Source organism: Lithobates pipiens, unplaced genomic scaffold, assembly GCF_037356315.1.
Source record: "Lithobates pipiens isolate NorthernLeopardFrog02 unplaced genomic scaffold, aLitPip1_a1.2 Scaffold_25, whole genome shotgun sequence".
In the NCBI taxonomy this organism is placed as follows: Eukaryota; Metazoa; Chordata; class Amphibia; order Anura; family Ranidae; genus Lithobates; species Lithobates pipiens.
The window spans coordinates 217,309,153-217,381,241 of NW_027507787.1; positions in this window are offsets into that span (position 1 = coordinate 217,309,153).

Here is a 72,089-nt window from a genome sequence, read left to right on the forward strand (position 1 = left end):
GAAATACAGTATTTAACCTCTTGCTTACTGGGCACTTAATCCCCCCTCCTGCCCAGACCAATTTATAGCATTCAGCACTGTCACACTTTGAATGACAATTGCGCGGTCATGCTACACTGTACTCAAATTAAATTATTATTATTAAATAATTTTTCTCCTTCCTTGATGCACTGATGGGCTGCACTGATAGGCACAGATAAGGCAACACTGATAGGCAAAGATAAGGCAATACTAATAGGCACTGATAAGATGGCACTGATGGGAACTGATGAGAGGCACTGCTAGGTGGCACTGATGGGCACTACTAGGTGGTATTGATAGGCAGCACTGGTGATGAGGCACTTTGCTGACTTTTATAGGCAGCATTGTGGGCACTGATAGGTGACACTGTGAGTACGGGTAGGTGTCACTGGTGAGCACTGGTAGGGGGCACAGAAGCATCTGCAGAGGCTCTCCACAATCGGAACTGATGTCCCACTCACCAATGCTGGTGATCAGCTTTTTTCCTCTTCGCGTTACCAGAGTGAGGAGAAAAAATAGCCAATTGCTGCCTCTGTTTACATCATATGACCAGCTGTCATTGGCTGACAGCTGATCACGGGGTAAGGGGTCGGGATCGACCCTTACCTCTATCTGTGATCAGCCGAGTCTCATAGACTCGCTGTTCACAGAGCGCGCCCTGCAGGGGGCGCACAAGCCACTCGAGCACGGGAGGACAACCATGGATGCCATCCGGGCAAATTAGGTCCATGCTGCAACCGTCTTTTTCGGTTATAGCGTGGATGGGAGGTGGTTAAATATCCATCTGACTGTATAGCTGTTGAATTTTAAAAGCAGAGGCGAGCTTGCTGATTTCACAGGTTTGCTAATATGACGGAACACAGCTGCTTTGAAAAATCAACATCAGAACAGTCTTATGGATTTAAAAATACTGAATTTCACTATATAAGCTGAGTTTACGGTTAAAAATAAGTGTGTAATGCAAGACTCTGGTGGGTGTAACAAGATGTCCGCTTGCCGCCTTCTCTGGACAAGTGCGGGGTGTAGCAAGAGGGCATCGACGTAACATCACTTCCGTTACAAAATATGACAGGTTCGCCTAATCTGACAAAACACCATTAATGGCCAAATGGGATGTGCGTTGCATGCTCCTCCATACCCAGATATACTATATTTCTTCACTTGCAACAGGCAAATGGAATTGGTGAGGAGTGAAGGGAAGGTGGCTTTCTGCCACTGGCAGAGCCATAATTAAAGCTAAATGCCCCCCCCCCCCCCCCCTGTTTCCCCTGTAGTACTTCCTCCATGTTAAAATGATGGCCAGAATTATTCAATCCACTTTATGTGAACCAAGGGCTGTCATGGACCTGGGGACATCATCACAGTAGCCTGGGTTCAAATATACTGCAGCACCAAACCTAGCTCACATGTCATGTTCTTGTGCTGCACTAAGGACTACCTACCACCACTGTTAGATAAGTAGAAGGACTCATAGATGACCTCACTAAACCAGCAAGAAGAATCTTGAAAAAAAAGAAACTTAGGGGTTGATTTACTAAAGGCAGAAAGACTGTGCGCTTTGCAAAGTGCATTTGCTCCAGAGCTTAGTAAATGAGGTAAGGCATCACTTAGCAAAGAATACCTAATCATGTGCAAGGAAAATTGAAAAAAAATGCATTTTTGCTTGCACATGATTGGATAATGGAAGTCAGCATAGCTTCTGCTCATTTACTAAACACTGGAGCAACTGAACTTGCAGAGTGCAAATGCACTTTGCAAAGTGCACAGTCTATTTGCCTTTAGTAAATCAACCCCTTAGGTGGATTAAAACTGTGCTCATGCTACACACCCTTTACTCATCTCCCACAGCTCAGGTGCGATTAATGGGTCACTACTCCAAGTCCTTTGACATTCACAGAGGAACCAGGCAGGGTTGTCCTCTTTCACCCTTGATTTTCGCAATTGCGATCGAGACACTGGCCATAGCCATAAGAGCAAATACGAACATCAAAGGGGTTACATGCGGCCAAGAGGAACATAAGTGTGCCCTCTTTGCCGATGACATGTTATTATTCCTGACATCACCACTGATCTCCACCCCCAATGTGTTCCGACTTCTCCAGGAATTCGAAACCATTTCCGGGCTCCAGGTTAATGTGTCCAAATCAGTAGCCCTCAACGTATCGGTCCATATGACACTAATCGACCAACTCAAACAACATTTTCCCTTCATGTGGGCAGGAGACGCAATCCCCTATCTAGGCATCAAACTGACTAAATGCATTGGCAACCTATACGCTGCCAACTACCCCCCCAGCTCCTTAGAGGCGGACCTAAATAAAGGAAAGGCCTATGCTGGCTAGGTAGACTGAATGCAATCAAAATTAATCTTTTGCCCCGTCTTTTATATTTGTTCCGCTCCCTCCCTATATCAATTCAAAAATCTATCCTGTCTAAATTTCAATCCAGGGTGGTCGGATTTGTCTGGGGAGACCGAGGTCATCGATTCGCAAGGAACATACTATTCCGACTTAAAGCTCAGGGCGGCTTAGGCCTACTGAACTTATGGCTTTATTACCAGGCAGCACAGCTGGCCCAGTTTTCCGCCATATACGCAAGGAGTCACAGACCCGACTGGGTTTCCCTTAGGAGGCAGGCAGTCTCACATTATACACTCAACTTTTTAGCACGGAGACCTTCTAAACAAAGACCTGTCATACTAGCTCCTACGCTATCTCACTCCCTAGCGCTTTGTGATCAGCTTCATAAAAATGTGAACTTGATACCCCCCTTAAAGCCCCTCACGCATCTATTTCATAACCCAGACTTTCCTCCAGGGATGAATATATATGCATTTCACTGGTGGCTGAACAAAGGTCTCTTCAGAATAGGTAATTTCTTTACGCCTAATGGCCCCATTTCTTTAGGTCATTGTCTGACTACACTAGAAATTCCAGCTTCCAAAAAATTTAGATTTTCACAGATCAGGCACTTTCTCTGCACGCTCTGGACTGACAAACTGAACATTCTTAAAGCCACGATGTACGAGCAATGGTGCTCTTATATAGGACCTCAAAAGAGTGGGATCTCCATTATTTACGCTTCCCTGGCAGATAGGACAGATGCCCCGACATATGCTCGATCCTGGGAATCGGATATGGACATCCATCGGGACCCTGATATGTGGTTCCAAGCCTTCAGCAGATCATCTAAAGGTATCTAAAATATTGCTTTGATAGAAGCTAACATTAAGGTTTTCACTAGGTGGTACTATGTCCCTGCCAGGCTCTCCAAGATATATCCAGATGTCTCCCCCCTCTGCTATAGAGGCTGCGGACATATATGCACGATGCTTCATATATGGTGGACGCGTGCCCCCCCATACGAAGCTACTGGAACAAATGTCTTCACCTTCTACGAAAGGTCGCTGGGATTGATGTGCCTCAAGGCCCCACATACGTCCTACTAAACCGCAGAGTATGCAACATGCCTAAGACCACTCGACATCTCATTTTCTTCATGTGTCTGGGCGCCAAGATCACATTACAAAAGCCTGGAAACTCCCACAGTATCAATCCTGGCCGCCAAATGGAAAATCTTGTGGATCATGTCACAGGAACAAACAGTGGCGAAATTGCGGGACATGGTACAGGGCTTTGAGGGGATCTGGGAACCATGGGCCACACATATCAAGATCCCACTTTACTCGGTTCACCTTTCAATGTGAAGGATTTCCAGCGAGACCACACTTCTTTATCCTACTTCTTATCCCACTCCCTTCTCTTCTCTCCCTCCCCACCTGTTTCTTTCTTTCTGTCCTGCCACTCCTCCCTCTCTCTTACTATCTAGCATTAGAAACTGGAATGACAGAGTGTAAACCATTCCGCAGGCTCCCCACGGATTGACCTCAGATGTATGTCAGATGACCCAGCATGGGGAACAGTCATTCACTTTTGGTCAACCACTTATGGAAAGTGACTCATTTGCTCCATCTCGGGGGATGCGAGGCCTGGGATGCTTCCTGGCTGGTGTGACTTCGGGGAGGAGCCAATGGGCGATAGGTGGGTGGCCCTGCCGGGCATGGCCCTGGAGCTCTCTCAATCCACAGTGTGCACCCATAGAGGTGGGGTGATGATCTCAGGGACTTGCCTAGGGGTGCATCCCTGCTGGAATTTAGTAGAACACTTGGGTAACACTTCAGTCTAAGCAACAGACGAGGGGGGATAGAATGCCTTGTCTTCTCCCAGTCTGACTACTCATCGACGCCAGAAGGAGCCCACTTTAAGTTACTCTACACGTACTTGCATTACAAGGCACGTTTTTGAGAGCCATTGTTTTCTGAGATATATTGTTCTCTCTATTTCTGGTTCTGTTATCTCTCTGATAATTGTTCCCTCCTTACCAGTTACAATTCCTCAGTTACATAATAGGTGGGTACTGTATCAGGACTATAGTACTATATCTGTAGACATGTTAGTGCCTTAATGTTGTAATACCCCTGTTAGAGATAACTCTGTTATTTCAATGTATTTTTCTCTTCTGGCTACCTTAGGCTAGCGAGGAGTATTTTTTTATGTTTGGAATGTCATTGTTTCTATTGTATCGCAAAAAGCTGCAATAAAAATATTGAACAGAAAACTATGCTCATGCAGAGCAAACCAATAGGTTAACTTTAACCACTTAAGCCCCGGAAAAAATTTGGCTGGCCAAAGACCAGAGCGTTTTTTCGATTTGCCACTGCGTTGCTTTAACTGACAATTTGCGTGGGTGTGCGACGTGGCTCCCAAACAAAATTGCTGTGCTTTTTTCCCCACAAATAGAGCTTTCTTTTGGTGGTATTTGATCACCTCTGTGGTTTTTATTTTTTGCGCTATAAACATAATATCCATCGGACCAAGTTTTCCAACTTGCTGGAAATATTTTCCGACAAACCAGTCTGATCGGACATACTCCGATCATGTGTAGCCTACTCCGACGGACAAAGTGCCACGCATGCTCACATTCAAATTCCGACACGGAAGCGCTCGTTCAGGTAAAACTACTGCTCGTAAGCGATATAGCACATTCGTCACGCTGCAATGTTAAAAATTCTTTCATGAAGCGCATTCTCTTGTTCTTTACAATGCTGTAAGAAGGAACTTCTTTTGATGCTCATAGTCACACACACTTCTCCTGAACGTATTTCATGACTCTTTTTTAACCATTTCAGCAATACAATTTTAGTTTGCGTCACATCTACACAATTTTAGATTTTTTTTATTCTTTTTTGGATGTTTTTTTTTTTGGATTTCCAAAAAATCTCCTTTAAAGACAGTTTGCTAATTTCTCCTTTTTTTGGGGTGTTTTTTGTGTGTAAACTCCCCACAACAACATTATTCTATTTTTGATATTTTCTTTTTCTTTTTTAATCTACAGGAGGTTTTTTAGTGTTAACACCCCTTGTTATTTATTTCACTTTGTTTTTTGGAAATGTACCTGCCTGCTCACAAATAAACTGGCCTTTTGGAAGTAAAACACATACGCAAGTATTTCTTAAAAAAAAAAAAAATACCTTTATTTCGGTGTCAGTAACAGATAAAGAGGGAGGCAGCAATGTTGAAACTGGGGAGATTTTGGCCCCCAGGGCACACATCAAATATTTAAACGCAAAAATTGGTGGCCTGAGGAATACATGTCTGATGGAGAGAAGTCTGGGCCTGAAGTCCATGAAACCCGGAACAGTAGCAGATGACATCTATGTTCCCAGGCTGTGGTACTACAACAGGCTGCATCTTCTGTCAGACCAGACTGAACCCAGATCATCACTCTCTGGTCTTCCTTCCACGCTTCCTTCCAGGCTGTGGCTGTGGTGCTGGAGGTGTGGCAGAAGGAGGAGGAGCAGGGGCATGGGCTAAACCACACAAGTGTGTTTCTTGTGTCATTTGGCCCAACCTCCTCACACAAGAGCTGTTGCCCCTGCTCCATTTTATCATGCTTGCATGCAACCATGGCAGCAAAGGACTCTTGGTAGGTGGGTTTTGCTTGGAGTGCCGCAGAAGCCTCACCAATCAGCCTCAGGGCCGACTCCTCAACATTCCCCCCCTTTCTCGCCCTTTTGCGTGGAAGGCGGAGGGGAGGGACCTGGCATTCAGTGAGGCTCCTTTGGCTGCCCACCGCCTGGCTGCCGCTTACCCCCGCCTCCTCCTGGCTGCCACTTTCCACAGCCACCTCCTGGCTGCTGCATTCCACACCCTCCTCCTGGCTGAGTTCTTCCTGTGTATGAAAAAGGGACATAGTTTGAGTTTTTGGTTCATCAAACACACACAATTTTAACATCAACACTGTTGCAAATTGTTAACCAATAGAAAAGACTATCATTCTGAGCCCAGCATTTTTCTTTCTTGTCCTCAGGGTTTTGGCCACTACTGTCTATTGATATGTGAAACACTTTCCAAACTCAGCAATTAGTGAGCAAAAATCAAGTTAACAACATTCATTTTTACTCCACAAATATGTACAACAATACTATACCTGGCTCAAGCTGGGCTCCTCCAGTTCTTCCTGAGTGGAAGACCCAGGTTGGGCGTTGGAAGACTCATCGGGTGTGGAATGGAGCATAGAAAGATGCGTGGAAGGATAGAGTAGAGAGGGATTCTCTGACCTCAGCCTGGTCTGACAGAAAATGCATCATGTCATAATACCACAGGGTGGGGACATAAACATCATCTGCTGCAGCTCCAGATTGTATGGACTTCAGCACCTTGTTCCTCTCCCTCATATATGTACTCCTGAGGCTACCAATTTTCTTTTTTAAATAGTTAACGTCTGCCCTGGGGACCACCGGCTTCACAAACTCAACCAGTTGCAACATTGATGCCTGCCTCTTTTGTTTGTTACTATATAGTGGGTGTGTTGCTTGCCACAGGAAGGGCATGTCTCTGTATTTATTGATGAACAGAGGGAGGAAGCTATGGTCATTGAAGCTGTCCATAATGTCTGCAAGACACAACACAAGACAAACCCTAATGTCAGTCTAAACTCCACTAATGAAGGCCTCAATCTAGAAGCAGTGTAGCCTAGTGATGTACCAAGTTCAAAATTTTACCTTCGTTTGCACGATCGTCGCGTCAGCTTCTCCCTCTATTCACCAATCGTACGGACGACACAGGCGTGTTGCGTTTTATATACAGTGCGCACATGGCGGAGAGAACGCAGGTGCGCACTAATAATAGTTCCACTAACGAGGAGGAGGGTGAGGAAAGCCCGGAGCCTGAAACGTCCCGATCCAGGAAGAGAAGATTTAAGGCCTCAAATATGTGTATATATATATATATATATATATATATATATATATATATATATGTAAATATTTTGGACAGATGTTGGAGATGGTGGACATATTGAACAGGACCGACTATGATGGGAAGTATGGACCTTGCCCAAACTCAAATATCAGAAAGGCCAAGATCATGAATAAAGTTGTGAAGAGTCTTCATAAGAATTTTGGGGTACACTGATCCAAGGATCAACTAAGAAAATGCTGGTCAGACCTGAAACTGAGGGAGCACGAGCAGTACATAAGGATCAAGTGTGTTCTTGACAAAAGTAAGTAGTTGTCGTGTGTTCATATGATTATTATTGCTTGCATCTTGCTCCATGTGCTTTGATTTCATGTTGTGCAGTTTAAAATGGCCACTTTCAAGTTCATGGTTTCATTCGTTTGTAGGAAACATCGTTCTGCAGGTAAGTATTCCAGCTGAACACAGTGTCCCCAATAATGTTATGACCTTGAAGCTCGGCCAAAATAAACAATTGTACAACACTTCCAAACAATGTTTCATATTGTTAATTCTGCCCTCTGTGTGCTAATTCTTTCTTTTTTTCCATTCTCATAGGGGAGAGAAGACTCTGCAATTATGAGGACACCAGGGACCACACCCCTCCCAAAGAAGGGCAACTTCCAAAAGCAGAAACAGAGGAGCAGGAGGAGGAGGAGGAAGGAGAGATCGTGGAGGTTGGGCAAATTGTCACCACAACAGGTGAGTGTCAGTGAACACAGCTTCCGGTAAGCTCATCAATGTATGAAACCATATTTTTATTACATGGTGTGTTTTTTTGCTTTGTTTTGTAGGTGATGTGGAAGACGATTCCCGTTTTACCAGTGAAAGTGCCCAGATCCTGATTGGGGAGATAATGGGGTGCAATCGGGATTTGGAAAATATACAGCAAAACATCAATGATGTTAAAAATAAAATGAAGAACATCATTGATGTTTTGGGGAGAGTGTGAAACACACAAAACTAGATAGGGTTTTATTTTTGATATTTTCCACAAAAATGTTTGTATTTCTCGAAATTACAAATTTGGAAGATGCACAGAGTGTGGAAACATGCGCTATCTCCCATCATGGGGGATCAATGTACGTGTTTTGTGTAAATTGTCTGAGATGAAGGGGTTGCAGCCCCAAAGCATGTACATTGATCCCCCATGATAGGAGATAGCACATGTTGACACACTGTGTGCATCTTCCAAATTTGGATTTTTCAGGGGTGACACCCCATGTGATGAAGGCAATATCAGCCCAGTTTGTACATACTCATGTCTGATATTGTCTTCACTTTTCAAAGTTGAACTTTGTAAGTTCCTGTGTTCTGTATTTTATGGTTCGATACATGCCTGTTTACACAAAAACACCAAGTAAACAAAATTTTGATTAAACTCTGTTTTTGATACACACAATTTCTTAGTTTGTTGTAAAAACCTTTTCGAAACGCACATGTGAATGTGCTTGTATTAAAAAGTTTAATTATCAACAATGTGTGGCTTCCTTTTTCATTGCACCAAAAATGTATTTGGAGTAAAATTTTAGTTTGTGCTGAGAAGGAGTGTGATTTAATAAAGGCAACTCCACTTTGCACTCCAAGTACAGTTTCAGGTGTACTTTGGCAGTGCACTTGTAGTGCATAGTGGATGTGCCTTTAGTAAAAAACACCCACAGTGAGGTATAAATTTGGACAATTATGCCATTTTCCTGCCATGGTGCAGAAAATGAGCATGATTTTGGTCAGTAATGCACTACATACATTAGTTACAAAAAGAAGGTGTGTGTGTAGCAGACCCACAACATAATAACATTATCTGAAGAAGAGACTGTCCCCTCATCTCGCTCTGAACTTGGGTTTGCACTGTTGTTGAAAAAGGCACAACTTGAAAAAACATAAATATACCTAAGAGACACCTAAAACCAAGCCAAGCAGTAAATGAAGGAGTTTCAGAGAAAAATGTATTCTTAAAATGCCGCTCAGACATTGTCTGGCATATCAATGGCCCCCCTACCCACAAAGTAGTCCATGTATTGGGTTCTAACCTCACGGGCGCTTTGGGGGGGCAAGCCAGGATGAGCAGGTTCAAGGCCTGTGAGGTTATCTTCATTTTCCAGCAAGTCTGCTTCTTGTTGGCCAACTGAGACCGCATAGTTCACAGAAACTTTTTTCATAAAATTGAGCAGAACACAGCATGCCAGCACTATGTGATTCAGTTTGTATTCCGCCATGTGAATAGGCGTAAGAAAAAGGCAGAACCGGCTGGCCAGTATACCAAAAGTGTTCTCCACCACTCTTCGGGCTCTGGACAGGCGGAAATTAAAAATCCTCTGGTCTGGGGTGAGGGTCCTCATGGGGAAAGGCCGCATCAGATGGTTCGCCAGGGCAAACGCCTCATCTGCGACAAAGATGAACAGGAGTCCTTCCTGATTCTCCTCTGGGGGTGGCAAGCCCAGACTGCCACTCTGGAGACGCCAGTAGAACTCCGTCCATGTGAAGACTCCACCATCCGACATCCGTCCATTTTGCCCCACGTCCACATACAAAAAGTCATATGTCGCAGACACCACCTCCAACATCACGATACTATGAAACCCCTTATAATTATAATAGTACGACCCCGAGTTGGGTGGTGGGACGATCTATTGCTCCTCCACAATTGGGAAAGTCCCAACGACTGGCAAAGTGGGAGGCCACAGTCTGCCATTCCTGTGGCGTTGAAGGACACTGTGGAGTGAAACAAGAACAAAAATTAGTAATTTGACAAATCAACATTGCAAGCAGATTAGACACCAACATTTTTGGTCAAAATTAGTATAACATTTTGGGAACTGAGTATTTAAAGCCTAAAGTCTAAGGTCCCCTTATGAGAGTCATCACATATTGCAATGATGGTAATTAGGGAATGAGGAAAGAAATGCAAGACATTAGCAAGCATGAAATACATAGAATGTGTGATGTTAAAGGATAAAACTTAGCATAATATAGTCCTTCTGCAGGACCTGTATGATGGCAGAACAGGTCTCTGGAATAATGATCCCCAGAGCCTGGGGGGAGATGCCTGTAGAGAACTTGAGGTCCTGAAGGCTTCTCCCAGTCACCAAGTAGCACAACGTGGCGAAGAGCCTCTGCTCCAGAGTGATGGCTTGCCGCATGCAGGTATCCTGCCTGGTGATATAAGGGGTCAGCAAAGCCAGCAGACAGTGAAAAACGGGGTCTGTCATCCGGAGATAATTCCTGAAATCATCAGGATTATTCTCCTGGATCTCATGGAGCAAAGGCATGTGCGAGAACTGGTCACGCTGGCGCAACCAATTCTTGGTCCACAAACGCCTCCCCTCCCTGTTCATGGATCGGGCTTGTGTCAAAGTAAGAACCCCAACAGGGTTGAAGGTAGGGACTGATGTGAGTGTGCAATGTACAGGGGCAATTGTAGACACTCACTCAGGTTGAACTGGATGGACTGGTGTCTTTATTCAACCTTACTAAATATGAAACTATGAAACACGAAGCCCCTGCACAGCACAAACTCTACGGCGAGTACGTAGACGAAACATGGTTTCAAAATGGTCGCCTCGTCAGAACGGACATCAGAAAGCACCGATAAACAGCAAGGCCTGAAAGAACGACCTGAATAGCAGAAGCAAGCAGACAATAAAAAATGCCTTTCAAAGCGACTGACTGACTGCACGCACTGATTATCAGATACGCAAAGATAAGCACAAACCGAAGATCAGTAGTGATCTGAATCACTAATCTGAAAAGCGCGAATCGTCTCTCACCAAACTTCTACTAACACAAGATCAGCAGAAGGAGCCCAAAGGGTGCCGGACGTGGTGCTGAACTTCCCTTTTCTAGTCCCGCCGTACACGGCTTACGTCACCGCGGTCTTGGCAAACGCAAATTCTGACAACTTGGTCCGACCGTGTGTATGCAACAGTTTCGGACAAAATCCGTCGGACAAAATCCAACGGATTTGGTTGGCAGAATGTCCGACCGTGTGTACAAGGGCTAAGAGTATCTGGACTTTTCTCCTAACCCTCTGATCCTGTACTAAGAGACTGTTCATTAACTTCGTTTTTGCAAATAAAAATCCCTTTAAGCGGATCTGTCGTCAGTCTCTAAAGTTTCTGGGCATCTACCACGGGAACCTCTACACACGTAAATCGAGGTGAAGAAGGTAACGGTAAGCCCAATCAAACCAGCAGCTCCTTCGGGGGTTAGTGCTACAGTAATAAAACTATAAAGCTACTGCACGGCTAAATGTGTTTCCTCCTGTAAAGTTTCAGACACTGCTTGAAAGTTCCATATCATTAAATATCTCCTTTATTGCCAGTTTTAATGTCTGTCCATCTTCTGTGTATTAGAGAAGCTAAGCTAAAGGGGGGTTGAAATCAATAACTCCTTCATGTGCGTCAGTCAATCTGGCCAATTCCTAGTAATTAATAAACTTTTAAGTAATCAAAGAGATGTCCCTTAGTCATTATCTTCAATCTTTGTCTTCTCCTTTGCTCTGTTTCTAGATATCACAGAGAAAATGAATAGCTTGGAATCTGGTAACTTTCAAATTAGCTTTCTCTAATTTTGTTTTAAGTGATGAGGACAGACTTCAAAACAGAGCAATGACAGACAGGTATGAAGGGAGAGGATGATGAAAATGACATGACTCCGAATAATTAGGTCTCGGTGATGTTAGGTGTCATCAGAGCAAAATTTCAGGCAGAATCGGAAATCTGGGCTGAATATTTTCGGCTTGTAATATATGTTGATTAAACTTGACATACTTACTAAAGTGCCAAATTTACATAATTAACAGCTACATGGTGTTACTGCCATCTGCTTGATACATTCCTCTGTTTATTGAGCTTTCACCTTTAGTTGATGGTACAAAAGCTGTTTTAAGTTCCTAAAATTCTTTTTGTGGCAAACGGCTTGGGAATTGTTTGATGTCACAGTGTAAAATGGGCAAAGCTTTCATTTATTATGCATGTGCAGATAATTTCAGTTATGTTAATGGTATTATTTCTCTTATCTTGTTTTAATCTTTGGCAAAGAACTTTTTAGAATTTCTAAGTTTTTTTTCTAAGTTTTTTTTTTATCCTTATAATTAAAGCTTACTGCAGTCATTAAAAAAGTTTCCTTTAATTTTACCTGTAGTCTTATCAAATCTTCTCTTGAACCTCTTGATGATTAAAGCATATCTCTACCCAATGTTTTAAGTTTTTGGATAGGGCAGGAAATGGTTAAAACAGCTATAATCTTCCTTCTTTCTTTCTTTGTTTCTTTCTTTCTTTCTTTCTCTCTTTCTCTCCTTTCTTTCACTCTTTGTCTCTCTTTCTTTCTCCCTTTCTTTCTCTCTTTGTCTCTTTCTTTCTGTGTTTCTCTCTTTCTTTTTCTTTCTGTCTTTCTCTTTCTTTCCTTCTTTCTTTCTTTCTTTCCTTCTTTCTTTCTCTCTTTGTCTTTCTTTCTTTCTTTCTTTCTTTCTTTCTTTCTTTCTTTCTCTTTGTCTCTTTCTCTCCTTCCTTCTTTCTTTCTCTCTGTCTCTTTCTTCCTCTCTTTCTTTGTTTCTCTCTCTTTCTCTCCTTCTTTCTTTCTCTCTTTGTCTCCTTCTTTCTTTCTTTCTTTCTTTCTTTCTTTCTTTCTTTCTTTCTTTCTCTCCTTCTTTATTTGTCTCTTTCTTTCTCTCTTTCTCTCCTTCTTTCTTTCTTTCTTTCTCTCTTTCTTTCTTTCTCTCCTTCTCTCTTTCTTTCTCTCCTTCTTTCTTTCTTTCTTTCTTTCTCTCCTTCTTTCTTTTTCTCTTTGTCTCTTTCTTTATTTCTCTCTTTGTCTCTTTCTCTCTCTTTCTTTCTCTCTCTTTCTTTCTTTCTGTCTTTCTCTCCTTCTTTCTCTCTTTCCTTTTTTCTTTCTCTCCTTCTTTCTCTCTTTGTCTCTTTCTCTCCTTCTTTCTTTCTCTCTTTGTCTCTTTCTTTCTTTCTTTCTTTCTCTCTCTTTCTTTCTTTATTTCTCTCTCTTTCTCTCCTTCTTTCTTTCTCTCTTTATCTCCTTCTTTCTTTCTCTCTTTATCTCCTTCTTTCTTTCTCTCTTTGTCTCTTTCTTTCTTTCTTTCTCTCCTTCTTTCTCTCTTTTGAGCCTGGGGCATGCACGCGATGTCTGCCGGGACCCAGCGATGATTCGGGATGCAGGCAGAACGTCGATCTGCCTACCTAAACAAGGCAGATCATCTTCCTGTGAGAAGCAAAGGCCGGGATCCTGTTTCTGCTAAGTAGGAACGTGGATCTTTGCCTTCCTGCAGTACAAGCACCTGTGGCGCATTGCTTTGCAGGGGGAAACTTTTTTTTATAGACTTTACCATCAGTTTAACAGGAAAATATTTGAGGATCTATGTGGAAATCTGATGTTGTATACCTAGTAAATATACGTTTGGCGATGGAGGGGATAAAAGATGTAGAGGATCTAACAGTTGTACTCTATACAATCATTATACAATCAATATAATTATACCAGCCTGAGTATTTTAGAGTGTGATATTTGTTATGGAAGTTAAAATAAACCTATTTAATTTTTTTATACAAGAACTGGTGTTAATTTGTATCTATAAAGTCCCACATTTCCTCATGGTGGTTGTAGTCAGGAGAGAGCATGTCAGCCTTTATGGTATGATGCAGAACCTTGCAGACCTGTAGAGGTTGGGTCCTGGGCCTCTCCTAAATAGTGGATGAGAAGGCACCAGTCGTTAGTGTTGGGGGTTCCCCGTGTTATGGTATTCTGTGTATCTTTTGAAAGATATTTTCATGTTGGCACTAACAGCTAATTTCCCTGACTTCTGGTCTAAATTCTAAACTATGCCAACTGCCATTCTTCTATATGACAGTGGCTAACAGATTCACATTTAAAAGATCAATAACTAAATTATTGGGTGGTTTATGTGAAAGTTTTTGTGGATCAGTATGTAGGAGTTCCAGGAACTTACCAGAAACATTTTAAATAACGTGGAAATTGTGTGCAGCGATATTTTTTTACAGCTGGCTTCCTGTCATTGAAGAACTGTCAACTGTCACTTTCACTTTTCACTTTCCTTTGGCTTAAAACGGTTGATGGCACAGAACAATAGATACTGGTATATCTGTCAAATATCTAATTTTCTGTACAGGTACTGGGACGTTTGTGTTGTTATTGGTTGGTATTATCAGGTTTATATGACAAGAGTTTAAATAATGTTTATTGCAATTAGCAGGTCTTTATATGAAGAGTTTACAGTGCCTTGAAAATTTTCCACATTTTTTCATGTTACAACCAAAAACGTAAATGTATTTTATTGGGATTTTATGTGATAGACCAACACAAAGTGGCACATAATTGTGAAGTGGAAGGAAAATAATAAATGATTTTCCAAATTTTTTACAAATAAATATGTGAAAAGTGTGGTGTGCATTTGTATGGCGCCCCCCTGAGTCAACACTTTGTAGAACCCCCTTTTCACTGCAATTACAGCTGCAAGTCTTTTTGGGGATGTCTCTACCAGCTTTGCACATCTATTGAGTGAAAGTTTTGCCCATTCTTCTTTGCAAAATATCTCAAGCTCTGTCAGATTGGATGGAGAACATCTGTGAACAGAATTTTTTAAGTCTTGCCACAGATTCTCAATTGGATTAAGGTGTGGACTTTGACTGGGCCATTCTAACACATGGATATGCTTTGCTCTAAACCATTCCATTGTAGCTCTAGCTGTATGTTTAGGGTCGTTGTCCCGTCGAATGGTGAACCTCTGCCCCAGTCTCCAGTCATTTTCAGACTCTAAAGATGCTCTCACACTGGAGCGGGTGGGCATCAGTGGTAAAGTGCTGCTACCCTGTTTCCCCGAAAATAAGACCTAGCGTGATTGTCGGTGATGGCTGCAATATATGCCCTACCCCACAAATAAGCTCTACCCTGTTTCCCCAAAAATAAGCACTACCCTGAAAATAAAACCTGCAATGACTTTAACTAGGGCTTATTTGGTGGGTAGGGCTTATATTGCAGCCATCACTGACAATCACGCTAGGTCTTATTTTCAGGGAAACAGGGTATTCTTAGCGGCGCTTTAACGTCCTTTTTGCAGAGGTTTTTCGGCCTCTAGCGGGGCACTTTTAGGTGCTGCTATTGGCTGAAAAAGGGTTAAAATGACCCACAAATCATTACAAAGTGCTGCTGCGGCTGTGATTCGGTGGCACTGCCCATGCATTTCACTGGATAGGGGTGGTTTAGGAGCGGTGAATACACTGCTCCTTCACCGCTCCAAAGACGTTGCTTGCAGGAGTTTTTTTTTAACGTCCTGCCAGCGCATCGCCTCAGTATGAAAGCACTCGGGCTCTCACACTGAGACTGCAGGGGAGCCGTTGCTTGCAGGCGCTTTACAGGCGCTATTTTTAGCCCAAAAGCACCTGAAAAACGCCACAGTGTGAAAGGGGTCTTACAGGTTTTCTTCTAAGATTGCCCTGTATTTGGCGCCATCCATCTTCCCATCAACTTTGACCAGCTTCTCTGTCCCTGCTAAAGAAAACCACCCCCCCCCCAACATGTTGCTGGGGATGGTGTGTTCAGGGTGATGTGCAGTGTTAATTTTCCCACATAACGTTTTGCTTTTAGGTCAAAAAGTAAAATTTTGGTCTCATCTGACCAGGGCGCCTACTCTTCCTTAAATTTCAGATTTGTGGAGTGCACGACTAATGCCGCGTACACATGACCGGACTTTCCGTCAGAATAAACTGACAGTCTTTCCGGCCGAGTCCCGAGGAGTTCTGCTGAAACGGCCTACACACGGTCACACCAGAGTCCGTTCATTTAGAACGCAATGACATACAACGGGACTAGAAAAGGAAGTTCAATAGCCAGTAGCCAATAGCTGCCCTTGTGTTGTATTTGGTCCGTCGGAATAGCACACAGACGAACGTTTTTTATTTATTTTTTAGTGTTCATGACTCTGCCTCACCTGCCACCCCTGACTGCATGTCCCTGCTGTAAAAGAGTGCCTCCACTCTGGATAAAAGAGCACAGGGGCACCTTTGGACAGCAGCACTGTTAGTCGGGAGGGGTGTTAGATGTACTAGAAGGTTTAGATTCACTAAAAAATTGAAGCCAAACTCTAGTTTATGCTGCAGTTATATAAGCAGTTACAGTGGAGCCTTGAATTGCGAGCATAATCTGTTCCAGGAGCATGCTTGTAACCCAAAGCACTCACATATCAAAGCGAGTTTCCCCATAGGAGTCAATAGAAATGAAGATAATTCGTTCCGCATTGACTTCTCTTGCTTGCAATACCGTATGTGGCCAGAGGTGGGGGGGGGGGCACCTGAGAGACTCGGGAATACTTGAAAACCACTCAGCTGCACTCGAAAACCCTCGGAAAGGAACAGAGTATTTCCAATGCCGCGTACACACGATCGAATTGTATGACGTACTTAGTCCGTCATACAATCCGACGGACAATCCGGCGTACTTTCTCCCGAACGGACTTGCCAACACACGGATACACAAAAAGTCAGACGAAAGCTTGCGCGATGACGTACAGCACGTACGACGGGACTAGAAATAGGAAGTCCAAGACACAGCAAAGCACCCTTTGGGCTCCTTCTGCTGACTTTGCGTTAGTGGAAGTTTGGTTAGAGATGATTCGCGCTTTTCAGACTTCAGCTTAATTCGTCCGTTTTCTGCGGCTCAGTCTGCCTGTGAGGTTTGTATCTGTCTTTCGGTACGCGTGGATCAGTTGGTACCTGTTTCGAATTGGAATATTAATCGTAGGATGAGGATGAATAAAGACATTTGGGATAACTCTGTGTGAATATAAGCAGCAAAGCAACTTCACTTTTCTCGCATTATGAAGAAGAAAAGAATGTGCTATATTAAAAAATCACAAAATTAGCAGCATGACGAATATGCTAGCTTCAATACGAACACTAGTTTTACAAGACCGAGCGCTTCCGCCCTGTAAATCCTTTCTGGGAATGCGCCATTCTTAGTCCGTCGGACTAGCATACTGACGAACGTATTGTCCGCTGAAACCAAAGTACGACGGGAAGATTGGTGTGCAAACCGACTTTCTTAGTACTCCGGACTTCACGCTGAAAAAGTCCGCTGTAGCCCACACACGATCGAATTGTCCGGTGAAATGTGTTTCAACGGACTAAGTACGTCATACAATTCGATCGTGTGTACGCGGCACAAGTGTTTCCGAGTATTTCCAAACAGCTCCTTGCAACACTCGCAAACGGGGTCAGGATTTTAAAAAAATAATTGCTCGTATTGCGAAGCACTCGTTAACCGCGTTACTCGCGATCCAAGGTTCCACTGTACACCTTTTCTTTTAAGGATAAATGTTTTCCATAAATAAATAACAGCTAATCTTTGTAAGCAACTCTATCAGTGGTAAATTGTTTGTCTCAACACTCCAGCTCTGTTGACAAACAACAAACTTACAGGCCAGATCACCAGGTAAAAATAAAAGGAAAGAAAGCCTCAAAAAAGAAAACGAATACAGCCACCACATCTAAGATATGGTAAGCTGCAATATAATAAATGTTTGCTTTTTTTTATTTTTTTTTATTCAAGCATTTTATTGGAATAAAAGCGATAAATTACATTCTAATGGTAAGACATATGCAATAAAGGAGCATGGCACACATAAACAAAGGCTTGGAATGTAGCCCAGGTAAATCAAGCAAAAGGTTAAACAAAAATGTAACAAGAGCGCGACCCAAGGGATCAATTAGAACAATGTTGTTGCATAGTATACACGTTACGTAGTTGTAGATCTGCTTTTGGCTTTAATAGTGCTTTAAAGTGGAGTTCCACGCTGAAATCAGACTCCTCTAAACCTATAAAAAAACATTTGGAGAGATTTTTTTTTCATACTTACCAGAATCGCCCCGTTGCTATGTAGTTCTCCTAATCTGCCACTTCCGGGTCCGCGGAGCTCCTCGTCACTTCCTTCCTCGCCTGTGCTCCTGGGAGAGAATGTGTCATAATTTCCCAGGAGTCTGTGGGCGGTACTGTGATCAAAAAATTGCGTTATTTTTCTGTCAGGAAATGACACTATTTAAGGCGGATCACAGCTCTGAGATGTGTTTATCTATGTTGCCATAACAACGGGGTGGGACCTTCATCCATCGCCGCCCATTGTCATGACCACTTTAGAAACAATCGGCGCTACGTGAATGTGAATTGCACATGCGCGAGATCGAGAGGTGCATGCTGGTTACCCAGCGTGCACCTCTCCAAGGCTTATCCCGGCAGAGACATCGATTGGGCTTCACATGCCCACAATCATGATGGCAATGACCACAACAGGAGGGAGAAGTGTAAGGCCGCGTACACACGGGCGGATTGTCTGTCCAACTTAGTCCGCTGAACCGTGTTTCAGCGGACAATCCGCTCGTGTGTGGGCTTCAGCTGACTTTTTCAGCAGACAGTCTGGCAGACTAAGTCTTTCGGAATTTCCGTAATACAGTCCGTCCAAACTTGGTTTTGTCCGTCCAAACTTGGTTTCAGTGGACAGTTCCGCTCGTGTGTAGGCAAGTTGGACGGACTAAGTATGGAGCATGCTCAGAAAGGATTTACACGGCCGAAGGTTGCATTGCAGTGTATTGGACGTCGTTTTTCTAGTCCCGTCGTACGTGCTGTATACGTCATCGCGCACGCTTTCAGCGGACTGTCTGTTCATCGTGTGTGGTCAAGTCCGTTCATTCAAAATTTGGACGGACTGTCTGTCGGATTGTCTGACGAACTTAGTTGGCCAGAGAATCCGCCCGTGTGTACGCGGCCTTAGTAGTACATTTATGTTTTAGAAAGATCCACAATTAACCATGTATAATCGTTTTATATTTTAAAAATGAATAATGCTCGGATCAATTTAAAATAATAATAATTTGTCCGGAACTCTTCTTTAAGTACACTGGTGGAAGGTTTGTTTAACCACTAGATGTCCGGGCCATAGCTGAATGACGGCTACAGCACGGAGCTGAACTTCATATGACGGCCTCCCCTTTGCATGCTCCCTGCGCGCCCCCTGCAGGGTGCATGCGTTGCGCGCTATGATCACGAGTCATCGAGACTCGGTTGATCACAGATCTGAGTCCCGGCCCCTTACCACATGATCAGCTGTCAGCCAATACACAGCTTACCACATGTGTAAACAAAAGCTTGGTAACCGGCCTTTGTGCAAGGGACATCGGTCCCGAAGAGGAAGGAGGCCCATCTGACTCATCTGTGCCAATGCCACCTGCCATTGCCACCTGCCAGTGCCCACCAATGCCACCTATCAATGCCCATGAGTGCCACCTATCAATGCCCACAAATGCCACCCATCAATGCCCACCAATGGTGCCAATCAGTGCCTCACCAGTGCTGCCTATCAGTGTAACATACCAGTGCCGATTAGTGCCCATTATTGCCACCCATCAGTACCCATCACTGCCACCCATCAGTGCCCATCACTGCCACCTATCAGTGCCACCTACTAGTGCCACTTCTCAGTGCCCACCAGTGCCCCCTATCAATGCCCTTCAGTGCCAACCATCAGTGCCACCTCTCAGTGTCATCTCTCAGTGCACACCAGTGCCACCTATCAATGCCCACCAGTGCCACCTTATCGGTGCTCATCAGTGCAGCCCATCGGTGCCCATCAGTGCAGCTCATCGGTGCAGCCTCATTAGCGTACATCAATGAAGGAGAAAAATTACCTGTTTGCAAAATTTTATAACAAAATATAAAAAAATATATATATATATATTTTAAATCCTGTCTTTTTAAAAAATTTTAACAAAAAATAAAAACCGCAGAGGTGACGAAATACCACCAAAAGAAAGCTCTATTTGTGGGAAAAAAAATGATAAAAATTTAATTTTTGGTACAGTGTTGTATGACCGCGCAATTGTCATTCAAAGTGCGACAGCACTGAAAGCTGAAAATTGGTCTGGACAGGAGGGGGGGGGGGGGGTTTAAGTGCCCAGTAATCAAGTGGATCAGACAATTTAGGGATATCCTATACTAAGAGAACTTTCAACTGTCACAACACCCATTACTGCACACAGAGATTTTCCTCTATGGGATGAGGTCAATCCTTCCCTTTTCGGTTAGGAAGTAATTGACAACTCAACTGCCATTTGTGTCCATCATTCAAATTGTAAGACATGAAGTGATGGGTAATGATTCATACAAGAACAGGCAAATGTCTTTCTCATGGAGACATCTGCTCATTTGTAGCAGGCATTCCGTGTTCTACATTCTTAAAGGGTAACTCCACTTTCATGTAAAAATAGCAAAAAAAAAATAGCAGCAGTAAAGTTTACACAAAAAAATAAATAAAGAAGAAAACCCCAAAGATAAAGAAGGCTTAATGTGCTAGAATGCATTGCATTGGAGATGCTCATAAATGTAGGACTGCAGGTAATACAGGGTGCCGTGATGGGGCCCTGCAGCTTATGCATGCATTTGCAAATGTGTGCAAACTAATCCCCTGTTTATAATGCATACTATTAGATGGGGTAATTTGGTTGGTAAACAGACTGGTTGGTGAGTTGAGCTGGGAATTTTCTCTGGTTTTGTCTTTCATGCGTTTGTTTGTTACGGGCTGACGAGAGAGCAGAGAGATGACATCATCTCTCACCGCCTGCCCTGCATCACCACAGTTCTGCCCTCACTGCGCAGCCACGGGCAGCAGAGAGATGACATCATCTCTCACCTCCCACCCTCACACTGGGACCCAACCAATGCGCATGTGCTGAAAAGCCAGGGAGAGAAGTCTCTTTCTCTGCTGTCACTGTTGCCTGCCACCAAATTTCCTTTACAATTAAAAAGTGGCAAACTGCATCTGGTATTTTTTTGTTGGCAGGCAACAGTGGGAAGCTTCAGCTGGTGGCAGGATAGTGATAATCTGCATCTGGTGGCCGGCGACGTGGCCAGTGACAATCCGCATCTAGTGGCTGGTGATGTGGCAAGTGACATGGCAAGTCACAATCCACATCTGGTGGCTGGTGACGTGGTAAGTGACATAGCAAGTGACAATCCGCATCTGGTGGCAGGTGACATGGCAAGTGACAACCCACATTTGGTGGCAGGTGATGTGGCAAGTGACATGGCAAGTGACAATCTGCATCGGGTGGCAGGTGACGTGGCAAGTGACATGGCAAGTGACAATCCGCATCTTATTAAAGGGGGCTCCCGGATTCCGATAAGCCCCCCACCCGCAGCAGACCCCAACAACCAATGGCCAGGGTTGTCGAGAAGAGGCCCTTGTCCTCATCAATATGGGGACAAGGTGCTCTGCGGCACCCCCTGCCCCAAAGCACCCACCCCCCATGTCGGGGGGGCACTAGCTCGTCCCCACCCCCTTTCCTGACCGGCCGGGCTGCATGCTCGGATAAGGGTCTGGTATAAATTTTGAGGGGACCTCCATGCCGTTTTTTTGGCGTAGGGGGTTCCCCTAAAATCCATACCAGACCTAAGGGTCTGGTGTACAGTACCCCGTAGCCGAGAACCAGCGCAATAGGAACGCACGGGAAACATTCTCGTGGGCAGGTGCTGTAGTTGCCGTTGCATCGTAGTTGGTCCGTCGGACCAGCATACAGACGAGCAGACTTCTCGACAGGAACTGGGTCCGGTGGACTTTCGGCAGAAAGATTTAAAACATGTTTTATCTCTAGGTCCATCGGACTTTGGGGAAGAAAAAGTCAGCTGGAGCCCACATACAATCGAATTGTCCGACTGACTCTGGTCTGCTGGACCAAGTCCGCCGGAAGGTCAGATTGTGTGTACGCTGCATAAGAAATCATGGCATGCCCATGTGAGACAACAATTCAACTTCAGGGAGACTTCTTCCCTATTTACAGAGTCCTCTCCTTCCATCCACCCAAAAATTAAACTTCTGCTTTTCCGGTTCCCCCCCATGTCACATTTGGCACCTTTTCGGGGGGAGTGGGTAGCAAATACCTGTCTAAATACGGGTATTTGGCTCCCACTTACGGGCATAGATACCCGAGCCACCCCCCCACCCCACCCCCGCTGTATTCTGGGAGACACACGGGCAGTGGCAACCCTAGGTTTATCCCAGAGCCAGACCATGTTTTACCTGAACTACACTTCTAGTAGCACACACTAGAGGGTGCTACAAAAGGTATTTATAATGTTTTTTTCTAACCACCAGCCGACCAGCAGCCGCATTTGTACTGTGGCAACATGGCTTGGTTGCGCGAATTGCCGTTATATTAGGTTAGTAACATAAACGGCCACTAGGGGGGTGACTGCGCGCCGCCTGAGCCGAAGCAAGTGCCCAGCGGGCTCCCGTGATCGTTTGCGGCACATGAAGATTCGGGAGCTGGGTGTGTATATACACACTTTCTGGTTCTCTGAGGGGTGAACTGACAGATCGTCTGTCCATAAAGAGTATGAACAGCGATCTGTTAGATTCCCTGCACAGTCCCATCCCCCCCTTCAGTTAGAACACATACTAGGACACACATTAACCCCTTCACTGCCCCTAGTGTTAACCCCTTCACTGCCAGTGACATTTTTACCGTAATCAATGCATTTGTATAACTCTGATTGCTGTATTAATGCCAATGGTCCCAAAAATGTGTCAAAATTGTCTGCTTGTCCTCCATAATGTCGCAGTCACGATAAAAATTGATGATCGCCGCCAATACTAGTAAAAAAAAATAAAAATTCTTGATAAAAATGCCATAAAACCATCCCCTATTTTGTAGATGCTATAACTTTTGTGAAAACCAATCAATAGACGCTTATTGCGATTTTTTTGTTACCAAAATATATGTAGAATAATACGTATCGGCCTAAACTGAGGGAAAAAATGTTTTTTTTATATATTTTTGGGGGATATTTATTATAGCAAAATTAAAAAGCAATGTCTTTTTTCTTTTTTTTTCAAAATTGACGCTTATTTTTTGTTTATAGCACAAAAAATATAAACCACAGAGGTGATCAAATACCACTAAAATAAAGCTCTATTTATGACATGGCAAGTGACAATCCGCATCTTATTAAAGGGGGCTCCCGGATTCCGATAAGCCCCCCACCCGCAGCAGACCCCAACAACCAATGGCCAGGGTTGTCGAGAAGAGGCCCTTGTCCTCATCAATATGGGGACAAGGTGCTCTGCGGCACCCCCTGCCCCAAAGCACCCACCCCTCATGTCGGGGGGGCACTAGCTCGTCCCCACCCCCTTTCCTGACCGGCCGGGCTGCATGCTCGGATAAGGGTCTGGTATAAATTTTGAGGGGACCTCCATGCCGTTTTTTTGGCGTAGGGGGTTCCCCTAAAATCCATACCAGACCTAAGGGTCTGGTGTACAGTACCCCGTAGCCGAGAACCAGCGCAATAGGAACGCACGGGAAACATTCTCGTGGGCAGGTGCTGTAGTTGCCGTTGCATCGTAGTTGGTCCGTCGGACCAGCATACAGACGAGCAGACTTCTCGACAGGAACTGGGTCCGGTGGACTTTCGGCGGAAAGATTTAAAACATGTTTTATCTCTAGGTCCATCGGACTTTGGGGAAGAAAAAGTCAGCTGGAGCCCACATACAATCGAATTGTCCGACTGACTCTGGTCTGCTGGACCAAGTCCGCCGGAAGGTCAGATTGTGTGTACGCTGCATAAGAAATCATGGCATGCCCATGTGAGACAACAATTCAACTTCAGGGAGACTTCTTCCCTATTTACAGAGTCCTCTCCTTCCATCCACCCAAAAATTAAACTTCTGCTTTTCCGGTTCCCCCCCATGTCACATTTGGCACCTTTTCGGGGGGAGTGGGTAGCAAATACCTGTCTAAATACGGGTATTTGGCTCCCACTTACGGGCATAGATACCCGAGCCACCCCCCCACCCCACCCCCGCTGTATTCTGGGAGACACACGGGCAGTGGCAACCCTAGGTTTATCCCAGAGCCAGACCATGTTTTACCTGAACTACACTTCTAGTAGCACACACTAGAGGGTGCTACAAAAGGTATTTATAATGTTTTTTTCTAACCACCAGCCGACCAGCAGCCGCATTTGTACTGTGGCAACATGGCTTGGTTGCGCGAATTGCCGTTATATTAGGTTGGTAACATAAACGGCCACTAGGGGGGTGACTGCGCGCCGCCTGAGCCGAAGCAAGTGCCCAGCGGGCTCCCGTGATCGTTTGCGGCACATGAAGATTCGGGAGCTGGGTGTGTATATACACACTTTCTGGTTCTCTGAGGGGTGAACTGACAGATCGTCTGTCCATAAAGAGTATGAACAGCGATCTGTTAGATTCCCTGCACAGTCCCATCCCCCCCTTCAGTTAGAACACATACTAGGACACACATTAACCCCTTCACTGCCCCTAGTGTTAACCCCTTCACTGCCAGTGACATTTTTACCGTAATCAATGCATTTGTATAACTCTGATTGCTGTATTAATGCCAATGGTCCCAAAAATGTGTCAAAATTGTCTGCTTGTCCTCCATAATGTCGCAGTCACGATAAAAATTGATGATCGCCGCCAATACTAGTAAAAAAAAATAAAAATTCTTGATAAAAATGCCATAAAACCATCCCCTATTTTGTAGATGCTATAACTTTTGTGAAAACCAATCAATAGACGCTTATTGCGATTTTTTTGTTACCAAAATGTATGTAGAATAATACGTATCGGCCTAAACTGAGGGAAAAAATGTTTTTTTTATATATTTTTGGGGGATATTTATTATAGCAAAATTAAAAAGCAATGTCTTTTTTCTTTTTTTTTCAAAATTGACGCTTATTTTTTGTTTATAGCACAAAAAATATAAACCACAGAGGTGATCAAATACCACTAAAATAAAGCTCTATTTATGACATGGCAAGTGACAATCCGCATCTTATTAAAGGGGGCTCCCGGATTCTGATAAGCCCCCCACCCGCAGCAGACCCCAACAACCAATGGCCAGGGTTGTCGAGAAGAGGCCCTTGTCCTCATCAATATGGGGACAAGGTGCTCTGCGGCACCCCCTGCCCCAAAGCACCCACCCCCCATGTCGGGGGGGCACTAGCTCGTCCCCACCCCCTTTCCTGACCGGCCGGGCTGCATGCTCGGATAAGGGTCTGGTATAAATTTTGAGGGGACCTCCATGCCGTTTTTTTGGCGTAGGGGGTTCCCCTAAAATCCATACCAGACCTAAGGGTCTGGTGTACAGTACCCCGTAGCCGAGAACCAGCGCAATAGGAACGCACGGGAAACATTCTCGTGGGCAGGTGCTGTAGTTGCCGTTGCATCGTAGTTGGTCCGTCGGACCAGCATACAGACGAGCAGACTTCTCGACAGGAACTGGGTCCGGTGGACTTTCGGCGGAAAGATTTAAAACATGTTTTATCTCTAGGTCCATCGGACTTTGGGGAAGAAAAAGTCAGCTGGAGCCCACATACAATCGAATTGTCCGACTGACTCTGGTCTGCTGGACCAAGTCCGCCGGAAGGTCAGATTGTGTGTACGCTGCATAAGAAATCATGGCATGCCCATGTGAGACAACAATTCAACTTCAGGGAGACTTCTTCCCTATTTACAGAGTCCTCTCCTTCCATCCACCCAAAAATTAAACTTCTGCTTTTCCGGTTCCCCCCCATGTCACATTTGGCACCTTTTCGGGGGGAGTGGGTAGCAAATACCTGTCTAAATACGGGTATTTGGCTCCCACTTACGGGCATAGATACCCGAGCCACCCCCCCACCCCACCCCCGCTGTATTCTGGGAGACACACGGGCAGTGGCAACCCTAGGTTTATCCCAGAGCCAGACCATGTTTTACCTGAACTACACTTCTAGTAGCACACACTAGAGGGTGCTACAAAAGGTATTTATAATGTTTTTTTCTAACCACCAGCCGACCAGCAGCCGCATTTGTACTGTGGCAACATGGCTTGGTTGCGCGAATTGCCGTTATATTAGGTTGGTAACATAAACGGCCACTAGGGGGGTGACTGCGCGCCGCCTGAGCCGAAGCAAGTGCCCAGCGGGCTCCCGTGATCGTTTGCGGCACATGAAGATTCGGGAGCTGGGTGTGTATATACACACTTTCTGGTTCTCTGAGGGGTGAACTGACAGATCGTCTGTCCATAAAGAGTATGAACAGCGATCTGTTAGATTCCCTGCACAGTCCCATCCCCCCCTTCAGTTAGAACACATACTAGGACACACATTAACCCCTTCACTGCCCCTAGTGTTAACCCCTTCACTGCCAGTGACATTTTTACCGTAATCAATGCATTTGTATAACTCTGATTGCTGTATTAATGCCAATGGTCCCAAAAATGTGTCAAAATTGTCTGCTTGTCCTCCATAATGTCGCAGTCACGATAAAAATTGATGATCGCCGCCAATACTAGTAAAAAAAAATAAAAATTCTTGATAAAAATGCCATAAAACCATCCCCTATTTTGTAGATGCTATAACTTTTGTGAAAACCAATCAATAGACGCTTATTGCGATTTTTTTGTTACCAAAATATATGTAGAATAATACGTATCGGCCTAAACTGAGGGAAAAAATGTTTTTTTTATATATTTTTGGGGGATATTTATTATAGCAAAATTAAAAAGCAATGTCTTTTTTCTTTTTTTTTCAAAATTGACGCTTATTTTTTGTTTATAGCACAAAAAATATAAACCACAGAGGTGATCAAATACCACTAAAATAAAGCTCTATTTATGCAAAAAAAAGGACGGCAATTTTGTTTGCCACGTCACACGACCGCGCAATTGTCAGTTAAAGTGACGCAGTGCCGAAACGCAAAAAGCGGTCTGGTCTTTGGCCAGCCAAATGGCCCAGGGCTTAAGCGATTAATATCTATACACAAATGTTTTTCCTTTAATTTCTATCTTAAATGGAGTGGGTTGTCTTACAAGGTGATGGTTAAAATTGGAGAGTTCTTCTTTAAGTCAACTTACATTTTCAAACAGATAAGGAGCTAACAAAAGCCTAAAAGTAGGGCTGTCATCACAGGAGTACTGGAGCTGCCATTGGTGACCTCTTTCTAAAAATGCAGACTGGAGAAAAGACAGAAGTCCTTATCTGATGACTTGTTCTGGGTTAGTGACTGAAGATATTGGATAAAGGGAGTTAGGAAGACAGCCAGGCAATTATGATATTCAGAAGGAAGAGAGGCCAGTGGTGTCAGTCTCTGCGATTCTCTTATGACAGGTTTTCTTTAATGAAGGTTATGTCCAGGGTATATAGTACATTGCTACATAACTTTTCCCCATGGAAAAAAAAAGAAAACAGTACAAAGATCAACGTTTGCTTATGCTCCAACCTAACCACTCCGCTATTACCTTCTAATAGTTTTCATTCTTAGCCATGGTTTGCTTTACATTGACTACCCTTAGCCTTTTTTTTCTTTTTTTTTAACCACTTCAATACCCCACCCCAAAGCACCTTGTCCCCATGTTGATGAGGACAAGGGCCTCTTCTCGACAACCCTGGCTGTTGGTTGTCAGGGTCTGCGGGCAGGGTGCGTATCGGAATCCGGGAGCCCCCTTTAATAAGGGGGCCCCCAGATCCCAGCCCCCCCACCCTATGTGAATGAGTATGGGGTACAATGTACCCCTACCCATTCACCTGGGGAAAAATAGTGTTAATAAAAAAAACACAACACAGGTTTTTAAAATACTTTATTAGACAGCTCCGGCGGTCTTCTTCCGCCTTCGGGGGTCTCCAGGGCTCGCCCGGACTCCTCAGATATCTTCTGCTCTTTTACCGCTAGCTCTTTTACTAGTGGAGGAGCCCGGCTTTCTCCTTTGTTGCCGTCGCCGTCCGGGGGTCTTCTTCCGACTTCGGGGGTCTTGTCCCACTCTTCGGTTCTTCTTGCTGGGCCTCCACTATCTTCTTGCAGCTCTTTTACTAGCGTTGGCGCGGTCTTATCACTGTCGCATTCTTCTTCTTCCTCCTTCTTCTTTTCTTCTTCGTACCCCATACTCATTCACATAGGGTGGGGGGACTGGATCTGGGGTCCCCCTTATTAAAGGGGGCTCCCGGATTCCTATAAGCCCCCGCCCACAGACCCTGACAACCAACGGCCAGGGTTGTCGGGAAGAGGCCCTTGTCCTCATCAACATGAGCAGGGCCCCCCTTTCCCAAAGCACCCCCCATGTTGAGGGTACGCGGCCTGGTATGGCTCAGGAGGGGGGCCGTCCGCTCGTCCCCACCCCCTTTCCTGACCGGCTGGGCTGCATGCTCGGATAAGGGTCTGCTATGGACTTTAGGGGGCGTAAGGGTTCCCCTTTAAATCCGTACCAGGCGACGGGGCTCGTGAGGTGTCAATCTCGCCGATGGAGGCGGCGACATTGACTTCCTTCGCTAGTCCCGGCTACTTGGAGTCACGTCCAAAATGAACGGACTTTACTCCGTGTGTGGGCAAGTCCATTCATTTCAAAAGTCCGGCAGATTGTCCGCCGGACCTAATCCGACGGAAAAGTCCGGTCGTGTGTGGGCGTGTGTGGGCAAGTCCGCTCGTTCGGAAAGTCCGGAAGACCTTCGCTGCAAAGTCCGGCGGATTGCCTGCCAGACTAAGTCCTCCAGATAGTCTGATCGTGTGTACGCGGCATTAGCGGTTGATTTACTAAAGGCAAATAGACCGTGCACTTTGCAATGTGCAATTGCACTCTGCCAGAGCAGTTGCTCCAGAGCTTAGTAAATGGGCAGCAGCTGTGATGACTTTCAACATCCAATCATGTGCAAGCAAAAATTCATTTTTTTTTTCCCTTGCATGCTATTGGTTATTCTTTGCAAAGTGAAGCTTTACCTCATTTACCAAGCTCTGGAGCAACTGCACTTTGCAAAGTCCACAGTCTATTTATTGTATTTATATGGGTATAACACACACTTTTTCCCCCTGAAAATCAGGGGGAAATTGTGTGCGCGTGTTATACGCCAATCACTGCTGCCTCGGAGTGGAGGAAGGGGACTGTCACACACAGTCCTGCTCCCCTGGCCAGGCATTGGACCACTGCTCTGTCAATCATATGAGCCGGGAGGGTCTGTGAGTGACTGAGCGCCAGATACATATGAGATCGCAGATCTGTGTCATCCAGCACTGGCACGGCTGCAATCATCTGCAAAGGCGAGTCTGCAGTAGGGATGAGCTTCGTGTTCGAGTCGAACGTACGTTCGACTCGAACATTGGCTGTTCGGCCGTTCGGCGAATTCCGAACGTTTGGGCCGTTCGCGTCAAAATTCGAGTGACGCGCGCGCGGACCACAATGCACTGCAGTGGCGCAGTGCATTGCTGCCCCATGATTGGCCAAGCATGCACTGTGACCCCGCATGCTTGGCCAATCGCAGCGCCGGCAGCGAGGAGAGCCATGATTGGCCACAGGCATCCTGCCTGTGGCCAATCATAGCTCAGGCTGTGTAGTGCACGCCCCACACTATATAAGGCCGCCTTTGAGGCGGCCTCGTGTAGTGTGTTACTTAGCATCTGAAGCAGTGGGTGTTCTGTGTACCTTCAACACAGTACACACCAATCGTTTTTGGCTGATTTCCTATCTTGCTGCTGTGTAGTGGTTGTTGTCTGTGCCCTGACTGCAGTATACACCACTATATTCACCTCACCTATATAGCTAGTGATCTAGCTTTAACCACTTAACAACTGCCCATTGCCGATTAACGGCTTCAGGGCGGTTGTTTAACTCTGAGAGGCCGTTAATTAACGGCCTCCCAGAATTCTGCTCTCGCGTGCCCCGAGGTGCGCGCACTCGAGAGCATCCGTGACCGCCGGGTCCACAGGACCCGGCGCATCACGGATCACGGTAAACGGCCGCTCATAGCCGCCGTTTACCACGTGATTGCTCCGTCAAATGACGGAGTGATCACTTGGAAACAAACCGGCGTCATAACATGACGCCGGTTCCTCCCTCCCCTCTCTGTACCGATCGGTACAGCGGAGGGGAAAGAGATCGGTGTCAGCAGCGATGTGGGCTGCATCTGCAGTGCCCACATCGCTGCTCACCGAATTTAACCCCTCAATTCCCTGCCAATACTCTGCAATACCAGTGCATACTCTGCAGTACCCTGCCATTACTCTGCAGTACCCCGCCATTACTCTGCAGTACCCCGCCATTACTCTGCAGTGCAGTACCCCGCCATTACTCTGCAGTACCCTGCCATTACTCTGCAGTGCAGTACCCCCCATTACTCTGCAGTACCCTGCCATTACTCTGCAGTACCCTCCATTACTCTGCAGTAACCCCCATTACTCTGCAGTAACCCCCATTACTCTGCAGTACCCCCCAATACTCTGCAGTACCCGCCATTACTCTGCAGTACCCGCCATTACTCTGCAGTACCCCCAATACTCTGCAGTACCCTGCCATTACTCTGTAGTACCCCCCAATACTCTGCAGTACCCTGCTATTACTCTGTAGTACCCCGCCAATACCCCGCCAATACTCTGTAATACCCTGCCATAAATTGCCATACCCAGCCATACTCAGAGATACCCAGCCATACTCGGTGATACCCTGAAATACCCAGCCATAGACGCCCCCCACCCCTCACCGCCCTCCGGTGCTTCTACCAACTCGCCAGTACGATCAAAGCCAGAATCTTTTTTTTATTTTTTATTTCAGGCTTCCCAGCCTAGAGGTGAGATGTGGGGTCATATTGACCCCCCAGATTTCACTGTAAAGAGGACCTGTCACCCCATATTCCTATTACAAGGGATGTTTACATTTCTTGTAATAGGAATAAAAGTGATCAAAAATATATTTTTGGGGAAAAAAATGTCAAACTAAAATAAATAAAGTAAAATGAACAATAAAAAAATAAAATAAAAATTAAAGCTCCCATGTCCCCATGTGCTCGCATGTGCCACACATGTGAGGTATCGCCGAGAATGTTAGAGCGAGAGCAATAATTCTAGTCCTAGACCTCCTCTGCAACTCAAAACATGTAACCAGTAAAAAAAAATTTAAAGCGTCGCCTATGGGGATTTTTTAAGTAGCGACGTTTGGCGCCATTCCACGGGCATGTGCAATTTTGAAGAGTGACATGTTTGATATCTATTTACTCAGCATAACTTCATCTTTCACTTTATGCAAACATTGGGCTAACTTTACTGTTTTTTTTGTTTGTTTTTTAAGCACAAAACAGTTTTTTCCCCCCAAAAAACGCGTTTGAAAAATTGCTGTGCAAATACCGTGTGAGATAAAAATTTGCAATGACCACCATTGTATTCTCCAGGGTCTTTGCTAAAAAAAAAATATATATATATAATGTTTTGGGGTTCTCTGTAATTTTCTAGCAAATAAATGATGATTTTTACATGTAGGAGAGAAATGTCAGAATTGGCCTGGGTGCTCCAGAACGCCTGATGGCGCTCCCTGCATGTTGGGCCTCTGTATGTGGCCACGCTGTGTAAAAGTCTCACACATGTGGTATCGCCGTACTCGGGAGTAATAGCAGAATGTGTTTTGGGGTGTAATTTGTGGTATGCATATGCTGTGTGTGTGAAATAACCTGATAATATGACAATTTTGTGGAAAAAAAAAAAAAGGAAATAGGCCGTCAGTACTTCAGGTGTGATCAATTTTCAGATATTGGCACCATAGCTTGTGGACTCTATAACTTTCACAAAGACCAAATAATATCCACCAATTTGTACTTATTTTTACCAAAGATAGGTAGTAGTATGGATTTTGGCCAAAATTTATGAAGAAAAAATGACTAATCTGCTAAATTTTATAACAGAAACGAAGAAAAATTCATTTTTTCGCAGAATTTTCGGTCTTTTTTCTTTTATAGCACAAAAAATAAAAAACCCAGCAGTGATTAAATACCACCAAAAGAAAGCTCTATTTGTGTGAAAAAAGGACAAACATTTCCTATAGGTCCAGTGTTGCATGACTGAGTAATTGTCATTCAAAATGTGAGGGCACCGAAAGCTGAAAATTGGTCTGGTTATTAAGGGTGTTTAAGTGCCCAGTGGTCAAGTGGTTAATAATAGAGCTTGCAGTCAGTAGTGTTAGGAGATAGTGTGTGCTGTCTGCGTGCTCTGTACCCAGTACATACCGCTATAATATAGGGCAGGCCCCTACTTTCAAACATCCAACTTACAAACATCTCCTACTTGCAAACGCAAGGAGACAGCAGCAAGTGAGATGAAAATAGATGGACGACAAAACAAATTATACAGGGGTGATAACCCTTCCCTATGTTTTCCAAAAAGCTTAAAAATCGTTTTTTTGACTGGAGCTACACTTTAAAAATGTACCGGTTGAAAATGACAAACAGATTCAACTTAACACAACAAACCTACACAGTCCCTGTCTTGTTTGCACCGCCTGTATACTGCTGTTCTGAGTATATAGGGCCTGGGGGCCACACGCATTTCCTTTTTTTAATATGGGTACGGGGTTCCCCTTAATATGCGTACAAGACCCAAATAGGCTGGTAATGGGCAGGGAGGGCTACCCATGCCATGTTTCTCAATGTTTTTCAACCATATTGCAGGAACCAGATATAACATTAAAACCGCAAGCAGTTTTAAATGGTGTTATTTCCGTTTAATGTCATTTTGTGCAGGGACTGTTCTAAACACGGGAAACACGTGGCACTTCACAGGCATACTACAGACACCCCCCAGGCACCATATTTAAAGGAATATTTCACTTTTTTTTTTCACTTTAATCGTCATTAAAATCAGTGCTCCCGCCAAAACTGCAGTTTTTAAAACTTTTTTTTGCAGTGACCCATGTCCCCTGAGGCAGGAGGCAGGTCCCCAAACCCTTTTTAGGACAGTATCTTGCATATTAGCCGTTAAAATTAGCACTTTCCATTTCGAACGTTCTGGTGCAAACCGAACCGGGGGGTGTTCGGCTCATCCCTAGTCTGCAGATGTGTACTAAATGGGTTGCAATCATGGGCATGCTAGAGGCTGCAGATGAGCATGTTAGAGGCTGCAGATGGGCATGTTAGAGGCTGCAGATGGGCATGTTAGAGGCAGCAATAATGGGCACATTAGAGACTGCAGGTGGGCATGTTAGAGGCTGCAATAATGGGCACATTAGAGGCTAAAGATGGACATGTTAGAGGTTGCAATAATGGGCACATTAGAAGCTGCAGATGGGCACGTTAGAGGCTGCAGATGGGCATGTTACAGGCTGCAGATGGGAATGTTAGAGGCTATAGATGGGCATGTTAGAGGCTGCAATAATGGGCACAATACAACTGCAGCTAGGCATGTTAGAGGTTGCAGATGGGCACATTAGAGGCTTCAATAATGGGCACATTAGAGGCTGCAGATGGGCATGTTAGAGGCTGCAATAATGGGCAAATTAGAGGCTGCAGATGGGCATGTTAGAGGCTGCAATAATGGGAATATTAGAGGCTGCCGATGGGCATGTTTGTTAGAGGCTGCAGATGGGTATGTTTGTTACAGGCTGCAGATGGGTATGTTTGTTAGAGGCTGCAGATGGGCACTAAACAGGCTGCAATAATGGGCATATTAGAGGCTGCAGATGCGCATAGATCAGGCTGCATTGATGGGTACTGGGGAGGCTGCAGAGCACTGAACCTTATTTTAAAATGTAAGTTTTTTTCTGAAACCTCCCTTGTTAAAGTTAAGGTGCATGTTATACGTCGGAGCATGCTATACACCGATAAATACGTTACTTTTAGTAAATCAGCCCCTTAAGATCAGATTTGTCCGCCATCAATGTCGCAGTCACGCTAAAAATTGCAGATCGCCGCCATTAGCAGTAACAACAATTGCAAAAAAATGAAAAGTCCCTAAATCTATCCCCTATTTTGTAGACACACTATAACTTTTACGCAAACCAATCAATATAGGCTTATTGGGATTTTCGTTTAACAAAAATATGTAGGAGAATACATGTTGGCCTAAAATGATGAAGAAATTTTCATTTTTACTTACCGTATTTTTTTTTGGATATGTATTATAGCAGAAAAGTAAAATTTTAAGTTTTTTTGCTTATAGCGCAAAAAATACAAATTACAGAGGGGATCAAATACCACTAAAAGAAAGCTCTATTTGTGGGGGAAAAAAAGGACATCAATTATGTTTGGGTACAACGTCGCACGTCCGCGCAATGGTCAGTTATATCGACGTGTCATTAAGGAGGCAAATCCTTTCCGGGGCTGAAGTGGTTAAAAAAAGCATTTTATTTTATCACAGGATAACGTTACCTAATCCACTTTCAATCAGAACAATGAATGATGATATCTGAGTTATAATTTACTTTATAATGGAACTTTTCATTGTTTAAAATGAGTTAGCCAACAGAGTTTCGGAATAGTTTCCCTGGAAACCATAACGTCATGAGATGCTTAGCAACCATTGCGGCTGCCCTAGCGACGGAAAACTCTTAACTTGCCAGTTCTCATTGCTCTAATATACCTACATGTGTCCATTTATTAAACACATGACCTTGTAATACCTATTTGTCTACACGAGGAGCATTTTACATTCTGTTTCATTTTCCTCTGTATGTAAGAAATTTTTAACAGCTTGGAACACACATTGCCTATTTTAATACTTATTCGACCATGAAAAAATGTTATTTGATATTTTGTATCCTCTGGGAAATGTCACAGTTTGGTAGAAAGGTTTTTTTTTTTTTTTTTCTAACATTTCATGGTTTCTTGTCTCATCACAAAGTTTTCCGTGTCTGAATTTATTTGTTGTGCATCAGCAGTGAGCCGCTCAATGAAATATCACACTGCTTGCAATGCTTTGAGTAAAGTGTACCTGTCATCAGGCACAAGGTCATCTAGAGCCCAGGGCGACCATGTCAAATTGCACCCCCCCCCCCAAGAGGTATGAGCAATGCATCTCAGCAAAAATCCCCCCCCCCCATAAAAATCGAGTGCTAATCTGCATGGTTACCCACTAAGAATAAATACTAGACATGTGCATTCGTTTTCGTCCGAATTTCGGGTATTTTCTTTATCGTTTTAACAAACAATAACGAACATGCAGAATCCGAAATCCGAAAGATCTGACATAAAAAAAATGCTTTTTTTTGTTTTCGTTGTGACAACAGTTCGATATAGATAGGAGATTCGACATGATGCTGACAATAGCGATCTGTGTCTATCCAACCTGTGGTCGAATGTGCCTAACCTTAGCTCTATTAGTCCAAGATTATTCTACATAGAGAGAAAAGATTCGACATAGAGAGAAAAGATTCGACATAGAGAGAAAAGATTCGACATAGAGAGAAAGGATTGGGCATAGAGAGAAAAGATTTGACATAGAGTGAAAAGATTCGACATTATAGAGACAATAGCAAAAAAGGTTGAATGTGCCTAACCTAACTCTATTAGTCCAAGATTATTCTACATAGAGAGAAAAGATTCAACATAGAGAGAAAAGATTTGACATAGATAGAAAAGATTCGACATTATAGAGACAATAGCAAAAAAGGTCGAATGTGCCTAACCTAACTCTATTAGTTTAAGATTATTCGACATAGAGAGAAAAGATTCAACATGAAAATTCAACGAAGCAGTCGCTGCGAGTGGACAGGTCAAATGCTCCGCCCATAGGCTGTAGAAGAATTCTAAAGTTGGCTGATTAATTAATAAATATAATTATTACTAGTGTCATACAACATTAGAATTCTACTATAGCTTGTAGGTGGAACATTCGACCGGAAATGTATGATTGCGGCGTCGTACAGTTTAGCTGCTCCGTCAAATCTTCTTAGAACATTCGACAGACACCATAAGCCTTCAATGACAAATTCAACCTTAATTATTTCGGATTTTACATTTTTAACAAAACTAAATAAATAAAAATGAATTTCCGGAGTAACTAAATAAATTTACAAATCCGGCCCCCTACAGAAATTTCCCTTCCTTCCCAGCACAAATCTTTGCCCCCCCCGCCTACAGTTAAAATCCCCTCTCCCCATATCCCCATATGCCCCCAGCACAAACCTTTGCCCCCCCCCCAGCGCCTACATTTAAAGTCCCCTCTCCCCATATCCCCATATGCCCCCAGCACAAATCCGAAAAAATAAAAAGGAGTGGTCTGGTGTCACTGGTAACCCACCTCCATCCCTGAAATATGCCTAATGGAACTTTAAATTCGGTGGGAACCATTTGGCCAAAAAGCATCATACCAGTAATTGAAGTATAAAGTATATACGTTTATTCAGGTAAAAGTCATGCATACATTGGTATCATCAGCAAATGGCCAATTGTAAAACAACATACATGTAAAATAGACAATGGTACATAAATGGATGATAAGCATGTAAAACATGGGCATTGGTATACCCTAAGCGCCACTTTACCGTTGTTTTAGTGGCGGTATTTGGCCAATAGCGGGGAAGTTTTACCCCCTTGCTAGTGGCCGAGAAAGGGTTAAAACCACTGCAAAGCGCTGCTGTAGCAGCGCTTTGCCGGTGGTATAGCCGTGCTGCCCCATTGATTTCAGTGGGCAGGAGTGGTGAAGGAGCGGTGTACACATCCCTCCTTCACAGCTCCAAAGATTCTGCTAGCAGGACTTTTTTTACCATCCTGCCAGCGCACTGCTCCAGTGTGAAAGCCCTTGGGGGCTTTCACACTGGAGACACAGCAGCGGCTCTTTCAGGGCACTTTGCAGGCGCTATTTTTACTGCTGTAGCGCCTGCAAAGCGCCCCAGTGTGAAAGGGGTCCAAAAGTGGAAAACATGTGTTACACAAGCATCTAGTGTACCCGACGCATTTCGTGAGACACAGCTTGCTCTTCAGGGGTTGATGTGTGTACAGATCTACCTAAGGTAGAAGAATATAAATGGGTAGGTGGTATAGTATTGATGGAGTAGTTGCAGAGCCATAATGGGGGGGGTCCCATACTCACCACTAAATGAGGCCAGGACAGCAGGTGTGCGTTTCCCAGAGGTAGCAGCAGGTGTCTCAACCAGGAACCTTGGAGGCGGAGCCGAATGTGACCCCGGTGGGGCAAACCAGAGGACAGGCATGGTGCGCATGTGAGAGTGTGTCCCCAGGAGTCTCACTGAACCCATGTGTATTGGAAACTGTAGGCGTAAAAAAGTATAATAATGCATTGAGTACTAATGATATGTATGTGTCTACGTATAAACAGAGAGTCCATATATAATGGAAACTGTGGGCGTAAAAAGGTATAATCATGCATTAAGTACTAATGATATGTATGGATAGAAAGCCTGAGCCAAGAATAGTAGGGGCATAGGAGACTGAAAGGGGAAAGGAAAATGGCAAAAAAGTGCCAGCAAGTGATAAGAGTAGGAGTGAAAAAGAGAGAAAGGAAAAAAAAAAAAAAGCCAAATTAAAATTAAAATTGAAATAGAACTGGTGACAAAAAAGCAAAAAGTAAGCTGAATGCTCAGAGTGAGCTATGTGAACGTAATGAAGTGTACCTGGAATTGGTTTGTTTGTGCATCAGCATTGAGCCGCTCAATGAAATATCACACTGCTTTCAATGCTTGTGTACCTGTCATCAGTGCCGGAACAAGGTCATCTAGAGCCCAGGGCGACCATATCAAATTGCACTCCCCCCCCTCCCCAAGAGGTATGAGCAATATGTCTCAGCAAAAATCCCCCCCCCCCCATAAAAATCGAGTGCTAATCTTCATGGTTACCCTCTAAGCCCTTGTACACACGGTCGGACATTCTGACGGAAAATGTCTGATCGGACCATGTTGTCGGATAATCCGACCGTGTGTGGGCTCCATCTGACTTTTTCCGTCTGAATATCCGACCGACAAAGTTTTAGAGCTGGGCTATAAAATTTTCCGACAACATGATCCGATCAGACTTTGTCCAATCGTTTGTAGAGAATTCCGATCGGACAAAGTGCCACACATGCTCAGATCAAATTCCTAGACCAAAGCTATTGGCTACTAGCCTGAACTTAGTCCCATCGTAACAAAATAACGTCATCACGTTACGAACGATCGGATTTTCCGACAACTTTGTCCGATCGTGTGTATGCAACACCAGTTTCGAACAAAATCCGATGGATTTGGTTGTCAGAATCTCCGACCGTGTGTACAAGGGCTAAGAATAAATTCATCCTTCTCCAAGTACAAATCCACCCCCCTACATAAATTTCCCTTCCTTCCTAGCACAAATCTTAAACCCTCCAATTCCCCCCCCCCCAGCGCCTATAGCTAAAACCCCCTCTAAAATCCCCTCTCCCCATATGTCCCCAGCACAAATACCCCACACACACACACACAAAAAGTCCCTCTCCTAACAGAAACCCCTCAAATGTCCTCTCTGAGCGCAATTCCTCTCCCCCCACTCCAAATACCCCCAGGCACAAATTCCCCTCACTCAAAGTTATCCTCCTAGAACAACTACCCCCTCAATCCTCCTCCGCCCCCCCCCAAAAAAAATCCCCTCCTAGCACAAATCACTTTCCCCCCTCTACTATATCACCTTTTCTGGAACAAAATCTCCAAATCCCCCCTTCTAGAATAAATCCTGCCCCCCCCCCCAAATCACCACTCTTAGCACAGCTCCCCAGATTGTCCCTCCTAGAACCATTTTTATTCCCCAATTTCCTCCTCATAACACAAATCCACATCCCCCAATCTCCTCATGCTGCCCCCCGCCACCTCACATGACACCACAGTACCCAGGGCAGTCTCCCCTGCTGCCCACCCCTTGTCCTGGCCCTGCCTGTCACCTACATACTGTGCAGAAAGTATCTGCATATGATAAAATGACAATCATATTGCAGTTTACTGGCCTCATGTACACTGCTACCCCTAAAGTCTCGTCCAGGAGCGTTTGGCTTTTTTTGGCGCCTCTGAACAGAACTCAATAAAAGTCTATGCACACCTGGGCTTTAACCAGAGTTTAGGAGCAGCAGAGTTTAGAGGCAGTCAAAGCTCCACGCCTGAATGCAGAAGAATTACATTCTGGAGGGGAGCTTTTGGGCATAAACAATGCCAAACGCTCCTAAATGTGCATACACATGTCTAAACACACTTAAATTCTAAGCGCGTTTAGCATTTCAGTGTTTATTAATTTCAATGGCCATAATAAATTAAAATTCTGCCCAATGAAATAAACTCCCAAAAACCAAATGCTGCTAAACTCACCTAAACTGGTTTGAAAAAATGCAGCTTAGGTGAGTTTTTAAAGCTGATTTTACATGCGGCCTAATGGTAATGTATTATTAAAGCTGAAATCTGGGCACAAAGTAAAAGAGATAATAAAGACTGAAGGTTTTTTACCTTTATGCCGCGTACACACGTATCAGACTATCCAGCGCACTTAGTCTGGTGGACAAACTGCCGGACTGTCCAAACGAGCTACCTGCCCACATGCGGTACTTTTGCAGCAGACTAGGTCCAGCGGACGTAGTCCGCCGGACTATCCGCCGTACTTTTGAAATGAACGGACTTGCCCACACACACGGGTAAAGTCTGTTCATTTTGAGCATGGCTCCAGGTAGCCGGGACCAGCGAAGGAAGCGTCGCTGGCCCCGTCACCTGGTATGGAGTTAAAGGGAAAGCCCTACGCTGGAAAAACGACGCGGGGCCCCCCCCCAGGTCCATATCAGACCCTTATCCGAGCACGATACCTGGCCGGTCAGGAAAGGGCGTGGAGACAAGCAAGCGCCCCCCCCCTCCTGAGCTGTACCAGGCCACGTGCCCTCAACATGGGGGGGTGCTTTGGGGAAGGGGGGGCCGCACAGTCCCCCAACCCCAAAGCACCTTGTCCCTATGTTGATGAGGACAAGGGCCTCTTCCCGACAACCCTGGCCTTGGTTTTCGGGGTCTGCAGGTGGGGGGATTATCAGAATCCGTGAGTAAGAACCTGGCCCCCCACCCTATGTGAATGAGTATGGGGTGCAATGTACCCCTACCCGTTCACCTGTTAAAAAAATGTAAAAAAAAAACACAACACACAAGGGTTAAAATTGTTTATTGCACAGCTCTGGGGGTCTTCTTCCGTCTTCGGGGGTCTTCTCGCCGTACTCCTCCGCTATCTTCTGCTCTTTTGCTAGCTTTCTTCTTCGCCGCCACCCTCTTCTTCCGACTTCGGGGGTCTTGTCCCCCTCTTCGGGGGTCTTGTCCCCCTCTTCGGTTCTTCTTGCCGGGCCTCCGCTCCTTCTTCTAGCTCTTTTACAAGCGGTGGCTCGGTCTTCTGTCACCTCCTTCTGTTCTTCTCTTCTTGAGCTGTTGCCTCGTCGTGGCCTCTGGCCACAATGACAGGCACGCGGCATGCGGCGACTTATATAGGGACATCGCCGGATGATGTCCCTGCCCATTATGATGTCACAGTCCCAGAGGCCGTATCGTGTGGCTCCGTGTCCTCTTATACCCCATGGGACTGAAAAGTTTCATACTTATGCTGGGATCACCGTTGATATATTTGTATATCACAATCATATCTTCTCTCAAGCACCTTTTCTCCATGGAGAACAAATTTAGCGCTTGTAGCCATTCCTCATAATTGAGGTGCTCCAGTCCCCGTATTCATTTAGTTGCTCTTCCCTGGACTCTCTCCAGCTCCAACACATCCTTTCGGAAGATTGGTGACCAGAACTAGACGGAATACTGCAGATGTGGCCGAATCAATCCAATATATAGTGGCAGAATAATCGTCTTATCTCTGGAGTAAATTCCCTTTTTAACCACTTTAATACAGGGCACTTAAACACCTTCCTGCCCAGACCAATTTTGAGCTTTCAGCGCTGTCGCACTTTGAATGACAATTGCGCGGTCATGCTACACTGTACCCAAATGAAATTTTTATCATTTTTTTCCCACAAATAGAGCTTTCTTTTGGTGGTATTTGATCACCTCTACGGTTTTTATTTTTTGCGCTACAAATAAAAAAATACCGAAAATTTTGAAAAAAAAAATGTTTTTTTTTGTTTCAGTTTCAAAACTTTGTAAATAAGTACGTTTTCTCCTTCACTGATGGGCACTGATGGGGCTACACTGATGGGCACTGATAAGGCGGCACTGATGAGCACCAATGATGTGGCACCAATGAAGTGGCACTGATGAGGTGGCATTGATGGACACTGATATGTGGCATTGATAGGCGGCACGGATGGGCGACACAGATGGGCAACACGGATGGACACTGATAGGTGGCACAAATTGGCACTGATAGCTGGCACGGATTGGCATGGATGGGCAGCACAGATGGGCATGGATAGGTGGCACAGATGGGCATGGATAGGCGGCACTGATCGGCATGGATAGGCGGCACAGATGGGCATGGGTGGGCACTGATAGGCGGAACAGGTGGGCACTGATAGGCGGCACAGGTGGGCACTCATAGGCGGCACAGGTGGGCACTCATAGGCAGCATTGGTGTTATACTGTACTAATGGATGCCAATCAGTGCCAAACAATAATGCATGCCAATCAGTGATGCCCATTGTGGGCACTGATTGGCATCCATTATGGGCATTGATTGGCATCCATTGTGCTGACTGGCATCCCTGGTGGTCTAGGGAGGATTACCTTTTGCTGGGCATCCCTGGTGGTCTGGTGGCGTCCCTGGTGGTCCAGTGTGGGCATCCTCGGGGGGGCTGTGCTGATAATCGATCAGCACAGACCCCCCTGTCAGAGGAGCAGCCGATCGGCTCTCCTCTACTCACGTCTGACAGACGCGAGTGAGGAAAAGCCGATCACCGGCTCTTCCTATTTACACTGTGATCAGCCGTGATTGGACACGGCTGATCACATGGTAAAGAGTCTCCGTTGGAGACTCTTTACCGAGATCGTAGTTGCCGGGTGTCAGACTGACACCCCGCAACAACGATCGCCGCGGGCGCGCAGCGGCTCATAATCCTGATCACGTCACATGACGTCCGATCAGGATTATAAAACCACTTTGCCACCGTCAATTGTCTATAGGGCGGGCGGCAAGTGGTTAATGCATGCTAATATTCTGCTGGCTTTGGTAGCCACAGGTTGACATCACATGCCATTGCACAGTCTGTCTTCTACTAGGACCCCAAGATCCTTCTCCATCCTGGAAGCCCCTAGGGGTTCTACCCCTAAAGAGTAACTTACGTTTATATTTTTACCCCCCAGGTGCATTACCTTACACTTACCAGTATTAAACTTAATTTGCCATGTAGTAGCCCACTCCATTCATTTATTCAGGTCCTCTTATAAAGATTCTATATCTTGCTGTGTTGTTTTTGCCCTGCATATTTTTGTCAGCAAACACTGAGATCGAGCTATTTAGCCCATCCTCGATATCATTTATAAATAAATTAAACAGAATTCGTCCCAGGACAGAGCCCTGGGGTACCCCACTAACCACTCTCGACCATTCTAAGCACACGTTATTTATCACAACCCTTTGGACACGCCCCCCCATATCCAGTTTTCTATCCAGTTACATACCCTATGGTCCATGCCTACAGACCTCAGCTTGTAGATTAAGCATTTGTGGGGGACTGTATCAAATGCTTTTGAAAAATACAGATGCACCACATCCACCGGCATACCGTTGTCCAGATGGCAGCTCACTTCCATGCAGAATGTTAATAGGTTGATTTGGCAAGAGTGGCCTTTCGTAAACCAGTGCTGATTACTGCTAATGATAATATTTTCATCAGCAAATTCTTGGATATGGTCCCTTATCCCCTCAAATATTTTACAAACTACAGAAGTTAGACTGACAGGTTTTTTTGAAATATTGGTACCACGTGGGCTTTTCACTAATCAACTGATACCAATCCTGTCAGTATGCTATCCATGTCAGGTTACCTATGATAAGCTAACTGAGTTCTTTAAGGACTCTCAGGTGTAAGTCACCTGGTCCCAGTGATTTATTTATGTTAAGCTTCTCTAAACATTTCCGGATTCCTGCCTATGTTAGAACATACTGTTCGGCGACCACAGTCTTTCTTCCCAATAGAGTTGTAGCATCCGCATTAAGGTGCAGCCCGTCCTTACTAAAGAGCCAGTAACCAACTGTAAAGTCAGCCCAAATCTCCAGGAACCTGAACCCCCCTTTCCTATACCAGTTCCTCAGCCACTTGATGAGTTCTCTAATCTCCTGCTGCCTCTCTAATGTGGCTCGAGGCACAAGTAGTATTTCAGAGAAAAACACCTTGGAGGTCCTTCTCCTCAATTTATTCCCTAGGTCCCTGAAATAATTTTTTATGGCTCTCCATCTTCCTCTCACTTTGTCATTGGCGCGAACGTGTACCATGACAGCTGGGTCCTCCCCAGCCAATAATCTGTCCACCTGTGCCGAACCCAAGGGTCTGGTAAACAACATACTGTTCGGTGACCATGGTCCTTTTGATAGATTGCCCTCTCTGTCCTAATAATTGAGTGCCCTACTACCAGTACCTGTCTAACCTTTCCTGCATCTCTGCCCCCCTCTTTTCCAGAACCATCATCTGCCTGGCAGTTAGGAGAGGGGGCCTGCTCCAACACTTCCACCCCTGAGCTTAAATCCCCAGCATCATGCAACTTGACATATTTATTGAGGTGTACCAACTCAGGACTAGCCTCCCTAGCCTCCCTCTTCCCTCTACCCCTCCATCTAGATGTCACCCAGCTACCTATTGCTGGCTCCTATGCCTCCATGTCTCCAACCTCCTCTATGCTGACTCCCGCCAGCACCTGCTGGGTAATGTCGAAATTCCTTTCCAGGTTGTTGATGCTGCGTAGTGTTGCCACCTTGTTTTCTAGATCCAGGATCTGGGCTTCCAGAGAAACAACTATCTGACATCTTGCACAGCAGTATTCACCATCGATTGGTTCATCAAGGAACACATATATGGAGCAGGATCTATTCTAATGGGGATAATAATTAAGGACTTGCTATTGGTACTCTACTCTGCTCTCCCCTGGCGCTACAGCTACTCCAATTACCTCACTGTACTCCACGTCCCTCTCAGCACCCCGTGCCCCTCTCGGCACCTTGCATCACTCTCAGCACCCGTGTTGCTCTCAGCACCTTGTGTCACTTTCAGCATACCACGTCCCTCTCAGCGCCTTGCGTCACTCTCAGCACCTCGTGTCACTCTCAGCACCTCGTGCCCCTCTTGGTACTTCGTGTCACGCTCAGCACCCCGTATTACTCTCAGCACCTCGCGTCACTCTCAGCACCCCACGTCACTCTCAGCACCCTATGCCACTCAAAGCACATCAAGTCACTCTCAGCACCTCGCCTCACACTCAGCACCCCGTGTCACTTCACAGCATCTTGCTTCACTTTACAACACCCAGTGTCAATTTGCACACTCTGCAACACTTCACAGCACCCCGCGTCACTTCACAGCACCCTGCAACATTTTACAGCACCCTGCGACACCTCACAGTACCCTGCGACACTTTACAGCACCCTGCTTCACTTTACAGCACCCTGCAATACTTCACAGCACCCTGCAACACCTCACAGCACCCTGCAACACCTCACAGCACCCTGCAACACCTCACAGCACCCTGCTACACCTCACAGCACCCTGCTACACCTCACAGCACCCTGCAACACTTTACAGCACCCTACGTCACTTTACAGCACCCTGCAACACTTCACAGCACCCTATGTCACAGCACCCTACAACACCTACAGTAACCTGTGCACACTCTGCGTCACTTTACCTCCTAGCTAGTAAGGGTAATGAAGTGCTCTGTTACTCCAGGTACTCTCAGCACTCCCAGGTGCTAATGGTATACGCGGTTATACCCAGGTACTAAAGGCACTTCCAGTTACTAAAGGTTATCCCCGGTACTAATGGTACTCAGGTACCAAAGGTACTCTAGTCACTCTAATTACTAGAGGTACTCCCAGGTACTAAATGTTACTATTGGTACTCCCAAGTACTTATGGTACTTCCAGGTACTTGTGGTACTCCCATGTACTAGAGGCACTAAGGTACTCCAAGGTACTAACAGTGCTCCCAATTACTGATGGTACTCCCAGGTACTAAGGGTACTCCCAGATGCTAAAGGTAACCCCAGTTACCTCCACCCAGATACTAAGGGTACCGTAGTAATAAAGGTACTCCCAGTTACCCTGCTGACAAGCTTGACTGCAGGCTCCCTCGGTCAATCTGTCTTCTTCCATGCCTGCCGCCTCTCCTACTCTATCACACCCCGGGCCCCCTGCTGCCTCTCCTGATCAGCTGATCTGCTACAGACTCACGGTCTCCCTGTCAGGTGCCGGCCCCACCACCTCTCCAATCAGCTGGTCAGCTGTGCACTCGCAGATTTCCTGGTCCCTGCCGCCTCTCCCAGTCAGGTCAGCGTGTCACCCCTGATCACTCCCTTGCTCCCCATTAAGGATAAGCTCAGGCATGTTCGCAACCCGCACATGCAGAGCCCGCCAGGAAGTCGGCACAATGCTAATCACAGGCAATGAGACATTTCTCAATCTCAGCAGCCGCGGATCAAGAAATCGTCTCACTGCCATGCTAAACCCCATCTTGATTCAGCGATGTGCACAAGATCAGCTGCTCTCACAGCTCTCACCCTCCTCATTGACTACCACTGCTGTCAATCACAGCCAGTAAGGAGGGGGTGGGAGTGGTTTCAGAGCCTCAATCTGTGAGCCTTATGGACACACAGAGCAGGGCTTGGGAGCGAGCTTGCTATTGGGGCATTCAGGAGGGAGGAGCCAGGAGTGTCGGCTGGGTGATCCCAGAGGAGGAGGATCTGGGCTGCTCTGTGCAAACCATTTCACAGAGCAAATAAGTGGAACGTTTGTTTGTTTTATTTCTTTTTTTAAATCCCAACCCTGGATAATATAACAATTATTTATTGCATTTGGGCTGCACCTCCACTTTAGGAATTATAAGGAATGGTTGGGTCTAGGGGAGAATAAAATCACTTATCTTCTCCTTAGTTCCCCTGGCAGATGGTGCTCCACTATGCTCTAGTGGTGGACTGTTCCTTGGCATCCTCACATCCAATGCAGGGCTATGAACCCTGCATCAGTCTTGATGATGTCAGGACCCTAGATCCACTTTGTGTGTACCAAATACCTTTACAAACCCAGAATTTGCAACGCCAGTGGCGGCCCGTGCATTAAGGGCACAGGTGCCAACCCGTCTCTCCTGCCACCACCCTCTATCACCAATAGATAGATTCATGCATTGCATTATACCTAAATGGTGGCTCTAAAATTATTAATTTACCTAGGGATAATGTGCAATTTTTTTCTTCAACTTGACCCGTTTATTATGACCACCACTCATATGAATTTCTGCCCATTTCTTTATTAATTATTGTTCATATGTGCTTTTTTAACTTTGGATTTATTAAAAATTAAATTTTTATATTTTGGTTACAATTCTCTCTCATCATTGTCTGGATCTGTTGCACCGTTAAAATCCCTTTCCCTTTCCCACTTGACATTAACATACCTTTAGCTTCACCCATGTGTGATTATGATATTTTATCATTTTTATGGTTTTTATATTAAAAAGATAACTGATAAGACCTCAAATTTTAATAAAAAATAAAATTTATTATAAACACACGAACACAAGTGACATAAAACATAAATACAGCAATCTATACATAATAACCCAGTAAATATGATCGATAAGAGGAAAGTAACTTACTACCTAACTATGAAAATATGAACACAAGAGTCAGCGCTGGCGTGTTGGGAGGATATACACCTATTAATATGTTGCTTCCGTTCAGAGTTCATTCAAGATTGATCATATAAAACCTATACACAGGATAATGTCCTTCGGCTTTCCAGACTGGGGAATCTTTGAGAAATATAAAAAACAAATAGAAAGGGCACCGGCATTGTGTAAAATCTTCAATAAAATTTTTATTAACAAATATATCTTCTACTCACAATGGTAGTTGGTAAAATTGCTTATAACATAAAATCCATTCCAGTTGAGATAAGCTCAGACCAATAGACACATGATCCAAGGCTGTAGGTATATTGTAGGTCTAAATCAGAGATATGTGCTTCTCGAGTTTTGCCCCGTACACACGATCGGACATTCCGACAACAAAATCCATGGATTTTTTCAGACGGATGTTGGCTCAAACTTGTCTTGCATACACACGGTCACAAAAAGTTAGTTGGAAATTCCTAACGTCAAGAACATGGTGACGTACAACATGTATGACGAGCCGAGAAAAATAAAGTTCAATAGCCAGTGAGGCTCTTCTGCTTGATTCCGGGCATGCATGGAACTTTGTGCGTCGAAATTGTGTACACACGATCGGAATTTCCAACAACGGATTTTGTTGTCGGAAAATTTGAGAACTCAAATTTTGTGCAATGGAAATTCCGATGGAGCCTACACACGGTCTGAACAAAAAAAGCTCTCATTGATCATTTTCCGTCGGAAAATCCAACCGTGTGTACGGGGCATTAGTCTAACCAACTCCTGTTCACTATAGCATTCATGGGCTAAAAGAGGAGGCCCCCCCTTCCGCTGTCAATACCACTTGCTGGCATGTCGAAGTGATTGGGCAGCTTTTCTACTACCAAGATCACTTCAATTACAAAAGAGGAAAGCTGGCTAAGTATTGCAGCCAGGGTTGGTGAAAGGTTTTTTGACAACCTAGGCGAAACCTCATTTTTGACTCTGCCACATAACTCCACCCCCTTGTATACAGTGGAGGTGTGGGGGGGGGGGGGGGGTGGAGATTTTTGTGGCGCCTCTTCACCTATTTCTTCAGCCATGGTCCACATCTGCACCTCGGGACTCGACCTAAAGACAAATAGTGGCAGCACCAGCTAACTTCTTCATGTCAGCTGTGGTCTGCAGGTATATGGACAAGATAGGGTAGTATATAGATAGGCTAAGGTAGTATACTGTATGGACAGGCTAGGGTAGTATATGAACAGGTTAGGGTAGTATACGGACAAGTTAGGTTAGTATAAGGACAGGTTAGGGTAGCATATAGACACAGGTTACAGTAGTATACGGACAGGCTAGGTTAGTATACGAACAGATTAGGGTAGTATATGGACAACTTAGAGTAGTATACAGACAGGTCAGGGTAGTATAAAGACAGACTAGGGTAGTATACAGACACAGGTTAGAGTAGTATATAGACAGGCTAGGGTAGTATACGGACAGGTTAGGGTAGTATATGGACAGCTTAGGTTAGTATATGGACATAGGTTAGAGTAGTATATGGACAGGCTTGAGTAGTATATGGACAGGTTAGGGTAGTGTACGGACAGGTTAGGGTAGTGTACGGACAGGCTAGGGTAGTGTACGGACAGGCTAGGGTAGTATACGGAGAATGCTTGGGTAGTATACCGAAAGGTTAGCATAGTATGTGGACAGGCTAGGGTAGTATATGGACAGGCTAGGGTAGTATATAGACACAGGTTAGAGTAGTATACGAACAGATTAGGGTAGTATTTCCCCACTCCCTGATAATGATGACTGAGGATATACCCAACCATGGACCCTTGCTTGGGTTCAGCCTTTGAAGCCAATCATCTGCCAAGTGAGTATGGGATGATTGGTTCAGGCTTAATACACTTGTCCAAATCTTAACCTATACTTCAATATATACCTTATTTGTTTCTACAGACATCAGATATGTACATCAGCCCCTGAGGAAGCGAGGAAAACTCGCGAAACGTGTTAGGAATGTACCAGGCATATCTGTATTATGAATACTTTGTGATGTTATATCATTATGGCTATGTTTAGAGGACTATGATGCTATGTTGCTGTTTTTATGAATTTGTCAGCCATGTTCATGTCCTGTGTTGGATGAAATTGTTACCATTTAAATAAACTTTTTTACTCATATACTTGTTTACCTCCTGATCATCATGAACACTGCAGTTAAAATCCCATGGGCAACTGCTGTTTTTTTTTGTTTTGTTTTTTGTTTTCTATTTAAATCCACAAGTGCTTTCTTTACCACTGATATTTCTTTATATTGGCTTTTAAAATTGACAAATGCAGCAATTTAGAATTTGGATGAAAGGTTTAGCGCTGGGAAACACTTTTTGAAAGATGAAAAGTGCATTTTATATAAAACTATGTAGATCAGACCCAAATGAGGGACAAATGAGGGACAGAGGGACATTGCTCCAAATCAGGGACAGTTGGGAGCTATGCATAAGCTGACTGACAACTAGCTCAGATAGTTTATACTCTGTTGTCACTTTGCTCCCATTGTTTGTTTAGTCCCGAATAGCAGAACGAGATTGAGATACATAGACAGAGACTCTATAGACATAATCTCATAAACAAGCTGCATTCTCCGTGTTCCTCTTTTGCTAAATACAAGCTGATTATGCAAACACGCAACGCTTGATCAATGTAACTGGTAGCTCATTTAGACAAAGGACTGTTTACTTCTGGCTAGAGTTCTCGCTCTTCTAATTTATCACATCTTGATTGCTTTGCATTCTCATGCATAAATTATAATGCACAAATATCAGCGTATGCTGTGCAAAGGCATTTAATTGCCTAACCTTTTAAAACATGTCATTAGCTATTAGAGAGAAAAAAAATATTATTTGTGTAAATAATCTGAAAAGAATGGGTTACTTTGGAAAAAAAACATTAACCACTTCAGCCCCGGAAGAATTTACCCCCTTCCCGGCCAGAGCACTTTTTGCGATACGGTACTGCGTCGCTCTAACTGGCAATTGCGCGGTCGCATCGCACACAAACAAAATTGACATGCTTTTTTCCCCACAAATAAAGCTTTCTTTTGGTGGTATTTGGTCACCTCTGCGTTTTAAAATTTTTTGAGCTATAAACAAAAAAATTGCAAAAATGTAGAAAAAAAACAAAACAATATTTTTAATTTTTTTGCAATAATAAATATCCCCCAAAAAATGTATAAAAAAACTACTCTTTTGCTCAGTTTTAGTTGATATATTCTTCTACATATTTTTTGTAAAAAAAAAAAGTAATTAAAATTAAATCGCAATAAGCGTATATTGATTGGTTTGCTCGAAAAATTATAGCATCTACAAAATAGGGATAGATTTATAGCATTTTTATTATTATTATGGCAACGATCTGCAATTTTTATCATGACTGTGACATTATGGCGGACACATCGGATGCTTTTGACGCTATTTCGGGACCATTGTTCTTTATATAGCGATCAGTACTATAAAAATGCACTGATTACTGTGTAAATGACACTGGCAGGGAAGACGTTAAACACTAGGGGGGGGGGGGGCGATCAAGGGATTAAGTGTGTCCTAGGGAATGATTCTAACTGTGGAGGGTTAGGCTATCTAGGACATGACAGCAATCACTGCTCCCGATGACAGGAAGAAGTAGATCTCTGTCTTGTCACTAGGCAGAACAGGGAAATGCCTTGTTTACATAGGCATCTCCCCGTTCTGCCGCTCCGTGACATGATCACGGGACACCGGCGGACATTGAGTCCGCGGGACCCGTGGGCACGGTCACAGAGCACGCGGCAGGTGCGTGTCCACAACGCCGCTTCCTAAAGGGGACGTACCTGCATGCCCATTTGCGCAGCCGTGCCATTGTGCCAACGTATATCGTCGTGCGCTGGTCGGCAATCAGTTAAAGATCTGTAAGTTATATTAAAGGAAACCTATTGGGATAGAATGAAGGATGGGAGCTGAAATTCCTGAATTGTGGTGCATCCATGCTTTACCACCCAGTGCGTCACTGACCTAAAACAAGATGGCAGCCAATGTTGTGTCAACAGAGCTGGCCCTTAGGTAAGTGATACGCTAAGCAGTGAAGTGAAAATGACATCCTCGAAGCGCATACATGTAACAGCAATTCAGCCAAAGGCTCTCATTTTTCTTCTGGCAGATTTCCTGTGAAGCAGAAGCCAAATCTGCCCCCCCCCCCCCCCCAATAACCACCACCAAATGCTGCCAACTCCCCTCTCGGAGAATCCCCAACCATTTATATATGTACACTTGTAGTGGTAGCCCCTTAGGGGCTACTGAAAGTTGTGGCCCACCTGTCACCCTGCCCAGCTTAGCATTCACTTCCCAGTCACTTTTGAACAGTCCATGTGATGGTTTTGTATTTTTATTGAGGGATTTGAACTTGGATAGGGATAGGAAAGTACGGGATGCCCAATAGAACAAGCAATTGGTTGATTGTATATTAATCAGTTGAGACAGCTATATACACTTGGCTTACTCCAGTCTCTCTCCAGCACATCGCGTAACTCCAGGCACAGCTAGCATGTAGTTAGGCCCAACTCTAACTCAGTGAGGCCCCAGCAACTGCCTTTTGCAGGCAGGGACCCCGGGTCCCTTTAATGTAGCAAAAATAGGAAAATAAAGTATTTTAGTGCTAGCTGTCCTATGGTGGACTACTGCTCCCAGTAAGTCCTCTTTAGGCCCTACTAGCCCTCCTGGTGGCAGCTACCTAACTTCACTGCCCATGACATTGCAACCCTCACTGGCTCCACACCCAGCTCCGACTGTTTCCTCCCAGTCCTCTCTGGCATGCCTCTCCAGTCCTCCCGACTGCACATGTCACTCACCAGCCCTCCTGGCTGCAAACCAGTGGTTCCCTCCTGAAGACTTACCCGGCAGTACTAGCTCCTGCTGTCCTCTCTGATTCCTCTCTGTGCCTCCTGTTCAGATCCTCCATGCGTTCTTGAAAGTATTTGTCGTGCAACCGAGTCCCAGGCCCAAGGTCACCCGCCCAGGCCGGGGAGCTCCCTCAAAGGCCCCAATAGCCTAGTACTTCATCCTCAGTTCTTCCACCCAACAACTCCTATCCAGCTGGGCTGACCCTGGGTATTTCAAGGAGGCCTGGCCCTTGCCAATCCTAGTTGGGGGTCTGGTCAGGGCTCCCTGAGACACCCCAGTCTGCTTCTCTGAGCCACTCCAAGCACAAACAGATCAAAACAAACAAGCCTAGCTTCCAGCTAGGTCTGCTTAAATTTACCTGCTCTCACAAAAATCCTAACTCTAGCACCTACGTAAGTAGAGGATGCTATACACGATATTGACAAAAGTATTGGGACATCCCTCCAAATCATTGCATTCAGGAGTTCCAATCACCTCCATGGCAACAGTTGTATAAAATCAAGCACCTAGTCATGCAGACGGCTTCTACAAACATTAGTGAAAGAATGGGTCACTCTCAGGAGTTCAGTGAATACACGCGGTACCGTGATAGGTTGCCACCTGTACAATTAGGCAAAATGTGAAATTTCCTTGCTACTAAACATGATCAACTATTAGTGGTATTATAACAAAGTGGAAGCAACTAGGAAAAACAGCAATTCAGCCATGAAGTGGTAGGCCATGTAAAATGACAGAGCGGCGTCAGCACACACTGAAGCTCACGGTGCGCAGAAGTCACCAACTGTCTGTAGAGCCAATAGCTACAGACCTCCATGCACAACAGCGCATAGAAAGCTTCATGGAATGGGTTTCAATGGCCGAGCAGCTGCATCCAAACCTTACATCAACAAGTGCAATGCAAAGAGTCGGATGCAATGGTGTAAAGCACACTGCCACTGGACTCTAGAGCAGTGGAGACGTGTTCTTTGGAGTGACGAATCACGTTTCTCTGTCTGTCAATCCGATGGATTTCAATGTCATGCTCCCAACTTTGTAGGAACAGTTTGGGGATGGCCCCTTCCTGTTCCAACATGACTGCGCACCAGTGCAAAAAGCAAGGTCCATAAAGACATGGATGAGTGAGTCTGGGCTGGAGGAACTTGGCTGACCTCAACCCAATAGAACATTTTTGGGATGAATTAGAGCGGAGACTGCAAGTCAGGCATTCTCGTCCAACATCAATGCCTGACCTCACAAATGCGCTTCTGGAAGAATGATCAAACATTCCCATAGACACACTCCTAAACCTTGTGGATGGCCTTCCCAGAAGAGTTGAAGCTGCAAAGAGTGGGCCAACTCAATATTAAACCATACAGACTAAGCCCTTGTACACACGGTCGGACATTCCGATGGACAATGTCCGATAGGACCGTGTTGTTGGATAATCCGACAGTGTGTGGGCTCCATCGGACTGTTTCCGTCTGAGTATCCGACAGACCAAGTTTTCCAGCTGGGCTATAAAATTTTCTAACAACATGATCCGATCGGACTTTGTCCGATCATGTGTAGAGAATTCCGATTGGACAAAGTGCCACGCATGCTCAGATCAAATTCCTAGACCAAAGCTATTGGCTACTAGCCTGAACGTAGTCCCGTCCTAATGAAATAACGTCATCACGTTAAGTACGATCGGATTTTCTGACAACTTTGTCCGACTGTGTGTATGCAACGGTTTCGGACAAAATCCATTGGACAAAATCCGACGGATTTGGTTGTCGGGATGTCCGACCGTGTGTACAAGGGCTAAGACTGGGATGCCATTCATGTGTGTGTAAAGGCAGGTGTCCCAATACTTTTGACATTATAATGTATATTTTATTTTTTAATTACATACATTCCTTTTTTTTTTCCAGTGGTCTTTGATCCAGTTGCATGACATCACAAGTCCCAGTCATCTTTTTTCTTCCTCAAGCAGCAGTCCAAAATGCTGCAAAGATGGGCTGTAGCTGCCAATCACATTCAAACCTGCCTTGAATTTGATTGGAGATATATCACACAAAGAAAGAGGAATTTATGCAGCACAGGTTTCTGGAAGAGGACACATTTAACTAGCTGTGAAAAATCTGGCTAAAGTGAATTATATTGAACTCAAATTAAAGTAAATTAAGTGTTGCTGGATGACACTAGCAAGTCGCTGATTGGTTCCACTTGCACTTGGTCCCTTTGTTTGCTGTTAAAGGGAATTTTTCGGTAATTTTTCAAGTATTCACGAATACATTCCTGACATATAAGTGGAAACTCAGTAAATTTCACTTCATGGTAAAATTACTCAATTATATGTCTCAATGGCCTCCTTACAGCCTACCTCATTCACATTGGCTCTCTGGCCTGTACAGTGTGAATCAGCTTTTATTTCATTTATTTTTTATGTGGCTGGAGCTGTGTGCAGGCATCCCTATGTTCTGCTATAGGGACTCTGCAGCTGTATGAACACAGACACAGGTCCTAATTGGCAGGTGTACAGCCCAGACACAGGCAACATAGACAGTGTCCACTCACCCACACCTGAACACCGATCATAATTAGAACTTGTGTTCATATAGCCGTTGACCTCCCATAAAGTAACAGGCTCCAGTCGCCAAAAAAAAAGGCATTAGGTGTTTTTTATTTTTATTATTTTTTTGCAATTCAAATTTTTAGTTTTCTTTAGTAAATGTCTTTATTTAATTTTTTTTAACAGACCTTTTGGAAGACTTTGGTGAAATATCAGGGGTCTAACAGACCCCTGATGTCTCACTTTTGATAAAGAGAAAGTGACTGAGGACACATTCCTCAATCTCAATCTGTGCAGCCTCAGCTGCACTGTAGAATCAGGAGGGGATGGTATATTTTACATGATTACATACTTGATAAGGTTGAATAAAGTAATCAGTCCATGTCAATTATTTCCGGTATCCCTGTGTACTGTGTTTGCTAAGATACTCATCCAAGAGTGTTTTAAAACTATTAATACGTCCTGACGATGGTGGAAGTGATTTTCACATCCTTACCATCCTAACAGTGAAAAAAACCCTATGCAGTTTAACCATTTGCCGTCCGCGTTATAGCCGAATGATGGCCACAGCGCGGACCTAAATTTCCAGGAGGCCATCATATGACGTCCTCCCCTTTGCATACTCCCCGTGCGCACCCTGCAGGGCGTGTGTGGCGTGCGCTGTGATCACTGAGACTCGGGTGATCACAGATCCGAGTAAGAGGCTGGTCCCGGCCCCTTACCACGTGATCAGCTGTCAGCCAATGACAGCTGATCACATGATATAAACAAAAGCTCTCCTTGCGCAATTGTTATTCAAAGTGCATAAGCGCTGAAAGCTGAAAATTGGTCTGGACAGGAGGAGGGTTTAAGTGCCCAGTAAGCAAGTGGTTAAGGTTAAACTTCTTCTCCTCCAATTTCTTTGAGTGACCCTGTGTCTTCTTACACTCCCTGAAGGGGTGGGCCGTCCATTAACCACTTAACGACCGCCGCACGCCGATATACGTCGGCACAATGGCAGCGGTGGGCAAATTGGCGTACCTGTACGTCCCCTTTAATTTTGGATAGTGGGCGCGCGTGTGCCACATACAGCATGACTGTGCCTGCAGGTACCGCAATCCTGTCACAGAGAGGCAGAATTATGTAAACAAGGCATTTCCCTGTTCTGCCTAGTGACATGACAGGGATCTACTGCTCCCTGTCATCAGGAGCAGTGGTCGCTGTCATGTCTGGGGTAGCCCACCCCACAGTTAGAATCACTCCCTAGGACACACTTAACCCCTTCATTGCCCCCTAGTGTTTAACCCCTTCCCTGCCAGTGTCATTTACACAGTAATCAGTGTATTTTTATAGCACTGATCACTGTATAAATGACAATGGTCCCAAAATAGTGTCAAAAGTGTCCGATGTGTTATCATAATGTTGCAGTCACGATAAAAAAAAAAAAATGCAGATCGCTTCCATTACTAAGGCGGGCTCCAATTGCCCGCCTTTCCCCACACCCAGGGTGGTGGTGTTTATGCAGGCCCCACCTACCTGACTGGGTACTGACATTTATAGGTAAAGTTGATCCAGGGAATATCTGATTGCCTCTAGGGGGATCAGGAAGGATTTTTTTCCCCAGCTGTAGCACATTGGATCATGCTATGCTTGGGTTTTTCACCTTCCTCTGAATCAACTGCCTCTCCCCAGAACCCAATACATGCATTCATCTACCACCAAGGGTGGCAATGGCTCTTAGGCTCTGCTACACCCATTCATCTATCACCAAGGGTGGCATTGCCCTTTCCAGGCTCTGCTACCTCACCTACCACCAAAAGGGGGTGCTACCACCCTGGTTAAGGGGTAAGTGTGGGCAGTGGAGCCTCCCCCCAAGTTTCATCTGCCCTCATTCTCCCACACCCAGCATACTGGTGCTTCCCTCAGGCCCCACTGAACTGCACTCATCTACCACCAAGGGTGGCAATGCCTTTTATCAGGCTCCGCTACCTACCTCACCTACCACCAAGAGGGGTGCTACCACCCTGGGTATGGGCTGAGTGTGGGCAGTGGCGCTTCCCTCCAAGTATCATGTGCCCTCACTTCCCCATGCCCAGCGTACTAGTTCTTCCCTCAGGCCCCACCTACACACACTTATCTACCGCTGGCTGTCGATCGATTTCAGTACAACCAGTGTGCCCATGGATGGATTGAAAATTCCCTGCTGAATCAGCTGAGGTACTATTCTTCTATAGATTGTAAGATCCGAGAGGGCTGATGTGAATGCAATATAAATGTGTAAATTATCAGCATAATAGAAATACCTGTGATAAATAAAATACATTTATGTTTCAATAAAATCACGTAAATTTAAAAGTTGTAGCTGGTGACTGGGACTCTTTATAGGATATTTAGCAAAAAGCAATAAAGAGTAACAATCCTATGTGTGGACAAACCTGCAACTAAATATATGCTTCCACAGATGTGTGCAAATGAGTGCAACAAATGCCTCTGGTTTTAACCTGAATTGTTTGACAGGACAATTTGTTTCTTTTGCTGGCTAGCTGGTAAGTCTGCTGGGAACTTTTTTACCTATATTGTGCAATTCTGACATTTCTCTTTTCGCATTTGTGAGGTCAGACACTGATGTTGGATGAGAAGACCTGGTTCAGAGTCTCCACTCAAAAAGGTTCTATTGGGTTAAAGTCCATACAAGTCTTCATGGACCTTGCTTTGTGCACTGGTGTGCAGTCATGATAGAACAGGAAGGGACCATCCCCAAACTGTTCCCACAAACTTGGGAGCATGAAATTGTCCAAAATGTCTTGTAATTCTGATGCCTTAAGACTTCCCTTCACTGGAACTAGGGGGCCAAGCCCAACCCCTGAAATAAAACCCGACACCATAATCCCCCCCCCCCCCCACCAAATGATTTGGACCAGTGCACAAAGCAAGGTCCATAAAGACATGGATGAGGGAGTTTGGGGTAGGCCTGACCTCAACCCAATAGAACACCTTTGGGATGAATTCGAGCGGAGACTGTGAGCTAGGTCTTCTCTTCCAACATCAGCGCCTGACCTCACAAATGCGCTTCTGGAGAAATTATTAAACATTCCCATAGACACACTCCTAAACCTTGTGGACAGCCTTACCAGAAGAGATGAAGCTGTTATAGCTGCAAAGGGTGGGCCAACTCAATATTGAACCCTACGGACTAAGACTGGGAGATGCCGTTAAATTTCATGTGTGTATAAAGGCAGCCGTCCCAATACTTTTGCAAATATAGTTTACAGTGGAACCATGGTTTACGAGTAACGCGGTTAACAAGCGTTTTGAAAGACAAGCAACTTTTTTTTTTAAAGAATCCTGACTCGATTTAGGAGTGTTGTCTCGCAAAATGAGCAGGATTCAGGCCAATAGGTTGTGCAGTACCGCATTTGGCCAGAGGTGCGGGGGGCTTGGAACGGTTCAAAGCCGGAAATACTTGGAAACACTCGGAAACACTCTGTCCCCGAGTGTTTCCGAGCCTTTCCGAGTTAAGCAAAGCTGTCCCTGAGTATTTCAGAGGCTCTCTGGGCCCCACCCCTGGCCACATGCGGTATTGCATGCGATAGAAGTCAATGCGGAGCGAACTATCTTCGTTTACATTGACTTCTATGGGGAAACTCACTTTGATAAGCGAGTGCTTTGGATTACAAGCATTCTCCTGGAACGGATTATGCTTGTAATCCAAGGTTCCACTGTACTTCTACTTTAAAGTGTATCTAAAGCCCAAACTTTTTTTTTTTTTTGTTTTGAATAGAGTGGGGATGGCAGGCATCCCAACACTTTTGACAATATAATATGTGTGTGTGTGTGTGTGTATATTTTTTTTTGTTGTCCGAGTATAAATTTATGTTTGTCCCAAGCATGTTTGAAAGCACTTACTGCTCACTACCTCTGCTGGAAGTCTATTCCAAGCATCAGTCACTCTTTCAGTAAAATAAAATACTTTCTAATGCCAAGTACATACGACCGGACTTTCCGGCAGACTAGGTCCGAAGGTCTTCCCAACGGCCATTTTCGGCAGAGTTCCGATGGACTTTCCAAGCGAACGGACTTGGCCACACACAAATGGACTAAGTCGAAAGTCCTAAGTTCGAAAGTCTGTTCCGTCGTACCAGCATACAGGCAAACAGTTTTCCCGATAGGAGTTGAGTCCGTCGGACAGATTTGAAACATGTTCTATTTCTAGGCCCATCTAATTTTTAAGATGAAAAACGATTGGATTAGCCCACATACGATCGGATTGTCCGACGGACTGATTCTGTCGGTCCTAGTCTGCCGGAACGTCTGGTTGTGTGTAAGCGGCATATGATCTATTGAGGACTTTCCTCCTCCTAGTTTGAGGTCATGTCCCCGTGTTCTTCACCTTAGCTCAATAGACAGTCAGGAACACTTTTTAGGCAGGGATAGCTCCACTTATGCCGCGAACACACGATTGGACTTCCCGGCGGACCAGAGTCCGTCGGACAATTAGATCGTGTGTGGGCTCCAGCGGACTTTTTCTTCCTAAAAGTGCGGCGGACCTAGAAATAAGACTGGCTTCAAATTTGTCGGCCGGACTCCGCTTTTAGCGGACAATCCGTTCGTCTGTGTGCTAGTCCGATGGACTAAAACCGACGCTAGGGCAGCTATTGGCTACTGGCTATGAACTTCCTTATTCTACGTCATCACCTTCAAATCCGTCTGACTTTTGGAGTGATCGTGTGTCGCCAAGTCCGTTCGTTTGAAAGTCCGGTGGACCTCAGCTGCAAAGTCCGTCGGATTGTCCGCCGGACCAAGTCCGTTGAAAAGACCAGTCGTGTGTACGCGGCATTCAACTGCATCCCTCCTGGGAGACACAATTGGGAAGTATGAACTTGCCAAGTGCTATACAGTCATGTTCAGAAAACCATTCTGTGTAGCCTCTAGCAGTTCTTCTGCCCTAGGTCCAGACTTTCCTGGCTAGGCCTGCTTCCATCAGTTCCAGCAGCATCAAAAAAATACAAACATTTGGCATTTGTGCAGCTCATCCATGGCTTGTGCTCTACACCGCCTTGCTTCACTGCCTCTTGGTATTCAGACACGGCGGTGCTTCTCCATTACAACCAAGGTAGTGCACAGCAAGCTGCAGGCTCCCAGAGTACACAGAGGCTGAGATGAAGAAGTCTGCCTTGGATATTAGTCTATACGGCTCATTGAGATTTTTACTGATTACCAAACAAAGATTCTCAAGCATACAGGAGAAGAGGATTGGAAAATGAAAATGTTCCTGCTTAGAATGTATGGGGTGAAACGCGGACATGGAGCTGGCTTATCGGAGCAGCAAGTTGGCAAATAGATAATTTAACAGTATGTAAATGAGGCATGGGGTAATCTAATCAGAATGAAAGTATTATTACTTATTAGAAGACAGGGGTCTTCAGAGGTGCCTTCATTTTTACAATTTCCGTCTTCGTGTTTCTGTATTTTCATTTACGGTTACTAACCCAATAGTTTTTTTTAGGGATAATAAGAGTGGGGTAATGCAGCGTGCTTTTTAGGACCCAAGACGTTATGTTTTGCTGTGTTTTCTTGTTGGCTTACTTAGAATGCTCTAGGAATCTTATGTCATGTATGAAACCTCAGATATGAAATATGAACAAAGCGTGTTCTTCTATGGTGTGTATCAATTAAGAGCACTAAGGCTGGGTTCACGTATATATGTGAATTGGATGCAGGTTTCCTCACATCCAATTTGCATGACAGTAGACATGTGCATTCGTTTTCGTCCAAATGCATTTTCGTCCGAATTTCAGCTATTTTCATTTTCGTTTTGACAAACGATAACGAAAGCACAGAATACGAAAAATGAAAGATCTGACATAAATAAATGCTTTATTTTCCTTTTCATTGTTACATCAGTTCAATATAGAATAGGAGATTCGACGTGACTCTGACAATAATCTGTGTCTATAGAACCTGTGGTCGAATGTGCCTAACCTTACCTCTATTAGTCCGATTATATAGAGAAAATATTCGACAGAGAAAAAAGATTTGACAGAGAGAAAAGATTCTGCAAGATACTGTCCTAAAAAGTGTTTGGGGACCCGGGTCCTGCCCCAGGGGACATGTATCAATGCAAAAAAAAGTTTTAAAAATGTCCGTTATTTCGGGAGCAGTGATTTTAATAATGATTAAAGTGAAACAATAAAAGTGTAATATTCCTTTAAATTTCGTGGGGGGGGGTGTGTATAGTATGCCTGTGAAGGGGCGCATGTTTCTGGTGCTTAGAACTGTCCCTGCACAAAGTGTCATTTATGCAGGAAAAATACAGAGAACACTCATTGAAAGTCATTGATAAAAAAAAAAAAAAAAAAAGCGTGGGGGTCCCCCAAATTCAATTACCAGGCCCTTCAGGTCTGGTATGGATATTAAGGGGAACCCCGCCTCAAATTTAAAATAAATTGACGTGGGGGTCCCCCTAAAAATCCATACCAGACCCTTTATCCGAGCACGCAACCTGGCAGGCCGCAGGAAAAGAGGGGGGGGCGAGAGAGCGCCCCCCCTCCCTCCTGAACCGTACCAGGCCACATGCCCTCAACATTGGGAGGATGCTTTGGGGGTCTGTGACCCCTCAAAGCACCTTGTCCCCATGTTGATGAGGACAAGGGCCTCATCCCCACAACCCTGGCCGTTGGTTGTGGGGGTCTGCGGGCGGGGGGCTTATCAGAATCTGGAAGCCCCCTTTAACAAGGGGACCCCCAGATCCCGGCCCCCCGTTTGAAATGGTAAGGGGGTACAAAAGTAAAAAAAATTGTTAAATAAGACAAACACACTTTTGAAAAATTCCTTTATTAAAAATAAAAAAAATAAAAAAAAGATTCCAGCGGTGGTAATCCACTCTTGCTATCCAGCGATGGACGATCATCTCTCCGGGGTCCAGCAATGGCTCATCTGAATAAGCGCAGCGAATCCATCCATCTTCTGTCTCCACGGAGGAGACACTGCGGGGATTCCGGCGGCCTGACGTTTGTTATATGCGGAGGGCGGGGCCACCCGTCACCTGACCCCGCCCCCTCTGACGCAAGGGGAAACCCGGGCCCCGCTCTGATGTAACCTGCCTGTGTTACAATGACAGTGCATATATTTAGCACTGATCACTGTATTAGTGTCACTGGTTCCCACAAATTGTCAAAAGTGTCAGTTAGTGTCCGATTGTCCTTTGCAATATCACAGACCTGCTATAAGTCACTGATCGCTGTCATTACTAGTATTAAAAAAAAAATTCCAGAACTATATACCATAGTTTGTAGATGCTTTAACGTTCGTGTAAACCAATCAATAAACGCTTATGGAGATTTTTTTAACAAATTGGCCTAAATTTATGAAGAAATTTGATTTTTTTTACATTTTTAATGGATATGTTTTAGGCAGGGTTCACACCATCACCACATCTGTCTCCCAGCAGGGGTCCGGTGCGTCCTGGTTCACCGCTTCAGGTCTGATTTCAATTTTAGCCTGAATTCGGACCTAAACGGACCAAAAGAAACACAACGCACCAGACCTGCTGTGGAGATATGTAAAATGGCTCCATAGAGAGCAAGTCAAAATCTCCTGTTATTGCAAACTTTTTTCTGGGGGGGGTTATTTTTAGGGTCACCCATGTGCCGCCCCTTTTCAACAATGTCATAATCACATTGTCATTGTACAGTCCCTAGGATAAGTAATGGATAATGGCTGACAGGGCCTCTTACCAGACCCAGCAAAACTATAGCAGTGATCCCTCCGGCTGGATGACCGCTCACTCTGGGTTCCCTGGGGGCGATTCTGGTCAGTAGTGTAGCATGTCTGTACCCTGGCAGTGGCTCAGTCTTTCTCTCTGGTGGCGCTGGGTAGCGTGGCTCTCTCTCTGGTGCTGGGAAGCGTGGCTCTCTGGCCGGGGTAGCATGGCTCTCTCTGGCGCTGGAATGTGTGTCTCTCTCTGGCCTGGGTAGCGTGGCTCTTTCTGGCGCTGGGTAGCATAGCTCTCTCTCTGGTGGCGCTGGGTAGCATGGCTCTCTCTGGTGCTGGGTAGCTTAGCTCTCTCTCTCTGGCGCTGGGTAGTGTGGCTCTGTCTCTGGTGTTGGGTAGGGTAGCTCTGTCTCTGGCGCTGGGTAGCGTAGCTTTCTCTCTGGCCGCACTGGGAAGCATGGCTCTTTCTGATGGTGCTGGATAGCGTGGCTCTCTCTCTGGCGCTGGAAAGCGTAGCTCTCTCTGGTGGCACTGGGTAGCATAGCTCTTTTTGGTGGTGCTGGGTAGCGTGGCTCTCTCTCCTGTGGCGCTGGGTAGCATGGCTCTCTCTGGTGGTGCTGGGCAGCGTGGCTCTCTCTCCGGTGGTGCTGGGCAGCGTGGCTCTCTCTCGGGTGGTGCTGGGTAGCGTGGCTCTCTCTGGTTGCGCTGGGTAGCGAAGGTCTCTCTCTGGTGGCGCTGGGTAGAGTGGCCTTTCTGGTTGCACTGGGTAGCGCAGCTCTCTCTCGGGTGGTGCTGGGTAGCGTGGCTCTCGCTCTGGTGGTGCTGGGTAGTGTGGCTCTCTCTCTGGTGGCGCTGGCCAGTGTGGCTCTCTCTCTTGCTTTCGACCAGCACACGCCTCTTTCTTTGTCCTGTAGCACTCACTCCCTCGACTTTTTTCCAAGCTGCAGTCTCTCAATCTCTCTCTTGATCGAGCTGTAGCCTGCTTCCTGGGGCCAATCTTTGGGACTACATGTCCCGCGATGCTCTCCTCTCCTAGTCACCTTTGAGTGGCCCTCAGTCATGGCCAATGGGGAAGGAACGCAGGCAGGAGTGGGCAGGAAGTTGGGCGGGGAACCTGGTGAGAGCCGCTGGCTCTTCTCCCTGATGGGGGGGAAACCTCTGACAGCCCACAGCTCGACTTTCTCCTGACACAGCGCCACCGAGTTCCCTGCTGGACTGAGCAGGAAAAAGAGCCCGCAGTCACACTACACTGATGGGGGGGCTTGACAGCACCTTGATGGTTTCACCCTGCTGGCTGCCCGCACCCCCATACTGTGCTGAATATGCCCATCCTATCCCTGGTTTCGGCGGGGGGGGGGCACTTGACCCCCCCCTTGCCTCTACCTGCCGATGCTCATGAGCAGGGAAAACGTCACTCCTGCACATGTGCGGAAGTTCACCCAGATTTGGCATTGCCAAAATTTGTAGAGTAAGCTGTGTATGTACAGCGGGGTACAACAGGCATAGTAGATAGCTTTAATGCAGAATAGACAAAGCATGTCTCTTCTGCATTAAAATTCCTGCCTGTTTGCTCATTTTTATGTTTGGCCCTAAGTTCCATTTTAAATGATTACTTTAGCATAAAGACTGCACTTAGTGAAAAAGCAAAAATATCAAGAGTAACAGTAAAGAACTAAAATAAAATGAATTCAAAACCATTATAGTTTCCTTTTAAAGCCCTATCCCACCCTGATCCAATAATTAACGATCACTCCATTTTAGAGATATAAGTGATAGAGATCTCTTTTACCATCAGAATCGCTCCTTTTCTCTTACTAACTAGTGCTTCTATAATACAGCGTTAACAGGGAAGAAACGTGTTAACATCGTACATGCCACCTAAGTCCATTATGCAAGTCACAGGGTCAAGATTCGGTGCTAAAAGCAACAGCCAGATGCCCTCCTTCCATTAACATCAGCCCATCTATGGATAGGTAAAAACTCTTTGTATATCCGTTTTTACTGATCCTAATGGTAGCTGGCTTGAATTCCTGCCAGCGACTTTATTAGGAACCAACCACCTGAGAAATAGCAAGTCTTATACATTGCCTTGCAAAAGTATTCACCCACCTTGGCTTTTTACCTATTTTGTTACATTACAGCCTTTAGTTCAATGTTTTTTTTAATCTGAATTATATGTGATGGATCAGAACACAATAGTCTAAGTTGACAAAGTAAAATTAGAAAAATATATACATAAAACAATTTGCGTATGTATTCACCCCCTTTGTTATGAAGCCCATAAAAAGCTCTGGTTCAACCAATTACCTTCAGAAGTCACATAAATAGTGAAATGATGTCCAATCTAATGCCCTGTACACGCGGTCGGAAATTCAGACGGAAAAGGTCCGTTCGGATTACGTTGTTGGAAAATCCAATCGTGTGTGTGGGTTCTATTGGACTTTTTCTGTCGGAAATTCCGACGGAAAAAGTTTGAGAGCTGGACCTAACATTTTCCGACAACAAAATCCGATTGGACTTTTTCCGATCGTTTGTAGAGAATTCCGACCAACAAAGAGCCATGTATGCTCAGATTAAATTACGAGACCAAAGCTATTGGCTACCAGCCTCTACATAGTCCTGTCATACGCAAATAGTGTCACATCGTTCCGAACGATCGGATTTTCCAACAACTTTGTCCGACAGTGTGTATGCAACACAAGTTTTGGCCAAAATCTGTCGAAAAAAATCAGACAGATTTTGTGGTCGGAATGTCCGACCGCGTGTACAGGGCATTAGTGTCACATGATCTGTCATTACATATACACACCTTTTTGAAAGGCCCCAGAGGCTGCAACACCTAAGCAAGAGGCCCCACTAACCAAACACTGCCATGAAGACCAAGGAACTCTCCAAAGAAGTAAGGGACAATGTTGTTGAGAAGTACAAGTCAGGGTTAGGTTATAAAAAAAAATATCCAAATCTTTGATGATCCCTAGGAGCACCATCAAATCTTTCATAACCAAATGGAAAGAACATGGCACAACAGCAAACCTGCCAAGAGACGGGCACACACCAAAACTCATGGCCCAGGCAAAGAGGGCGTTAATCAGAGAGGCAGCACAGAGACCTAAGGCAACCCTGGAGGAGCTGCAGAGTTCCACAGCAGAGACTGGAGTATCTGTACATAGGATGACAATAAGCCGTACGCTCCATAGAGTTGGGCTTCATGGCAGAGTGGCCAGAAGAAAGCCTTTTCTTTCAGCAAAAAACAAAATGGTACGCTTTGAGTTTGCGAAAAGGCATGTGGGAGACTCCCAAAATGTATGGAGGAAGGTGCTCTGGTCTGATGAGACAAAAATGTAACTTTTTGGCCATCAAAGAAAACGCTATGTCTGGTGCAAAACCCAACACATCACCCAAAGAACACCATCCCCACAGTGAAACATGGTGGTGGCAGCATCATGCTGTGGGGATGTTTTTCAGCAGTCAGGACTGGGAAACCGGTCAGAGTTGAGGGAAAGATGGATGGTGCTAAATACAGGGATATTCTTGAGCAAAACCTGTACCACTCTGTGTGTGATTTGAGGCTAGGACGGAAGTTCACCTTCCAGAAGGACAACGACCCCAAACACACTGATAGAGCAACACTTGAGTGGTTTAAGGGGAAAAATGTAAATGTGTTGGAATGGCCTAGTCAAAGCCCAGACCTCAATACAATAGAAAATCTGTGGTCAGACCTAAAGATTGCTGTTCACAAGCACAAACCATCCAACTTGAAGGAGCTGAAGCAGTTTTGCAAGGAGGAATGGGCAAAAAGCCCAGTGGTAAGATGTGGCAAGCTCATAGAGACTTATCCAAAGCGACTTGGAGCTGTGATAGCCGCAAAAGGTGGCTCTACAATGTATTGAATTTAGGGGGGTGAATAGTTATGCACATTGACTTTTTCTGTTATTTTGTCCCATTTGTTGTTTGCTTCACATTAAAAAAAAACATCTTCAAAGTTGGGGGCATGTTCTGTATATGAAATGATGCAAATCTTCAAACAATCCATGTTAATTCCAGGTCGTGAGGCAACAAAACCCGAAAAATGCCAAGGGGGGTGAATACTTTTGCAAGGCACTGTACACAGTGGTATATATGATCACCATCCTAATGGGCCCACAAAAAGCCTGAGCTGAAAGAATATGAATAGGCTAACAGATACCATGTAAATTCACAGGTAATTAGGCAGTAAATGTAAATACTCTATTGATTACATCCATTCTGCTGCCAGATCAGATCTTCAGGCAAAAGCACTGTATATTTCTTAATAGGAAAGTAATTCCCATATCCTCTCTAAGCTGTTAATTAAAATGAATAAAAAACTGTCACCTACAACCCAAGAGCACATTTTCAAAGTCCAACCCCAGACTGTTATTTATTTTATCAATGCGCTGATTGGGTTAAATGCTTGTCTTGCTAGGAGGGAAAGTAGAAATTTACCTTATTCCTCGCCTCCCCAGCAGCCAATGCTCTCCTTTTTATCCATTCCGCCACGTGGAAAGGCCTTCAGGGCTCATTCACACTAGAGCTGGGTGATTTTCTTAAAAAAAAAAGTCTTCGATTTAAAAAAAAGACTAGATTCGCGATTCGAATCGAGTTTTTTTTTTCCTGGGCACCGCGCCGCTCCCGAAGCCGCGGCCTCGCCTAAAAACTCCTGTGTCAGTGCTTGTTCTGGGGAGCTGCAGGCCATAGTTTTTAGGTATGGCCGCGGCTTCGGCCTAGTCCACGGCGTCCGGCCTCGCGGACTAGGCCGAAGCCGCGGCCTCGCATAAAAACTCCGGTGTCAGCGCTGGTCCTGGGGAGCTGCAGGCAGGAGTTTTTAGGTGAGGCCGCGGCTTCGGCCTAGTCCACGGCGTCCGGCCTCGCGGACTAGGCCGAAGCCGCGGCCTCGCATAAAAACTCCTGTGTCAGTGCTGGTTCTGGGGAGCTGCAGGCCATAGTTTTTAGGTATGGCCGCGGCTTCGGCCTAGTCCACGGCGTCCGGCCTCGCGGACTAGGCCGAAGCCGCGGCCTCGCATAAAAACTCCGGTGTCAGCGCTGGTCCAGGGGAGCTGCAGGCAGGAGTTTTTAGGTGAGGCCGCAGCTTTGGCCTAGTCCACGGCATCCGGCCTTGCGGACTAGGCCGAAGCCACGGCCTCGCCTAAAAACTCCTGCCCGCAGCACCTCAGGACCTGGCTCGTTGATGAAAAAACAAATCTAAAATAATCAATTTGCTTAAATTTTGACTCAATTTGACCTCTCAACCCAATTCAAGATTTAAATCGATTTTTTCCCCAGCCCTAATTCACACCACAATGCATGTGTTCATGTATGCACGTTATGGTGCATTGCATTTTTTTTTTAATGCCTTGGCACACATTTTATGAGACTCAGAGGCGAGCCCGCACGGGTGCCCCCAGGGAAAGCGACTTTCCCCTGATGAAGTAAAACCGATGAATACATTTTTTTTCCTTTTTACATTGTCAGACACGAGTGAGGAAAAGCAGATCAACGGCTCTTCCTGTTTACATCGTGATCGGCCGTGATTGAATACGGCTGATCATGTGTCAGGGGCTCTCTACCGGGGTCAGTGTAGTGGTGTGTCAGACTGACACATTGCACCACCGATGGGCTCGTGAGAGTGGTCGTTCTGGGAGGCCATCATATGATGTCCACCCAGAAGGAGAGTCGCGCCGCCCAGCTGTCATTTGACGGCCGGCGGGCAGGAATCAGTTAAGATGGTAATTATACACACTTGGTGCCTTATCTGAAATAAGTTAGCCTCAGAATCTGTGTAATTCATATGTGTTCGGGTTTAAAGGGATGAGGTGGTGACCCTACACTAGACTGTGCTAGAATGAAAAGATCAAAAAGGAACACTGTGTAGACGTACAACATAGGAGAGGCTCATTGGTATGCCCTGCAGAGCTCGCTCACAGACACCTGGAAATCACACACTGTGCTACACTGAAGGCGTTCACATTGATGGTTCTGGGCATGTAAATGAGCGCACTGAGCAATCAGTTTTATCTTCCCTTAGGTTACCCTTAGGCAGGAGATTGCTGGCTGACACAGCTTATAGACATTTAACCAATGAGTGGAAGTGAAAACCTGAAGTAGGTATTAAAAGGATTTTTCATAGCTGACTGACACATCTTTTATTAACTGTCTACGGACGTTTCATCGCTCACTAGTGCCATTAATGAGAAGAACACAAGAGCTTCCATGAGCCGTCAGTCGGCCTCTTAAGAGGCTCATTACGCAGGTGGTTGACTATTTTGTGAACGGGAAACCTCGGACTAAAGACTCACAGCAGCCATATAAAAATATTATCAACCCGCAGTTCCTGGGCCATAGCAGCATCGCGACCAGCTGTGTAACAATGGCCATAGCAGCCTACATAGTTGATGCTTTTATGCATTTTTTAGGGTGTGCCCCCCCAAATCTTTTTTTTTTCTAGTGCATGGATTCTGGCCAAATCCCCACCCACCATCATTGCCTCTTATTAGTGCCCACCTGTGTTAAGGAGGAGTCCTTTTAATTCTCCCATTTAGAGCCCTTTCACACCGAGCCGCGTGCGCGCGTGCGGGGGGGGGGCGTCAGAGGTAAAGCGGCTCTATTTTTAGCGCCGATTTACCGTCGTTTTGGTGGCGCTATTCAGCCACTAGTTGGCCGGTTTTAACCCTCCCCCCTGCTAGCAGCCGAAAAGGGGTTAAATCTGCCCGCATAATGCTGCAGCGCTGCCCCATTGATTTCAATCAATCGTTTGAGCTCCGGTTGACCAACTTTGGAAATTTGCACTCCCATTACTGGGGAACCCACCAAACTGGTTTACTGTCAAGTTGCGGGTGGACCCCCCTCCCCGGCACCCCCCAGGGGGAATGCTGGGGAGGGGCATGCCGGACAGATCTCTGGCCAGCTTGGTGCGAAAATCCGATCAAAGTGACCGAATTTGAGCTCCTGTTTCTGGGGAAGATTAGGAGGGGGGTAGGTTGCGCTATGGAGCACTCAAGTAAAAATATATATAATAAAAGATTTGGTAAGAGCAGCCTCTATTAATTTCCACCCAATTGGGTGGAAAAATGAGATAAAGGAGAAAGGAGGAATAGATCTGGCGCTATACCGTTTTCTGCTAGAAACATATAAGTGAGAAATGTGGTTTTCATATAATTCTCAGCATGCTGGCAATTAAATGCAGGTAGTGGAATAAAAACCATAAAGTGAGAAATGCTTATCAATAGACCATAAATAGCTTTTATGCTGGAAACATATAAGTGAGAAATCTGATTTGCATGTAATTCTCAGCGTGCTGGCAATTAAATACAGATAGTGGAATAAAAACCATAAAGTGAGAAATGCTTATCATTAGACCATAAATAGCTATAACAATGTGCTACTTCACGGTCACGATTAATAAGGTGCAAATGCCAGTGAATCTACATGTGCCAATTTTTGCGTCATAAAGAAAAAAATATCTGTATATTATAATAAATACTCCATAAATATAAATTAAAAAGGAAATAATAAGAGAAAATAAGGCAGGGTGTTATATCTGTGAACTGCCGGTGAATATGGTGTCTGTGATTAGTCAATTAAATGTGACAAAGGATTTGTGCAGGATATAGACAAAATTGATATTGTAATCAATGACACAATATGAGTGAATAAAGATAAGAGCATGTACAATGAAAATAAAAAAATATACATTAAAAATTAAGGGTGAACCATATACGTTCAAAATTGTGGATAGTCTATAATGAGTGACGGAATTTTCCGTGAGTGAGGGAGGGGGGGGTGATGATTTCCGATGTTATTCCCCGTGCTCAGTGGCCACTTATATAGTATGCTCTCACCGGAAAAAAGACCCCATCCGGGGTGGATCAACCTTCACAATATCAGCTACTGTGTCGCTCTCTGGCTTGCTTCTGATGTGATGCCTCCTCCTGAGCCCAGGATTGCAAGGGAGAAGCCAGAAAGTGCAGCTGTGCACTGAAAGAGGCTGAGTAGTCTGAGTCCAGTAGTTAGGAGAGCTCCATGTGGGATCCTGAGCAGTGGTGCATCTGCTTCTGAAGAGAGCCAGGTGGCTCAGTATTTTGTGTTTGTAATGCTGCAGGTGTAAGCCAGGAGGCTGAATATTTTTATTGAAAGCTGATGGTGAAAACCCCCTGCGAGGGAAACCACTTTTGTTTTAATTTCTGGAACTTTGTTTTTCTTTAATAAAAGTGGGCCAAAAATTGCCAGCACGCTGAGAATTACATGCAAATCAGATTTCTCACTTATATGTTTCCAGCATAAAAGCTATTTATGGTCTATTGATAAGCATTTCTCACTTCACTACCTGCATTTAATTGCCAGCACGCTGAGAATTATATGAAAACCAGATTTCTCACTTATATGTTTCTAGCAGAAAACGGTATAGCGCCAGATCTATTCCTCCTTTCTCCTTTACCTGTTTCTGGGGAACCACTTGGTGAAAACTACTGGAGCATCGAGGGTTGGAGGAGTACTGCCAGCACCCAAAATTTGGGGGCCGGGGACCCAGGGGAAGTGCCCAAACTCGCTTGCAGAAATTCACAAAGTAACTGGTTTCCGGTCACTTGCCTATGGGAAAACTTGGCCAGCTGTTGGCCAGCTTGGGGCTGGATGTTGCTCTGGCCTTTGGGTCTAGGACCTCCAAACCCCTTGGGCTTCCACACTGAAGTGAAAGGAGACGCTTTTTTCAGGCGCTATTTTTAGCGCTGTAGCACCTGAAAAATGCCGGCAGTGTGAAAAGGGGTCTTAGAGGAGCGTATTTCTCCCATGGTTCAGAGAATGGGATCTTCCAGTCTATGGATAGCATAGGACCCAGTAATTCAAGGTACTTTGTTGCAGTAAGTGGGCTTAGCACTATATGACCGTTATTATATGCGGGCACTACTCACGTATGCGTTCACATATGCTTTCACTTCTGCACGCAAGCTCGGCGGGATGGGGTGTGTTTAAAAAAAATGTTTTTTTTTCTTATTTATTTTACCTTTTATTTTAAATTTGTACACTGTTCACTGTACTGTTGTAAATATTGTAATATAAAAAAAACATGACAGGACCTCATTTACACTAAAATGCAATAATAAAAAAAATAAATTAAAAAAAATTGGTCCTTTAAGAGCTAGGGGCGGAAGTGACATTTTGACGTTGCTTCCACCCTGCAATGATATGGAGACGGATGGGGGCCATCTTCCCCTTACTCGTCTCCATATCTAGCCAGGAGAAGGACCCAATCGCCTCCGCCGCTATTGGCGGCTCCGGTAAGCGGCAGAGGGCACCGCAGCCTCGCGGGGGGGGGGGGCTCTCCTCCTGCTGATAAAAGTGATCTCTCAGTGAATCCGCTGCGAGATCACTTTTATCTGAAATCGGCCATAACAACGATATCCCTCTTCAAAGTACCGACGTAAAAAACTGTGGCAGGCGGTCAGTAAGTGGTTAACCATTTCCCGCCCGCCATATAGCAGAATGACGTCCAGAAAGTGGTTTCATTATCCTGACTGGGCGTCACATGACATTCAGCAGGATAAGCCGTGATCCCGTGCCCGCGCGCGGGGGGGCACTCAGCGCGACGATCGGTGGAGTGGTGTGTCAGGCTGTCAGGGGTAAGGTTCCTCTTTAAGGCTGGGTTCACACTGAAGCGATGCAGGAACGCCGCAAATCCGCGGCGGGTTCCCGCATCGCATGCCTCCCGCCGGCAGTTCACACTGACCTATGCGGACTGCTGGGAGTGTCAGTGAAACGTTAATGACACCCCCAGATCAGTTCGCATATCGCAGTGCGATCTTCAAACTCGGACAGGAATCGGATCGCATGGTGTGAACACCCATGCGATGTGATTCTGCTGCAGACCAAAAAAAGGGTCCTGTGCGAGTTTGTGGCGGATGCGATGCGAATTCAGTCATACTATCTGTATGGCTGAACTCTCATCGCACAGAGATCGGATGTGATTTGCACTGCAGTGCTCCTAGTGTGAACCCAGCCTAAGTGCTCATGCACACAGACGTTTTAAAAAACTGGCTGCAAAGCTAGCTCCGATGCCTGGAAAAATCGGCATT